Here is a 57,917-nt window from a genome sequence, read left to right on the forward strand (position 1 = left end):
AAGTAAGGGAATGGAGAGCCATATATCATGCTAGTAGATGTCAAAAGAAAGCCAGAGTAGCCATACTTATATCAGACAAACTTGATTAAAAAAAAAAAGAATGTAACAAGAAATGAAGAAGGGTATTATATCATAATTAATGGGTCTATCCAACAAGAGGATCTAACAATTGTAAATATTTATGCCCCCAACTTGAAATAATCCAAATATATAAATCAATTACTCACAATCATAAAGAAACTCATTGATAATAATATCCAAATAGTAGGATACTATAATACTCCACTTACAGCAATGGACAGATCATGTAAGCAGAAAATCAACAAGGAAACAATGGCTTTGAATGATACACTGAACCAGATGGCAGATGGATATAACAGATGTATCCAAAACATTTCAATATAAAGCGTCAGAATACACATTGTTTTGAGTGCACATGAAACATTATGCAGAACAGATTACACTCTGGGTCTCAAAATCAGTCCTCAAAAGGTACAAAAAGATTAAGATCTGCCATACGTATTTTTATACCACAACACCATGAAATTAGAAATAAACGACACAAAAAAATTTGGAAAGCCCTCAAATACATGGAAGTTAAAGAGAATCCTACTAAAGAATGAATGGGTTAACCAGTAAATCAAAGATGAAATAAAAAAAAAAATACATGGAAACAAATCAAAATGAAAACATGACGGTCCAAACCTTTGGGATGCATTAAACACAGTCCTAAGAGGAAAGTACATTACAATTCAGGCCTATCTCTAGAAGACAGGCCTCACATACACAACTTAATCTCACACCTAAAGAAGCTAGGAAAGGAACAGCCATTAAAGCCTAAAGTCAGTAGAAGAAAGGAAATAAAAAAGAAATAAATGATAAGAAACAAACCAACAAAAATCAGTAGAACAGATCAATGAAACTAAAAGTTATTTTTTAAAGAATAAATAAAATTGACAACCGCCTTGCCAGACTTCTCATAAAGAAAAGGAAGAGTACCCAAATAGATAAAATCAAGAATAAAAGAGGAAAGATCACAATCTAACACCATAGAAATACAAACAATTATAAGAGAATACTATAAAAAATTACATAGCAACAACTTTGGGCAATCTGGAAGAAGTGGAAAAATTCCTAGAAAGTCAAACACTACCAAAATTGAAATGGGAAGAAATAGAAATTTGAATTGTTCAGCTATTAAAAATTTCCCAACAATAAGAATTTTGGGCCACATGGCTTCCCAAAGGAATTCTACCAGACATTTAAAGAAGAGTTAATACTTATTCTTCTTAAATTGTTTTAAAAAATAGAAATGGAAAGAAAGCTTTCAAACTCATTCTGTGAAGCCAGAATTACCTTGATTCCAAAACCAAAGAGCCTACAAAAAAAATTTACGGGCCAATATCCATGATGCACACGGATGCAAAAATGCTCAACAGGATATTAGCAAATAGAATTCAATAGTACATTAAAAGAATTAGTCACCATCATCAAGTGGGATATATTCCTGGGCTGCAAGGCTGGTTAAATATTTGCAAATCAGTCAATGTGATGCACCGCATTTATTTATTTTTTTAATTAAGATTTTTATTTTTTAAAGTTTATTTATTTATATTGAGAGAGAGAGAGAGACAGGGGGAAGGGCAGAGAGTGTGCGCGCGCAAGAATTCCAGGCAGGTTCTACACTGTCAGCACAGAGCCCAACTCAGGGCTTAAACCATGAGATCATGACCTGAGCTGAAATCAAGAGTTGGACTCTCAACTGCCTGAGGCACCCAGGAGCCCTTATTTTAATTCCAGTTAGGTAACATATACCATTATATTATTTTGGGGTGTATAATATTTTAACAGGAGGAGCTTTGAGTGTGCTGATCTAGAATAATTACCCAATACCAAAAGAAAAATCCAAGGCTCAGGACATTGTGTAGAGAATGCTAATATTCTTGTAAACAGGAGAAAATAGATTGTGCACATTTGCTTATATATGCATAATATGGGCCTGTAAGGACGACATGGTCCTTCTGGTACAGAAACTTGATGAATGGCTATTGTCTATGAAGGGACATATTACTGTACCATCTACAGCTGTTGAATTATAAACTATATTGTTGATTTCTATCCAACAAATAAATGAAAAAATAAAAATTAAAGCCAGAATATGGCTCCTCAGGACACAGGACTACTCCCTAATCAGTTTCCAACCCAACTGGGTATACTGCTTTTAAATTCTTTCACTAACGACACCAGCGTTAGTAAAGATTCCCCAAGTTTCAGTCCTCAGTGCTTCAGAAGACTGCCCTCATTTTAGACAACAGCTGCACTTGTAGGGATTCTCCAGGTCACCTGGACCTCCAACTGACTGTATAAAAATGTGAGGGTTCCCATAATCCCTGTTTTTGGTAATTGATTAGAATGATTCACAGAAGTCAGGAAAGCTGTATACTTATAAGTTCAGGTGTATTTAAAAAGGGTAACACACACGGTGAGGTCTGGGAGGGAGTACACAGCTACCATGTCTCTCCCCAGGGAATAGAGACAGTACCTTCCCAGAATATCAATGCAAACATCAACTAAGAAGCCCACTGAGCTTTGGTATCTAGAGTTTTGATTGGGGTTTCATTATGTAGACCTGATTGATCAAATCATTGGCACTTGATTAAACTAAATCTCCAACCCTTTCTCCTCTCCAGAAGTCCAACTGACTCAATGTCCCCACACTATTCATATGCTTCATCTTTCTGATGCCTAGGTACCTGTCTGAAGCTATCTAGGGTGTAAGAATGTCAACTCCTGTCACTCAAGAAATTCTCAGGGTTTCTGAAGCTCTGTGGCAGGAAGAAGAGACAACGACTAGATATACATTTTGTTAGACTTCAATACTCATTGAGTTTGGGCTGTCCAGTGTTAACAGGGGGCCCGGAGTGCCATTTTTCCAGGACTCAGGTCTGTGTTCTCTGATTCTGGATTCAGATTCTGCCTGGCCTAGAACCAGGGGTCTGGTTAGAGTGTCCTCTCAAGGGTCACTGAGAAGCCTCCTGTCTGGAATTCTGTTCCTTTCTCTCACTCATGCTGCCAAAAACACAAAATCAGTGTCCATTGTGCCTTTTAGTTTCACTTCCTGGAAACAGCTGTGTTTCTCAGAAAAGGAGCCCTCAGAACTTTGATTTCACTTTCTGTTCTTGGAAATGCAGGGCTCTGCAATGTGATGGCTTCTTTTCTATTGGCCAGATTCGTATGAGGGTGGAGCAGAGGCCAGAGACCATTTAAATCCTTCCAGCTCCTCACACACAGTTTAGAAGTTTGGATAACAGTCAGCTCTTTATCTCTGCAGGGACCACACCAGCACACAGGACTTGTTCCAGTGCAAGGACGGTCTGTGGACAGGAGTGTTCCTGGGTGAGCACTTCAGACTCAGCATTTCCTGCTCTGCCAGTGGACACTTTCAGAGCTCAACAGTGACACCAAGTCTCTTTTCTTTCAGGAGTTGGTAAGCAAGAAATCACTTTGGATTTAGTTCTGGTCTAAAAATAGAATTATAGATCTGTCCAAATGTGGTAGAAGCTGGATACTCAATTTTGGGTCCTGTGGACTTGAAAGGGTGAAGAGCAGGATGGCACAGCACAGAATGGATGTGAACCATTTAGAAAATTTAAGTTGTTTGGGATATTTTCAGAGTGCGGTTGGAGAACAATCTTTATTTCTGTGAACTGCAGAAGATTCGTGTTAATGTCAGAGGAGTCAGTGGATAGGGACTTTCCCCAGCAGCTTTTGCCATCAGATATGCCCCCATTTGATGGTAAATACCTTTCCCTGGGGAGATAATGCATATTATCTGTTTAGAAACAAAATTCAAATCAACAAATTGTAAAGAGTTGATTGACTTTAAAGATCCATGAACTTTAGTAGTATCTTATCTCCTAAATAGAAAGGAGCTTCAGGAAAGGAAATGTTTTAAAAGTAAGAGAGAAAGAAAAAGAAATTATGAACAGTTAATCTGTCACTGTGCAAGTATCAGACTTGCAGCAGGGAAAAGCTTCAACTTAACTGGAAAACACACATACATTAAGAAGAACATGTTCATAGCACCACTCTCAACAATAGCTAAAACATGGAAAGAGCCTAAGTGTCCATCAGCGGACGAATGGATCAAGAAGATGTGGTTTATCTATACCATGGAATAATACATGACAATGAGAAAAAATGAAATCTGGCCATGTGTAGCAACATGGATGGACCTTGAGGGTGTTATGCTGAGCGAAATAAGTCAGGCAGAGAAGGGCAGATACCATATGTTGGCACGTATAGGAGGATTAGGAGGAACTTGACGGAGGAACAAGGGGGAGAAGAAGGGGGGAAATGGTGTGGGAAAGGGAGAGAGGCAAACCATGAGAGACTCTTGAATGCTGAGAACAAACTGAGGACTGATGGATGTGGAGGGGAGGAGGGATGGGCATAGAGGAGGGCACTTGTGGGGATGAGCACTGGGTGTTATATGGAAACCAACTTGACAATAAACTATTTGTAAAAAAATGAAAAATAATAAAAAAATAATAAATAATAATAAAAAAGAACATATTAATAGCCCAAACTAGGTGACAATTAAATAAAGACTAGCTGCAGGTGTTCAAACATCCACAGGGAATAGGTATGAGGCATCTGGGGGCAAAAATAATATTTCCAGGGTAATAGACCAGACAACTCAGACATTGTTGGTAGATCATTTCCACAATTTTATAGAAGTCTCCTTTCGAATGTTTAGTCGTATTTTGAGTCATCTTAATGCACTATGGCAGTAAAGAAGTGGAAAAAAAAAACACTGGAGTTTTCCAGGGAGCCAAGAAAAATTAAGCAGCTGTCCTGTGTTTCCCAAAGCCCTGATGGTTCAATGGACAGCCATTGTTTACCTGTCTTATTTTTTCTGATTCAGAAACAGAGTGTTGCCATGTTACCCTGACATCAGAATGGTAAAAATCTCTGACGGAACAATTTGGCAGCAGCAGAATGAATTCTTTCCACATGTGCCATAACCTTTATATATTCTTTCTCTGGATACCTTTGCATGAAAGTCAGCTGGGGCATTTTCCTGATATTCCTGTGTAGTTCTTTTAATGTGAGCCACTATTTTGATGACAGCAATTTCAGAAAGTAAGAGAATAATTACAAGTGATAAGATTATACCTGGACACATCAAATTTCCAGAAATTTCACATAATTTTTAGAACACTTATATAACTTTATACATACAAAATAAAATACAGGATTTTTGTTTTCTAGGAAGATCACTTAAATGTTAATGGAACTCTCACAACCATTATTAAAAGCAGATCAAATGTTTAAAAATGCAAACTATAAATTTGTCCCTTTAACTTAAAGGAAAGAAACCAAATTCTAATTTTGTACCAGCTTACTTTTTAATAAAATTTGTTCATTCCAATGTAAGTCAAGCCTGACAATGAAGAAAATTGCTTTCCAAATATTCCTTTTCACAACCTTTTACAACTTTCTTTTGCCTCAAAAAAAAGTACGTCTCCAGTACACAGACATTATTTTTAAAATTTCTCCTACATTCAGAGATGTTTTAATTTTTATTTTTAGTAACTGACCATATACAATAATTAGAGTTGTTAACTCTTAGAATTTAATTTCTAGTGAAAACAGTGAAACTAGTGAAAACTTACTAGTACTTGTTAACAGTATGTTACACTAGCTTTCTTCAGGTTGGCAAATTTATAATTATATTTTTTATTTTCTAAAAAGGTGCTTTTTTATATTACAAATTTTCACTAAAGAACACCAAAATAGTTTACCAACAGACCTACATTTATCTTTAATATAACCAAAATTAGAGAAGCCTCTGTTTAGAAATTGCTTCATTACTTTAACTTCTTTGGAAATTATCAATTCTAGTAGGCTTCTGGTGGAGTCTGTCGCGTCTACTATGTAGAGTATAATGTCATCTGCGAAAAGTGAAAGTTTGACTTCTTCTTTGCCAATTCTGATGCCTTTGATTTCCTTTTGTTGTCTGATGGTTGATGCTAGGACTTCCAGCACTATGTTAAACAACAGTGGTGAGAGTGGACATCCCTGTCGTGTTCCTGATCTCAGGGGGGAAAGTTCTCAGTCTTTTCCCCATTGAGGATGATGTTAGCTGAGAACTTCTCATAGATGGCTTTTATGATGTTTAAGTAAGTTCCTTCTATCCCGACTTTCTCAAGGGTCTTTATTAAGAAGGGATGCTGTATTTTGTCAAATGCTTTTTCTGCATCTATTGACAGGATCATATGTGCTGGAGGCCAAGCCGGCTCTGGCAGATCCAGGGGTCCCTGAAGGATGGACGGTGTCGGCGAGAGAGAGAGAGAGAGTGAGAGAGCCCCGAGATTCTTTCTGATCACCAGGCAGGCATCTCTGTCCTGTCGGTTTTTGTATCTTTATTTAAAAAAAAGGTTCAGCAACAAGATGAAGTCACAGAAAGGAATTTCTTACAATGGGAGGCCTTTTATGATAACAATAGTAGAATTATTCTGACCAAGGAAATAACAGAATGTTCTTAGTGAAAAATAGGATAACATATAGGTCAAATTGTATATAGATAAGTTAGGAGTATATTGTCTGGCTCTCAAGAGGATGAATATTTCTGAATTGGTTTGTTTGTGGAGACTAACATGGGGACCCTGAATGGGCCCGTCTTTTGCCCCTGGGTTATGTTTTAGCTACTGTTATCTATCCTCATCCCAGCTGCCAATGTAAGAGAGGGTGTTTGTGGAAAGTAGGCCTTGAGGAAGGGACTGTTTTGCTTCACCAATTAGCAAAGATATATGTGGTTAACTATGCTTTGCTCTTAACCCCAAAATAGGCCCTTGGTCTCAGGGCCAGGCTCAGTTGTAATTCTTATGTTCTTAACCCCCTAAGTCTCGGATCTGCAAGGCCCATAGGAAGAGCCTTTTGACAATCGCCCACAGAGCTTTAATCTAAAATCTCTTTTGTAAAGGCAGGAATATACTTTTCCTTATGAGGTATCTGTGTTCAGAATATGGGTCTGATATGGAATATTGTGAGGTCTGGTCAATACCAGCAGGCTTATATCCAACATGAGCCAGTAGTAGCAGAAAGAGATACCAGTTTTCATTTCTCATGGTAGAAGCTGCAAACATTGCCACTTCCTTGCTGTGATTGCCATCCAAAGAGGCCAGAGCGGGTCCCAGCACATATGGTTTTGATGTTTTCTTTTGTTAATGTGATGTATCACATTGATTGATTTGCGAATATTGAAACAGCCCTGTAACCCAGGAATGAGTCCCACTTGATCATGGTGGATAATTCTTTTTATGTGCTGTTGGATTCAATTTGCAAGTATCTTGAGGGTTTTTGCATCCATATTCATCAAGGATATTGGCCTGTAGTTCTCCCTCTCTCTCTCTCTGTCTGCTGGGTCTCTGTCTGGCTTGGGAATCAAAGTGATGCTGGCTTTGTAGAAAGAGTCTGGAAGTTTTCCTTCGATTTCTATTTTTTTGAATAGCTTGAGAAGAATGGGTATGAACTCTGCTTTAAATGTCTGGTAGAATTCCCCAGGGAAGCCATCTGGCCCAGGGGCCTTATTTGTTGGGAGATTTTTGATAATGGATTCAATTTCTTCACTAGTTATGGGTCTGTTAAGATTGTGTATCACTTCTCATGTGAATTTTGGTAGTGAGTGTGTGTTTAGGAATTTGTCCAATTCTTCTAAGTTGTCCAATTTGTTGGCATATAATTTTTCATAGTATTCACTGATAATTGCTTGTATTTCTGAGAGGTTGGTTGTAACAAGTCCATTTTCATTCATGATTTTGTCTATTTCGGTGCTCTCTCTTCTCTTTTTGAGAAGACTGGCAAGAGGTTTGTCAATTTTGTTTATTTTTTCCTTTGTTTTGTTTATTATTTCCCTTCTCCTACTGGGTTTGGGGTGCTCTTGTTTCTCTCCTGGTTCCTTTTGGTGCGCTGTTAGATTTTGTACTTGCGCTTTTTCTAATTTCTTGACATAGGCCTAGAGTGCAATGTACTTTTCTCTTAGGACTGCCTTTTGCTACATCCCATAGAGTTTGAATTGTTATATTTTCATTTTCATTATAAGAACAGAAATTTGATAATATTTTCTAGTTCATTTTTATGGTCCCATATTTTCTAGTTCATTTTTATGGTAATTTATTTGTATTGTATTTTACAAAATGATTAGTCTCTAATGGATTAGACTTTTTCAAAAGATACATGTTCCTTCACCATGTAGTTTAAGAGTCACTGGTGAATATCACATATATCCTATTTTTAATAAGCATGTTTTTTTAAAAAAGGAAATTATCAAGATATTTAATTAATTTAAATTAAATCATTACTTCATCTAATTCAGTGACACTTTGTTTCAGTTTATCAAAAAAGATTTTGGAAACTATTTAAATTTACCGAATAATTCATTTTTCTTTAGTCAGCTTTATGTTTAAATGTATGATCAAGAGTTGCGTGGTCTATCATGTGAGCCAGAAAAGGCCCCCCTACAAGTTCACCTAAACTTTTCAAAAATTTTATTTCCACATTTATTCCATGTCTTTTTCTTAACAATTATGCTTAGATTACCCATAACATCAGTAATCACACATCATGAGACATCAAAGTTAATTATTCTCCCAAGATTTTTTTATTTTTATTTATTTTTTAATTTTAATGCCAGTTGTTAACATACCGTGTAATATTAGTTTCAGGTGTATAATTCCATACAACACCTGGTGCTCATCACAAGTGAACTCCTTAAATTCGAACTTCTATTTAACCCATCCCCCCCTTCCCACTTCCCTTCTGGTGACCTTCAGTTTGTTCTCTGTAGTTAACAGTCTATTTCTTGGTTTGACTCTCTCTGTCTCCTTTTTCTCCTTTGCTCATTAATATTGTTTCTTAAATTCCACATATGAGTAAAATCATATGGTAATTTTTATGTCTGACTGGCTTGTTTCACTTAGCATTATACTCTCAAACGTCATCTATGTCATTACAAATGGCGATTTCATTCTTTGTATGGCTAAATAATATTCTACTATAGATATCTCACGTCTTCTTTATTCACTTATCTATCAATGGACATTTGGACAGCTTCCACAATTAGACTATTGTAAATAATGGTGCAATAAACACAGAGGTGCATGTGTCCCTTTGAAATAGTGTTTTTGTATTTTTGGTATAAATACCCAGGAGTCCAATTGCTGGATCATAGGGTAGTTCTATATTTAACTTTCGGAAGAATCTCCATACTGTTTTCCACAGTGGCTGCACTAGTTTTCATTTAAGCTAAGTGTGCACCAGGATTCCTTTATCTACATCCTTGCCAACACTTTTGTTTCTTGTGTTGTTCATTTTACCATTCTGACATGTGTGAGGTAATATGTCATCATAGTTTTGATTTGCATTTCCCTTATGACAGGTGATGTTGAAGATCTTTTCATGTATGTGTTGACACTGTGGAATGTCTTTTCAGTGAAATGTCTGTTCATGTCTTCTGACGATTTTTAAATTGGGTTATTTGTTTTTAAGGTGTTGAATTGTATCAGTTCCTTATATATTTTGTATATGAATTCTTTATCAGATATATCATTTGCAAATATCTTCTTCCATTCACTAGGTTGCCTTTTAGTTTTGTGGATAGTTTTCTTCGCTGTGCAGAGGCTTTTTACCTTCATGTAGTCCTAATACTTTATTTTGCTTTAATTTTCCTTGTCACAAGAGAGACATTTAGAGAAGTGTTGCTATGGCTGATGTCAGAGACATTACTGCCTGTGCTTTCTTCTAGGATTTTGATAGTTTCAGGTCTTACATATAGGTCTTTAATCTATTTTGAATTTATTTTTGTTTTCGGTGTAAGAAAGTGGTTCATTTTGATTCTTTTACATGTAACTGTTCCATTTTCCCAACACCATCTGTTGAAGAGACTAGCTTTTAAAAATGGATATCCTTTCCTTCTTGGCTAAGATTAATTGACCATATAATTATGAATTCATTTCTGGGTTTTCTTTTATTTTCTCCTTCCCTTCCCTTCCCTTCCCTTCCCTTCCCTTTCCTTTCCTTTCTCTTCCTTTCCTTTCTTTCATTTCATTTAATTTCTTCTTCCTTCCTTCCTTCCTTCCTTCCTTCCTTCCTTCCTTCATTCTTTCTTTCTTTCTTTCTTTCTTTCTTTCTTTCTTTCTTTCTTTCTTTCTTTCTTTCTTTCTTTCTTTCTTGAGTGATACAGCATGCACTGGGGAGGAGCAGAGAAAGAGGGAGAGAGATCTCAAGCAGGCTCCCCACTGTCAGCAAAGAGCCTGTTGTGGGCCTCAAACTCATGAACCTTAGATCATGACCTGAGCCAAAACCAAGAGTCAGATGCTTAACCGACCAGGCCACCCAGGCACCCAGAAATAGGTTTTATGTTCTATTCCGCTGAACTATATTTATTTTTATGCTAGTACCATACTATTTTCTTAGATTTTTATTTAAATTCCAATTAGTTAACATACAGTCTGATATTAGTTTCAAGTATACAATTTAGTGAATCAATACTTATGTATAACATCTGGTGCTTATCACAACAAGCATACTGTTTCAATTACTACAGTTTTATAATATAACTTGATGTCTAAAATTGTGATGGTTCCAGTTTTGTTTTTCTTTTTTAAGATTTCTTTGGCTATTCGGTCTTTTTAGTTCCATATGAATTTTAAAATTGTTCGTTCTACATCTGTGAAAAATGCTGTTGGTATTTTGATAGTGTTTGCACTGAATCGGTGAATTTCTTGGGAGTATAGACATTTTAGCAATATTTGGTCTTCCCATCCATGAACATGAAATATCTTTCCATTTCTTTTGATTGCCTGAAGTTTCCTTCGTCAAATTTTTATAGTTTTCAGAGTACATGTTTTTCACCTCTTTCTTTAATTGTTTCCTAGATATTTTATTGTTTTGGATGCAGTTGTAAGTGGGATTGCTTTCTAAATTTCTCCTTCTGCTGCTTCACTATCAGTGTATAGGCATGCAACAGATTTCTGGACATTGATTTTGTATCCTGCAAATTTACTGAATTCATTTATCCGTTGTACCATTTTTTTAATGAGTCTTTGAGATTTTCTACATGTAGTATCAAGTTGTCTGCAAATGGTGAGTTTTACTTCTTCCAACCAATTTGGATGCCTCTTCTGTCCTTTCATATATAAGGTTTATTTTCAAGTTATCTAACATACGGTGTATACAGTATACTCTTTGTTTTGGTAAATTCTCATGATTCATCACTTACATGCAACACCCAGTGCTCATTCCAACAGTTGCCCTCCTCAATGCCCATCACCTATTTCCCCCTCTCTCCTGCCCACCCCCCATTAGTCCTCAGTTTGTTCTCTGTATGTAAGAGTTTCTTATGGTTTGCCTCCCTCTCTGAAAAATTTTCCCCTTCCTCCACCCCCCTTATTTTCTATTAAGTTTCTGAAGTTCCACATATGAGTTAAAACATATGATATCTGTCTTTCTCTGCTGACTTATTTCACTTAGCATAATACCCTCCAGTTCTACCCATCCACATTGTTGCAAATAGCAGGATTTCATTCTTCCTCATTGCCAAGTAGTATTCCATTGTATATATGAACCTTTTCTTCATATCCATTCATCAGTAGATGGACATTCGGGCTCGTTCCATAATTTGGCTATTGTTGAAGCACTATTATAAAATTGGGGTGCATGTGCCCCTATTAATCAGCACTCCCGTATCCTTTGGACAAATTCTTAGTAGTGCTATTGCTGGGTCATAGGGTAGTTCTGTTTTTATCCTTTTGAGGAACCTCCATAGTGTTTTCCAGAATGGCTGAAACAGTTTCCATTCCCGCCAATGGTGCAAAAGGGTTTCCATTTGTTCACACCCTCTCTAACATCTGTTGTTTCCTGAGTTGTTAATTTTACCCACTCTGAGCAGCGTGAGGTGGTATCTCAATGTGGTTTTGATTTGTATTTCCTTGATGATGAGTGACATTGAACATCTTTTCATGTGTCCATTCTTCGGAAAAGTGTCCATTCATGTCTTCTGCCATTTCTTTGGTTTTTGGGTGTTGAGTTTGGTAAATTCTTTATATATTTTGGATACTAACCTTTAATCCGAGATGTCATTTGCAAATATCTTCTCTCATTACGTCGGTTGACTTTTAGTTTTGTCAGTTGTTTCCTTCATTGTGCAGAAGCTTTTCTTTAAAAATTTTTTAACATTTATTTAGTATTGAGAAATATAAAAAACACAGAGCATGATCATGGGAGGAACCAAAAGAAGGGGAGGTACAGAATCTGAAGCAGGCTCCAGGCTCTGATCTGCCAGCACAGAGCCTGATGCCGGTCTCGAGCCCACAAACTGTGGGACCATGACCTAAGCTGAAATCAGACACTTAATCCACTGAGCTACCCAGGAGCCCCATGCAGAAGCTTTTTATCTTGATGAGGTCCCAATAGTTCTTTTTTTTTTTTTTTTTTTAATTTCCCTTGCCTCAGGAGATGTGTCAAGTAAGAAATTGCTGCAGTTGAGGTCAAAGAAGTTGGTTCCTGTTTTCTCCTCTAGAGTTTTGATGGTTTCCTGTCTCACATTTAGGTCTTTCACCCAATTTGAGTTTATTTTTGTGTATCCTGTAAGAAAGTGGTTCAGTTTCATTCTTCTGCATGTTGCTGTTCAGGTTTCCTAGCACCATTTGTTCAAGAGACTGTATTTTTCCATTGGACACTCTTTCCTGCTTTGTCAAAGATTTGTTGGCCATACATTTGTGGGTCCTATTCTGCGTTCTCTTTTCTATCCCATTGGTCTATGTGTCTGTTCTTGTGCTAGTACTATACTGTCTTGATGATTAGGGCTTTGTAATAGAGGCAAAAGTCCAGGATTGTGATGCCCCCTGCTTTGGTTTTCTTTTTCAGCATAACTTTGGCTATGCTGGGTCTTTTGCGGTTCCATACAAATTTTGCTTGTTCCAGCAAACAAAGATTGTTTGTTCTGTCTTAGAGAAGAATGCCTGTGCAATTTTGATTGGGATTGCATTGAATGTGTAAACTGCTTTGAGTACTATTGATATTTTAACAATATTTGTTTTTCCATTCCATGAACGTGGAATGTTTTTCCAATTCTTTGCGTCTTCTTCAATTTCCTTCTTAAGTTTTTCTGCCGGAGACCGAAACTGCACAGGTCATCCCTGATGGCAAGACCCAGGAAAAAAAACCTGTGGGAAAAGACTGTAAGGCAGTCAGAAGAACCCCCTGAAGAATGCTTCTCTACTTAGTCTGTACCTTTTACTCTCACTTCTGCTGTTAGTCTATTCTAGGGTTAATAATCGCCCAAATTTCCCCCCTTCCTCCAAAATGGAATGTACCTAAATATCATGTCTGCACCCTCAATCAGATGTTGTCTAATGATTATTGTAGCAATTAGCAAAATTGGGGATAGTCCGGTATGCATGGGATCTATAAGAGACCTAGAATTCATTTTACTTGTATGGGTCTAATTGCCAGTAAGAATACATATTATGCCATAAGCAGAGACAAAAACAAGACTTACTAGTTTTGGAGGACTTTTTCGGAAAAGTGTTAGAGAAATATTTGCCTGCTGATCTCAAGCCTGTAAGACAACTTATGGATTGTTCTGGCCAAAGAATGAGATTGGTAAATGCAGAGACCAAATTCTAGTTGATCCACATAAAACATTTCCATACGTCAGCTATGATAAATGTTGACATTGTTCTTTCTTAGTAAGGGGTTGTGAGAGTCTGTTACCTACAACCGTGGGTACAAGTATATCTTGTTTTTGCATGCCCACTGAATTTAAACAATTAAAGGGCACTGTGATCTCATGTGTTCTGGCAATATGCTTCACTTATCCTTAAATACCCTGCCATACGTAGTAAAGAATATGTAAAACTTTGTTATGACTACCTGGTTAAATTTTATTCTTTGAAGTGGAAATCATGTACAGTGAAATCACAGTTGCCAAGAAAACTTAGAAATGTTAAGTCCTATGACAGTATTCAAAAAATGTAAATTGTTTAAGCATGATTGTTTGGATTTGCTATATAAAAACCCTAAGCTGAAAAATAAATTTGAACAGTCCACCTGAAGAAGCTGGCTCCGTGTCTTCTTCGCCAATGCCAACCCTCACTCTTCGGGCTAACCCTGGCTTGCAGAGGCTGGACCCCTGCATTTTTCTATAGTTTTCAGCATACAGATTTTTTACATCTTTGGTTACGTTTATTCCCAGGTATTTTATGGTTCTTGGTGCAATTGTAAATGGGATCGATTTCTTGATTTCTCTTTCTGTTGCTTCATTACTGGTGTATAGAAATGCAACTTATTTCTGTACATTGATTTTGTATCCTGTGACTTTGCTGAATTCATGTATCAGTTCTAGCAGCTTTTTGGTGGAATCTTTCAGGTTTTCCATGTAGAATATCATGTCTTCTATGAAGTGTGAAAGATTGACTTCCTCCTTGCTAATTTGGATGCATTTTATTTCACTTTGTTGTGTGATTGCTGAGGCTAGGACTTCCAACACTCTGTTAAACAACAGTGGTGAGAGTGGACATCCATGCTATGTTCCTGATCTCAGGGGGAAAGCTCTCAGTTTTCCCCCATTAAGGATGATATTAGCTGTGGGCTTTTCATATATGGCTTTTATGATGCTAATTATGTCCCTTTTATCCTGAATTTCTTGAGGCATTTCATTAGAAATGTGTGCTATATTTTGTCAAATTCTGTTTCTGGGTCTGTTGACAGAATCATGTGGTTTTTATCCTTTCTTCTATTAATATAATGTATCACACTGACTGATTTGCAAACATTGAACCAACCCTGCAGCACAGGAATGAATTCCGCTTGATCATGGTGAATAATTCTTTTTATATGCTGTTGAATTCGATTTGCTAGTATCTTGTTGAGAATTTTTACATCCATGTTCATCAGGATATTGGCCTGTAAGTTTCCTTTTTTTTTTTTTTTTTTTTTTTGGTGGGGTCTCTATCTGGTTTGGGAATCAAGGAATGAGTCTGGAAGCTTTCCTTCTGCTTCTATTATTTGGAACAGTCTGAGAAGGATACATATTTACTCTGCTTTAAATGTCTGGTAGAATTACCCTGGGAAGCCGTCTGGCCCAGGACTCTTATATTTTGGGAGATTTTTTAAATTCAATTTCTTCACTGGTTACGGGTCTGTTCATTTTTTCTATTTCTTCCCTTTTGAGTTTTGATAGTTTGTGGGTATCTAGGAATTTGTCCATTTCTTCCAGGTTGTCCAGTTTGTTGGCATATAATTTTTCATAGTATTCTCTCATAGATGTATTTCTGAGGGATTGGTTGCAGTAAATCCATTTTTATTCATGATTTTATCTATTTGGGTCTTCTCACTTTTGTTTTTGAGAATTCTGGCTAGAGGTTTATCAATTTTGTTTATTTTTTTAAAAAAACAGCTCTTAGATTCATTGATATTCTACTTTTTTTGGGAGAGGATTCAGTCTTATTTATTTCTGCTCTAATCTTTATTACTTCTCTTCTTCTGGGTTTGGGGTTTCTTTGCTATTATGCTTCTAGTTCCTTTCGGTTTGCAGTTAGAGTTTGTATTTGGGATTTTTCTTGTTTCTTGAGATAGGCCTGGATTGCAATGTATTTTCCTCTTAGGACTGACTGCCTTTGCTGCATCCCAAGAGGTTTGGACTGTTGTATTCTCATTTTCATTTGCTTCCACATATTTTTTAATCGCTTCTTTAATTACCTGGTTGATGCGTTCATTCTTTAGTAGGTTGTTCTTCAACTTCCATGCATTTGGAGGATTTCCAAACTTTTTCTTGTGATTGATTTCATGGCGTTGTAATCAGAAAATATGTGTGATATGATCTCAATAATTCTATGCTTATTGAGGGCTGTTTTATGACCCAGTATATGATCTATCATGGAGAATGTTCCACGTGCCCTTGAAAAGAATGTGTATTCTGCTGCTTTTGAATGAAAAGTTCTGAATATGTCTGTCAAGTCCATCTGGCCCAGTGTACCATTTAAGGCCTAGATGATCTGTCCATTGCTGTAAGTGAAGTATTAATGTCCCTTGCAATTACAGTATTCTTATCAATAAGTTTGCTTATGTTTGTGATTAATTGATTTATGTATTCGGGTGCTTCAAATTGAGAGCACAAACATTTACAAATGTTACTCCTTGATAGATAGACCTTTTATTTATGATATAGTGCCCTTCTTCATCTGTTTTCACAGACAGTTTAAAATCAAGTTTGTCTGATATAAGTATGGCTACTCCAGTTTTCTTTTGACTTCTAGTAGCGTTATAGATGGTTCTCCATCCCCTCACTGTTTTTTTTCTTACAAATAGTTTATTGTCAAATGGTTTCCATATAACACCCAGTGCTCACCCCCACAAGTGCCCACCTCCATGCCCATCTCCCCCCTACCCCCCACATCCATCAGTCCTTAGTTTGTTTCTCAGCATTCAAGAGTCTCTCATGGTTTGCCTCTCTCCCTTTCCCACACCATTTCCCCCCTTCTTCTCCCCCATGGTCCTCAGTTAAGTTCCTTCTAATCCTCCTATACGTGCAAACATATGATATTTGTTCTTCTCTGCCTGACTTATTTCGCTAAGCATAACACCCTCAAGGTCCATCCATGTTGCTACACATGACCAGATTTCATTGTTTCTCATTGCCATGTAGTATTCCATGGTATAGATAAACCACATCTTCTTGATCCATTCGTCTGCTGATGGACACTTAGGCTCTTTCCATGTTTTAGTTATTGTTGAGAGTGCTGCTATGAACATTCATCCTCTCACTTTCAATCTGAAAGTTTCCTCAGGTCTAAAATGGGTCTCTTGTAGACACCATATAGATGGATCTTGTTTTTTATCCATTCTGATACCCTATGTCTTTTTATTGGAGCAGTTAGTTCATTTACATTCAGAGTTATTACTGAAAGATATGGATTTAGTGTCATTGTATTATCTGTAGGTTTACTGCTTGTGGTGATGTCACTGGTCCTTTTTAGTCTTTGCAGCATTCCACTCAGAGTCCTTCCTGGGATCTGTTGCAGGGCTGGCTTAGTTGTCATATAATCCTTCAGTTTTTGTTTATCTGGGAAAGCCTTTATCTCTCCTATTCTGAATGACAACCTTGCTGGAATAAGAATTCTTGGCTGCACATTTCTCTTATTCAACCCATTGAATACCACTCCCTTCTGGCCTGCTAAGTTTCAGTATATAGGCCTGCTACTACCCTTATATGTCTACCCTTGTAGGGTAGGTTAAAGCCTGTTTGTCCCTAGATGCTTTCAGAATTCTCTTTATGTTTGTATTTTGTCAGTTTCATTGGAAGATGTTAGATATGTTATGGGTTTTTTTTTTTTTTTTAATCTGAAGGGAGTTCTCTGTACCTCCTGGATTTGGTTGTCCTTTTTATTCCTCAGATTTTCTTCCTCAGAACTTCCTGAGAGAGGTTCTCAGCTATAACTTGTTCAAGTAAACCTTCAGCCCCTTTATCTCTTCTTCTTCCAGAACTCCTATGAGTCCTGTAAGGGCAATTCAAATAGAAGATAAGATAGAATATATTCAATAAAGGAGGATAGTGGAAAGCAATAAGAATTACAACATTCTTACAGTTTTTGTATTGAGTACTCCTTTGTTTTCACATTTCTTTTTTTTACCAGCTTTTTGCAGTGACACTTTCAATGAAGCTATTTTTTAATTTATTTACTTTTTCAGAGAGAGGGAGAGAGAATGAGCAGGAGAGAGGGGCAGAGAGAGAGAGAGAGAGAGAGAACCCAAGCAAGGTGCTGGGTCCATGCTCAGGGCAGAGCCAGATACAGGGCTTGATCCCACAACCCTAGGATCATAACTTGAGTCAAAATCAAGTTGAATGCTCAAATGACTGAGCCACCCATTCACCCCTATTTGGGAAATTTTGAAGTCTTTTCTATTAAGTGCTCTTGTAAAGTGATCTTTTCTGGGGCACCTGGGTGGTTCAGTCGATTAAACATCCAACTTCAGCTCAGGTCATGATCTCATGGTTCATGGATTCAAGCCCTGTGTCAAGCTCTGTGCTGACAGCTAGCTCAGAGCCTGGAGTCTGTTTTGGATTCTGTGTCTCCCTCTCTCTCTGACCCTCCCCTGCTCACACTGTCTCTATCTCTCTCAAAAATAAATAAAAGACATTAAAAAATTTTAAAAAGTGATCTTTTCTAATTGGAATGTCCCTCATATAGGCCATTGCAATCTTAGGTTGTAATTCTCTGAGGACTTGAAGCTGTTTGGTAGGACCCTGGCATAATTCTCCTATTCACATTAAATGTGAAGTTTAACCCACATTTTTATCCAGCCATACCTAGTCTCAAATAAGGAAGAACTCACATTTTTATCTGGTCTTAATTTGTGGCTCCTGATCTGACATCAAGCCAAGTTATTCAGGAAATTTAAAAAAAAAAAAAACACATCTAGATTTTATAGCTTCCAAAATTATAATTCTTAAATATACAATATACAATGTGCTGGTGGGTAAAGCACTTAAGTATGGATTTAAGGATTCACTTTATTTATTTGTTTGTTTATTAGTTTATGCATTTATTTACTATATTTCTTAAAGCTAAAACTTTTCATCATATATATATTAATAGAAGCCAACCGTACTGAGGTAGTGGAACTATGGACACCAGCAGTACCCAAATAACCCAGGACTGGGCAAGGATTAAACCAACAGACCTCCATGAGTGGGGACTACAGATTGATTCCACACACATGGAGAACTGTAGCTGCTACCACATTTCCCAACTTGGAATCTGAGTTCAGAACCAAGAGGTCTGTGGACTGTTCAATAGAATGCCCTCTATTCATCACCACAAATTTCTATCACGGACTAAACCAGCAAATTCCATTATTGGAGACTGGAGACAGGAAGTGGGTAATAAACTAAGACAGCAAATAGTGGTAAATTGAAACTATGGGCTGGAAGTGGGGAAAGGATTCCAATGTGGGCTTGTGTACTGAACCGGAGACTAAGAACTGTTGCTCTCTCAGAGCCCTCTGTCAGTGACAAGGTGATACACTAACCTTGGGCTATAAAGCAAATTCGATCAGGGGCTCTCATGTAAAAAAAGAAAAGATCTCAAACCAACAGTTCTTGGAAATGTTGAGAGACAGTGAACTCAAATCTATTCATGGGATGCCACACCTGTTTCTTGTTGTCCCCCAAAACAGTCATAAGTTTGCTTTAGATCTCAACAATTCCACCAAATCTGTTTTACAAAACCTAAATTCAACAAAATAACTTCTAAATACCTAATTGGATTTATTAAATGATTTATGAATCAGGCAGTATCCCACCTAGCAAATAGAAAGGAGTTCCAACTAGTTGAAGAAAAAGAAAAGTTTTTAAGCAAAGAGAGAAAGTGAGAAAAATTATCAGCAAACAATCCATTGTTTTAGCCAAAGTTGCCCTCCTAAGGAAATAGAAGGGGAACTGTCAATACAGTTTTCAGTTCTGACAAGGAAATTCCTATGTTGACTGGTGAAAGATTACATCCCTGGGGGCACAGAAACTTCTGTTAGGTAGTAAGTCTTGTTTTACTGATTTGGGGCATTAACTTAATATGCTCCAATATGACACTGTGTCATGATTTTTAACACATCTCTCCTTGGAACTATAAAGTCTGTGTCGTGTTGTTGAGAAGATAAGATGAGAAATGTATGTATAGATGTACATCTAAGGTTTATTGGCATGGATTTCTCATATTCCGTCTCATTTCTACCTCAGCTGCAGAGGACACACTATCAGAGGATGGAACACAAGCCCCTAGGGATATCATAAAAAAGTACTGTGTCCCTGCATTGCTGTTGTAACAGAAAATAATATATAACAGAACTTCACATACAACATCAGGTGAGGTTTGAGACCTTAACAATAGGGCATGACTTTTGTGTGTTGTAGTTGAAATTTGATTACCACATAGAATTTGCTGTCCACATGTTTGCCCTCCTGACCATGTCGCTTGACATGACAGCCCTTTTGCTGTATTTGTTCTGTTCCTCGGGACCCGTCTCAGTCAGAGATTTTCTCACCATCCCGTGTATGTCCCCCCACACTTTCTTTTTTTTTTTTTCTTAAATGTTTTTATTTATTGCTAGGAGAGAGAGAGACAGCGTGAGCAGGGAAGGGTCAGAGAGAGAGGGAGTCACAGGCTGAAACAGGCTCCAGGCTCCGAGCTGGCAGTCAGCACAGAGCCTGACGCGGGGCTCGAACCCACGAACCGCGAGATCATGACCTAAGCGAAAGTCGGACGCTTAACCGACTAAGCCACCCAGGCGCCCCTCCCCCCACACTTTCTGATAATGCATAGGCACAAGACCACACCTAATAGGGTTGAAATCTTATTTCACCTTGTTGGCTTCTCTTTGAGACCCAGAATGTATATGTCTCTTCCATCCTCAGGCTTGCTCATTCTGCCTTGTGTGCTGCCTGCTCCCCAAAGGCGTGGTGAGGTGATTTGCTCTCCACACGGCAAGGGGCTGGCCCTGTACATGCCACACACTCAAGATTTCCTCTCTTCTGCACATAAAGAATATTCCTGCTGGGCAGTCAAAAGTGTTGATATCATTCTTTTTTAGTTGCTTCATAGATACTTCTTTCACTCATGGCAAGCAGGATTTCCACAAGTCTCTGTTCTAAGGAGGATGTTTGCATTCCTCATTCATATATATGCCAGTCCAGACCTTGTACACTTGCTCTGAATAATTTCTTTCCAAATTTGTTTTTGCCATCCTCTGTCCTGGGCTGCAGCCTGTGACCCCCATGAAGCCCATGAAAGATATGTCTGATCCCTCACTTTCAGCCAAAGGACATCTCTGCAGCCTGCATGCTGTCCAGACATCAGTGGTGACTTGAGGTGACTTACTTCCTGACTTCAAAACTCTGCTCTCTGTCTCTGTAGGAGACAGTATACATATCTTTCATGTTACCTTTAGTCTTGAGTATATGATTTCTTCAGGTGCCCCATCTCAAGGTATAATAGTTCTTCAGTGATCAGATAGGTCCAGAACTGCAGAACCAGCTCAGTTTTTGATTGATATTAGGGAAGATGACAGAGGGACCTCCTTATCATGGTTGACTTCTTACAACATCTCATTTAACTTATGCTTCGGTCTTTGCTCACATCACCTTTCCATCAATGACACTTTATATAGTTAGTCCTCCATGTCACTTATCTCTCCCACCTGGTATCTGTCCCCTCTTATACAAAGGCATGAAACAGGTGATGGGTGGTGTCTCAGGACTGTTGGGGTGGCTCATATCAACTCCCAGGTGGATAGTCCCACATGGTTTTTGAGAACATAAGAAACCATGCCACCTGCTGTTTCTGCTCCAGGACATGTAGAAACAGTTGTCTCAACACCTTGTTTTATAAGCAAGCACACTTTCAGGATAAAAGAAAACACATTTGCAAGCATTAAAATTTCTATCACCTAATGAAGATATACAGTATCTCTTCTGAGGAAGGGAATCAAGAACAAAAATGAACTACTGGGATAAAAACCTCTGTACTGCAAAGGAAACAATCAATAAAACTAATAAGCAACTGACGGAAGGGGAAAAGATAGTTGCACATGACATATTGGATAAATGGCTAGTATCCAAAATCTATAAGGAACTCACTAAACTCCACACCCGAAAAACAAATAATCCAGTGAAGAAATGGGCAGAAGACATGAACAGGCACTTCCCCAAACAGGACATCCAGATGATCAACTGACACATGAAATGATGCTCAGCGTCACTCATCATAAATAGGGAGAGGGAGGGAGGCAAACCATGAGAGACTCTTGAATGCTGAGAACAAACTTAGGACTGATGGGAGTGGGGGGGAGGGGAAGGGGGTGATGGGCATGGGAGAGGGCACTTGTGGGGATAAGCACTGGGTGTTATATGGAAACCAACTTGATAATAAACTATTAAATAAATATATATTTTAAAAAGGGAGATACAAATCAAAACCACACTGAGATACCACCTCACTCTGGTCAGAGTGGGTAAAATGAACAATTCAGGAAACTCTAGATGCTGGTGAGGATATGGAGAAATGGGCATCCTCCTACACTGTTGGTGGGAATGTAAGCTGGTGCAGCCCCTCTGGAAAACAGTGTGGAGGTTTCTCAAAAAATTAACGATAGAACTCCCCTACGACTCAGCAATAGCACTGCTAGGAGTTTACCCAAGGGATGCAGGAGTGCTGATGCATAGGGGCACATGTACCCCAATGTTCATAGCAGCACTCTCAACAATAGCCAAAACATGGAAAGAGCCTAAATGTCCATCAACTGATGAATGGATCAAGAAGATGTGGTTTATCTATACAATGGAATACTACACGGCAATGAGAAATAATGAAATCTGGCCATGTGTAGCAACATGGATGGAACTCGAGGGTGTTATGCTGAGCAAAATAAGTCAGGCAGAGAAGGACAGATACCATATGTTTTCACTTATAAGTAGAACAGGAGAAACTTAACAGAGGACCATGGAGGAGGAGAAGGGGAAAAACTGGTTGGGGAGAGGAAGAGAAGCAAACCATGAGAGATTCTTGAATACTGAGAACAAATTGAGCCTTATGGGGACGGGGGAGGGGGAAGGGAGGTGATGGGCACTGAAGAGGGTGCTTGTTTGGATGAGCACTGGGTGTTATATGGAAACCAACTAGATAATAAACTATGAATGAATGAATGAATGAATGAATGAAAAAATAAACACATAAATACACAAATAAAATTTTTTTTTAAAAAAAGAAGGGTTTTCCAAGATAAGGGTAGAAACTGAGCAAGGGTAAACTTTACATCTAGGTCAGAAAGTCCACTCAATGCCTGGGCACAATCATAAGGGCTTCTGGGCACAATAGTGTGGCTAGGACCTCGGTTCTCTCTCCCCATAATAGCACATCCCAAGCCATCCATTTTTGTACTAACTCTTTTTCCTTTCTTCCTTTTTTTTCTTCCCCCAGGACCTTCTACTGCTTAAGCCATGGGTCAGTCCTCCTCTTCTCCACCCTCTCATAGTAGTAGTGGTGATTTGGCCTCCAGCTTTGACAAGTTTTTTAAGGAATTCAAGCTGGAAAGCAAAATCCTCTCTCAGGAAACCATCAGAAATATTCAATCATACCTAGAGAAGGGGGACCTTCAGAGTGCATTTTCTGAAATCAATGCCGCATTGAGAGACATTGAAAATGCCCCACTGAACATTGCTGTGACAGGAGAATCTGGGACAGGGAAGTCCACCTTCATCAATGCCCTGAGGGGGGTGGGGCAAGAGGAAGTCGGGGCTGCTCCCACGGGGCCAGTGGAGACAACCATGGAGAGAACCCCATACAAACACCCGACGTTTCCCAGTGTGACATTATGGGACCTGCCTGGCATAGGGACCACTACCTTTCAGCCACAAGAATATCTGGAGGAAATGAAATTTGGTGAGTATGACTTCTTTATTATCATCTCTGCTACACGTTTCAAAATCAATGATGCTCAACTGGCTACAGCAATTGGAAAAATGAAGAAGAAATTCTACTTTGTCCGAACTAAAGTGGACAGTGATTTACTTAATCTAGAGAAGAGTAAACCCACCACATTCAATAAGGATGAAATCCTGCAAAGGATCCGCGATGACTGTGTGAAACACCTGCAGAAAGCCAATGTGAGTGACCCTCAGGTCTTCTTAGTCTCTAGTCTTGAGCTGTCTGGCTATGATTTCCAAAACCTAGAAACCACCCTTCTGAGAGAGCTCCCAGCCCACAAGCGCCACATCTTCATGCAATACCTACCAAATATTACTGAGGCCGCCATTGACCGGAAGAGGGATTCCCTGAAACAGAAGGTCTGGCTGGAGGCCCTGAAGGCTGGAGCATCTGCCACCATCCCTTTGGTGGGTTTCGTTAGTGATAATGATGTGCAAACTTTAAAGGATGCTTTAACGCTGTACAGGTTTCACTTTGGGCTGGATGACTCATCCCTGAAAAACATGGCCGTGGACTTACACGTGTCGGTGGAGAAACTCAAGACAAACCTTATGTCTCCTCATTTGCTATCAATTGAGAAGGATAATGAGTCCTTAGGGGACAAACTGTTAAGATATTTGGAAAAATTCTGTGGTATTAGTGGAGGGCCCATTGCTTCTGGTCTTTACTTTCGGAAGATTTTCTATTTGCAAAGTTATTTCCTGGAGACTGTGGTGAGTGATGCAAAACGTCTTCTTACAATAGAAGAGGTTTTTAAGAACTCCAAGGGTTCTAAACAAGTCTAACTACTTTAGCATGTTGGGCATGGAGATGGGAAAAGTGGGGCATCCAGCTCCTGAATTACTCTCATCGTTGTTATGGCACTGGTGCCTGGAAAGATGACTTGGGCTTCCTTGTAGCAATCTTGAGCCATTGCTCTCAGAATGTATCACAGAGATTTTCATAATTCACTCTTGAACCAACCACCAACTTAAAGACTATTATTTGTCAGTGTGAGCAATCAGCTCTAAAGAATCCTTGCTTCGTATAATCCTTCTTGGGAAAGTGAAGGACAATAATCTATGAGCTTCTGCTTCCGTTTCAGAGAATAACTCTTTGTGTGATGGTTACTTCATACGTAGCCATGGTCTTAAGGCTAAAATACTTAGTGATAAATGACTATACACTGAAAAGTGAATTTTTAAATAAATGTATACATAGTACACATTTGATGTTCATGACATTCTGTTATTAACACATAAATTCCTTTTATTAAAGATTTTGTTTAAATTCCAGTTAGCGAACATACAATGTAATATTAGTTTCAGGTGTACAATGTAGTGATTCAACACTTCTGTACAACATTCAAGTGCTCATCACAACAAGTGTCTTCCTAAATTCCCATCTCCTATTTAACACATCCACCTATCCACCTCCCTCTGGTAACTATCAGTTGTTCACTATAGTTAAGTGTGTGTTTCTATGTTTACCCCTCTCTCTCTGTTTTCCATTTGTTTGTTTGGTTTCTTAAATTCCACATATGAGTGAAATCATATGGTATTTGTCTTTTGCTGACTGACTTATTTCACTTAACATATGCTTACCTCCAACCATGTCATTATAAATGGCAATATTTCATTGTATTTTATGGCAGAGTAATATCCCATTATCTATATCTATATCTATATCTATATCTATATCTATATCTATCTATATATGTATATCTTATCTTTTATTTTATTTAAATTTTAGTTAGCATACAGTGCAATATTGGTTTCAGCAGTAGAATTCAATGATTTATCATGTACATTCAAGCCATTTCTCATCACAAGAATCCTTCTTAATACCCATCACCCATCTAGCCTACCTCCCATCCACATCCTTTTATCAAACTTCATTTTATTCTCTATCATTAAGAGTCTCTTGTGATTTGCTTCCTTCTCTCTCCTATTCCCCCCTTCTAATATGTTCATCTGTTTTGTTTCTTAAATTCCACACATGAGAGAAATCGTATGGCATTTGTCTTTCTCTGATTAACTAATTTCACATACAATGACACATTCCAGCCCCATCCACCTGGTGGCAAATAGAAAGTTCTGGAATGGGAGAGGAGACAGTAGAACTGAATTGTCTGGTGTCAGGAGAACCATCTTGTCCTCAGTCCCGATTCTGATTCTCCTTGCCCTTTATCTTTTATCCACCAAGTTGAAATTCTGTGTTTGTCACATTAGTGGTCACTGTGTTTTGGTCAGAAGAGCAGCAGTACAAGATGAGAAATAAGTGGTCAGAGGTAGTGTAGGTAATAGGAAAGGTTCTAAATGTCTATTATCTCAGTTTTCTAAGAGTACCCCTCCCTTGCCCTTGAAACATAGCTTTCTTTAAGACCTGTCTTATACCTTCCTCACAAAAATCCAGGTTCTTGTTTATGAGGGACATGGAGGTTCCCAGGGCCTCAAGTGCCATTTCAACTCCAGGGAGATAATCTCCTGGGTGAGTTCCAGCCTCACTAACTTGGGTGTGTAAAGGTGTTTCTTCTGCCCCTGACTATGCTATGGATTCTGCTGGCTCTAAGCTTGTCCCTAGTATGGACTAGGAAAGTCTCAGTGTTCTTATCAGCAGTCCCATGGGGCCAGACCAGCCAGAAAGGACAGGAACTGGGCAAGCACCTTGAATCCTTGCGTTGTTTGTCTAAATCCCTTCATACATTCACACATACCCCTATCACCCTGATTTCTCTATTAGATCACTGAAGAAAAAACAACAACAACTGGTCACCTAAACAGGTGTAGTATAAGTGTTTGACAATTTGCTTGTTTCCTTGTAAAGTGCATACCTGGCACTGAAGCCAAGACATCCTTTCCAAGATATTCACTCAAATACACAACTGGGGTGCACCTGGGTGGCTCAGGTGGTTGAGCTACCAACTTTGGCTCAGGTCATGATCTCAGTCTGTAGGTGTGAGCGTTATGCTGACAGCTCAGAGCCTGGAGGCTTCTTCGGATTCTGTGTCTCTCCTGTCTCTCTGCCCATCCCCTGCTTGCACTCTGCCTCTGCCTCTGTCTCTGTCTCTCTCTTAAAAATAAATATTTAAAAATTTAAAAAATTAATAAAAAATACACAACTGGTTAAAAAGCCTGGTCAGTCCACCCACGATGTTCGATGTTCTTTTCTTAGAAAGCCCTGGATGTCCTAGATAACTGACCTCTGGGTCACTTTGCTTTTCCCTTCCCATATTTTAAATACCATTCTTATATTTTAAGTGCGTCAAAAAAGAGTGAACCCCCAAACCCTAGACACCCCACCTTCAGCCCTAATAAAGACAGAACCCCAATTCCACATTCTTTCCCCTCAAACTCTCTGTGTGGCCCCATGCATGCCGTGGGCCCTCCAACCCCCGTGAGTAATCCACCTTATTTTTCAAAAATTTCTTTTGGTTTTTGCTGTGGTGTGTCTTGCAATCATAAGAAGAAGTACAAGAACCAGTCCAGCCACAGCATGGACTTTGGCAGAAAAATGTCTATACTGGCTAGCCAGAAGTATTAGGGGCCCAGGTGAGTGCCCGAGTCACTTCCAGATACTAGGATCACTATCAGTAGGCTGAGACAGACACAGTAGAATGGTTTAAAGACCAAGTAAGTATTTCTGCATCTCATATTAAGTGCTTGGTATAAAAATACACATTCAGGTCTATCCCACATCTGTTTCACACACTTGTCTTGAGGAAGGGTCATGTGATCACAGGGCACTCAGGACCAGAAGGGCTGACTGTGGACTGTGAGATGTGCACTCAGGGCATCAGGCCCCAGCCCACAAAGCACTGCAGCCATTCCTGACCAGAGGAGAAGTAACTGTGAGCTTGGTCTCAGCTGCAAAGCTGTCTGCAAATGTCCACTGGAGCAATCTGCCAAGTGCCTATGTGCTGTCCCTGTCCTCAGTCATTTACAGTAGTTGCACAACGTTTGTGTACATGGCCAGTTTGGGGCTGGGCAGCAGGTAGATTTGAAGTTCAACTTGTTCTTCATAATCTTCCTAAACCCACCTTCCCTGGCCCCTCCAAGACTCTACTCTAGCTTAATACTCTCACCTCCCTCTCCCTAGTCTCTTGGAAACCTTCATATCACTGACACCCTAAACCTATAAAACTTAAAAAAAATTTTTTTAATGTTTTATTTATTTCTAGAAGAGAGAGAGAGAGAGACAGCGTGAGCAGGGGAGGGTCAGAGAGAGAGGGAGTCACAGACTGAAACAGGCTCCAGGCTCTGAGCTGGCAGTCAGCACAGAACCCGACGCGGGGCTTGAACCCGCGAACCGCGAGATCATGACCTAAGCGAAAGTCGGACGCTTAACCGACTAAGCCACCCAGGCGCCCCTAAACCTATAAAACTTTAAACAAACAAGCAAGAGATTCACACATGAGGCACTTTCCTGGCTTTTTCTTAGGATGTCTAAACTAAAGCCACATATTTGAATGTTCCTGTTTGGAAAAAAATCTGCTTAATACCTTGAACTCAGCTTAGATGCTACAACAGCTTAGATGCCTCCTTGAGAACAATAAGATTTTGTCAATCAAATCAAATCAAATCAAATCAAAACAAACAACCAAAAAGTAAACTTCAAGAGTGTGTTAATTTGAGAAAAGTTGGAAGAATACCTACACAATAAAGAATAGAAAGCTTACCAAGGGGCAGTTGGTGAAATTGTTAATTGCCAAGGGCTTTGGCTCATGGTCGTGTTCACTTTATTCATTCACTTTTTCACTTGTCCATTCAGCATTAATTGAATAGTGACAACATGTGAAGATTCTGGGCTCCTTCAAGAGTTTTGAGCCATTGTTTGAGTCCTCTCCAAATGAGCACTAGGGATATTGCAGGGAATAAAAGGAACCAAGGCCCTGGCCACATTGAGCTTTACTTCATAGGGGAGAAATACAAAGAATAGTGGAGAAATTAAAAGGTGGCATAGAGCCAGATGGTGCTGGTGCCATGAAGAAAATAAAGAAGTGTAAATAGAAAGGGAGGATATTTCAACTTGGTGGTCAGAGGCTTCTCTGAAGACCTGACACAAAATGTGCATAAATGGAGGATTAGTGTCCCAGGAGCAGTGGATAGAATATAAAATTTTAAGGCATGAAAATGCAAGAAGCTTCCCATGTCCATTGACTGGCTGGGCCCCCCCTGGGGTGCAGTATGCAGTAGTGTGCACAACTGGGGAGTGGTAAGAAATTAAGAGCTAGAAATAATCAGGGACCCAGTGACGAAAGACACTGGAGGGCATGGTATTTGCTTCAAAATTTATTGTAACTGTGATGGAAACCACTGAAGAAAGCAAATTCCCTAATTTAGGTTTGGAAAGAGTTTGTCAGACAGATTATCCTGGGAGCCAAAGGGACAGGCTTAAAGCACCTAAATGTGCTTATGTAGTTGCTCATGTGATAGACGGTGGTGGATTGCATGGGAGGAAGAGAGACAGAGGTTTGAGAGGACATTGGATTTGCCGTGTATTTGAAAGTTAGACCTTCCAGTTTACTTAACTGGTGGGGGAAGATATGAGAGGTACGATATAAGAATCACAAGCTGGGTTTGTCCTGAACAATTGAGTGAAAAGAAGTGCCATTCAAGGAGATGGGGAAGGTTCTGGGAGAGTAGCTCTGGGGGTAAGAGTGAAGTAGAGGAATCAAGAATCAAGAACTCAGAAACAGGATTGTGAGACTTGTGGTGCCTGTTTGAACTCAGAGTGGAAATGGAGTGTGGATGGGTAGATATTTGTCTCAGGGTGAGCAGAGAGCATGGTTGTGCTGATTTCTAGCTGTCGGACCTATGACATATCACTCAAAAATATTTCCCTTTATCCTCAAAATGGTGATTGATTCATTCACTCAAGGACTTTGTGGGGAGTAGTCCTAAATAAAGGCAATTTAACATTTATATAAAACATTTATATAAAAGAACTCTGGTACAGTGAAAGGGCTCCATCGAGAGACCTAAATTATTAGGAAGCATACACCAGGTAGATTAACTTGGGAGAGAGAAATTTGCCACCACAAAATTTCTTTCCCTGGAACATATGGGGAAAGGGATGTAGGCAAACTTGTGAGGTGAGATTTGCATTAGGTTCCCTTACTTCCACCTTTGATTGGCCACTTTTTTTCCAGTCTGTTGGCTACTTTGTTCATTCCCCTTGCCCTCAGGCATACATTGGTATCCACTTAGTCCAGCAAAATTTTTGAAAATATATTTTTCTCCATTCAGTTGCTTTAGCAAGTTGACAAAAGTTGTTTGATATCATATTTAAGTCAATTTCTGTCCTCTTTATTCTGTTCCATTGTTGTGTATATCTATCCTTTCTTCAATAACATAACATTCCAATCACAGAAATTTTCTGTAAGTAGTGGAATAGAGTAAGAATGGGGTCTGAACCTTTCATTTTTTCTTTTTCTTTCTTTCTTTTTTTAATGTTTTATTTATTTCTAGGAGAGACAGAGAGAGACAGCTTGAGTAGGGGAGGGTCAGAGAGAGAGAGAGTCACAGACTGAAACAGGCTCCAGGCTCTGAGCTGGCAGTCAGCACAGAGCCCGACGCGGGGCTCGAACCCACGAACTGTGAGATCATGACCTAAGCGAAAGTCGGACGCTTAACCGACTAAGCCACACAGGCACCCCTTCTTTTTCTTTTTTTATCTATTCTGTTTTCCTGGTCTTTCCTATATAATTTTATTTTTTAATTTTTTTAATTTTATTTTTGAGAGACAGAGCATGAGTGGGGGAGGGACAGAGAGAAAGGGAGACACAGGATCCAAAACAGGCTCCAGGCTCTGAGCTATGAGCACAGGGCCTGATGCAGGGCTCAAACTCATGAACCATGAGATCATGATCCAAGCTGAAGTCGGCGCTCAACCTCCTGAGCCACCCAGGCCCCCTTATAATCTTAGAATTAGAATGTCTATATCTCTGAACAAAGCTTGCTAAGATTTTTATTGAAATTGTTTAAAATCTATAGATCTAATTAGAAAAAAAATTGACATCATCACATTATTGATGCTTTCATTGATGAACACAATTGGGAATTCCTTGTATTTGAATATTCTTTTTTTTTAATCAGTGTTTTGTAATTTTCAGTGTATAGCTTCTGCTCATCTTTTGTTGTTTATATCTAAGCATTTCATTTATTTAGTGTTATTTATTTATTAAAGAGATCACCCTTAGTCCATTGTATATTCTTCTGGTCCTTTGTCATAAATAAATTGACCATATATGCTTGGGTTTATTTCTGGATACTCTAGTATGTTCCACAGGACCATGTGTGTACTGTTATGCCAATACCATACTGGTGTTGATTACTATATAGCTTTGTAGTACAGTTTGAAATCAAGAAGTGTGATGTCTCCAGTTTATTGTTTGTCAAGATTGCTTTCACTACTCAAGTTCTTTCATGGTTCCTTACAAATCTTAGGATCATTTGTTCAGTTTTTGTGAAAAATGCAGATATTGAATTGAACCTGTAGATTGCTTTTGGTAATATGAACGTTTTTGCAATATCATTCTTTCAGTCCATGAGTACAGCATATCTTACATTTATTCGTGTCTTCTTCAGTTTCTTACATCAATGTCTTAGAGATTTCAGTGGATATGACTTTCATCTTCTTGGTTAACTCTGTTCCTAGGTGTTTTATTCTTTTTATTTCAAATGCAACTGAATTCCTTTTGCTACTGTAACAGATGTATATTTTTATTGAGGTATAATTAACATGTAGTGTTATGTTACTTTCAGTTGTACAGTATAAGTCAACAATTCTATACGTTTCTCAGTACTCATCACAATGTGTATCCTCCTAGTCTTCTTTACCTATTTTAACAATCCCTGAACTCATCTCCCTTCTGGTACAGTTTGTTTTCTGTGCTTAAGGATTTCTCCTTTTTTAACTTCTTTTTTCCTTGTTTTGTTTTTTAATTCTATAATTAATTCATTTGCTCATGTGAAAATATGCTTACATCCAGGGATAAATCCTGATTGTATGATCCTTTTGATAATTTGTTGTATTTGTTTTTCTAGCATTTTGCTGGAAAAAAATTGCAGCTGTACTCATTAAGAATACTGGCCTGTATTTTTTAAAATTCTAGTATCCCTGTCTGGCTTTAGTCCAAAGGTAAATCTGGCTTTGCAAAATGAGTTTGAACATGTTTCCTGCCATTCAATTATTAATAAGAATTTGAGTACAATTAGTATTAGTTATTCCTTAAATGTTTGGTAGAATTATTCTATATTGAGAGACTTGATTACTGACTTAATCTCCTTTATCATTATTTGTCTGTTTACATATTTTAAAATTTCTTCCTGAATCAGTCTTGAAAGCTGCATATTTTCATAAATTTATGCATTCTTCTAAAAATGCAATCTTTGCACATATAAAATCTTTGGATTTTTTTTTTTTACAAATAGTTTATTGTCAAATTGGTTTCCATATAACACCCAGTGCTCATCCCCACAAGTGCCCTCCTCCATGCACATCTCCCCCCTCCCCCCCACATCCATCAGTCCTCAGTTTGTTTCTCAGCATTCAAGAGTCTCTCATGGTTTGCCTCTCTCCCTTTACCCCACCATTTCCGCCCTTCTTCTCCCCCATGGTCCTCAGTTAAGTTCCTCCTAATATTCCTATATGTGCAAACATGTGATATTTGTCCTTCTCTGCCTGACTTATTTCGCTAAGCATAATAGTTATTTCCAATTTATTTATGCGGACTTCATCTTTTTTTTCTCAGTTTAGCTTAAGGTTTGTCAATTTTGTGTATCTTTTTTGAAAAGTAGCTCTTAGTTTTGTGGTACTTTCTATTGTTTTTTCTTGTCTTTAATTAATTTCTCTCTGTTCTTATGTTGATTTTTTTCCTTCCACTTGCTTTTAGGTTTGTTTTTTTTTCTTCTTTTGTATTTCTTTGTTGGATATAGTTAGGATATTTTTGATATATTTCTTTATTCTTGATATAAGGAGTTACCCCTCTAAATTTCTCTCTTTGAACTGTGTGTGTGTGTGTGTTTGTGTGAAACATTTAGATATGTTGTGTGTTGCTTATGTTTGTTCAATAAATTTTTCATTTCCCTTTTGAGCTGCTCTTGGCCCATTAGATGTGTAGAAGTATGTTGTTTAATATGTACATATTTGTGAATTTTCTTTTCAAAAACCTTTATCCTGGTTTCATTACTTATTTGAGTGTAAACAAACTAATGCTCCAATCAGTAGACATAGGGTGACAGAATAGATTTTTTTAAAAAATCAAGACTCATATGCCTATAGTAGACTAATTTCATACTTAAATTCATATACAGATTGAAAGTGAAGGATGGAGAAGTATTTATCATGAACATAGATGTAAAAAGAAAGCTGGTGTAGCAATACTTCTATCAGACAAAATGGACTTTAAAACAAAGACTATAAGATGAAACAAAGAAGAACACTATACAATCATAAATGAAAGAATTCAACAAGGAGATATAATGATTATAAATATTTATGCATCTAACATGGAAGCACACAAATACATAAAAGCAGCTATAAACAAACATAAAGGAAGTAATCAATAGTAATAAAATAATAATAAGGTATCTTACACCCCATTTATATCAATGGAGAGATCATCAAAATGCAATATCAATAAGGAAACCATGGCCTTGAATGACACATTGGACCAGATGATTTAACTGATATAGATCATTCCACCCTGAAATATCAGAATATACATTCTCTTTGGGTACACATGGAACTTTCTCCAGAATAGGTCACATATTAGGCCACAAAACAAGCCTCAACAAATTTTAAAAGATTGAAGTCATCCCATACACCTTTTCTGACCACAATGCTATAAAACTAGAAATCAACTACACACACACACACACACACACACACACACACCACAATCTGGAAAGAGCATATGTATATGGAGGTTCAATAAAATGCTACCACACAATGCATGAGTCAAACAAGAAATCAAAAAGGAAATTAAAAAATACATGAGGACAGATGAAAATAAATTCACAGTAGTCCAAATCTTTGGGATGCAGCAAAAACAGTTCTGAGCTTTAAATTTACACCAATACAGGTAGGTCTACCTCTAGAAGAGAAAAGTCTCAAATAAAAACCTAACCTTACATCTACAGGAGCTAGAAAGAAAAGAAAAAACAAAATCCAAAAACAGTAGAAGAAAGGAAATAATGTAGAATATAGGAAAAATAAATGAAATTAAACTACAAAACCACTAGAAAAGATCAATAAAACAAGTAACAGGTGCTTTGAAAAGAACAACAAAATTCATAAAATTCTAGTCAGACTCATAAAAAGAAAAGAGAGATAGAGTGAGGGGGGTTCATATAAAGAAAATCAAATGAAAAAGAAGAAATAAGAAATGATATTACAGGAACACAAAGAAGTGTAAAACAATATTATTAAAAAAATTATATGCCAAGAAATTGGGTAGCATAGAAGAAATGGATAATATCCTAGAAACATGTTACCTCCCAAATCTGAATCAGGAAGATATAGAAAATTTGAACAGACTGATTAACAGGAATGAAACGGAATGATTAATCAAAATATTAATTTAGGACCAGACAGATTCACAAGTGAATTCTAGCAAACATTTAAAGAAGAGTAAATAACCTGTTCTTCTCAAATTATTCCACCCCCCAAAAAAACTAGAAGAATAAAGAAAACTTCCAAATTCATTCTATAAAACTAGTATTACCCTGATACCAAAACCAGACAAAGACACTAAAAATAAACAAACAAACAAAAAAGAGAACTCTTGGCCAATCTTTGATGAAATAGATGTAAAAATTCTCACAAAGTGTTAGCAAACAGAGTCCAACAATACATTACAAAAATCATTCACCGCAATCAAGAGGAATTTATTCCCATAAACAACTGTAGATCAAAGTATGCAAATAATTCAAAGTAAACCAATCAATGTGATATACCACATTAATAAAATAAAGGGTAAGAACCATATTATCCTTTCAATATATGCAGAAAAAAACATTGACAAAGTACAATGTCCATTCATATTAAAAATCCCTTACAAAGCAGATTTAGAGGGAAAAAACCTCAACGTAGTAAAGCCCATGTATGAAAAACCCACAGCAAACATCATACTCAATGGTGAAAAACTGAGAGTATTTCTCCTAAGGTCAGGAATAAGATAAGATTATACACTCTCACCACTTTTATTCAACAGAGTACTACAAGTTCTAGCCACAGCAATCTGCCGAGAAAAAGGAATAAAAGGCATTCAAATCGGTAAGGAAATATAAAACTATCACTATTTGCAGATGAGAAGATACTATACAGAGAAAACTCTGAAGACTCCACCAAAAAACTACTAGAAGTGATCAATGAATTCAGTAAAGTCGCAGGATACAAAATCAATGTATAGAAATCCACTGAATTTCTATAAGCTAATAATAAAGTAACAAAAAGAGAACTTAGAAAAACAATATCAGTTACAGTTGACCCCAAAATTCTAAAATACCTAGGAATAAGCTTAACAAGATAAGTGGAAGACGTGCATCCTGAAAACTATAAAACACTGATGAAACAACCTGAAATCGATACAACAAATGGATGGATATTTCACATTCACACATTGGAAGAACAAATACTGATTAAGTGTGTTTACAGATCATAGCGCTATAGACATATAATGCAATCCCTATCAAAATACCAACACCATTTTCCACAGAACTGGAACAAGAAATCCTAAAATTTGTATGTAACCACAAAGGTCCCCAAATAGCGAAAGTAATCTCAGGAAAGAAAAAACAAGCTGGAGGTATCACAATTCCAGATTTCAAGTTGTACTACAATGTGGTAGTAAATAAAACAGTATAGTACTGGAACAAAAATAAACACAACATCAATGGAACAAAATTGAAAGCCTAGAAATAAACCCACACATTAATGTACCAAAAAAAAAAAGGCAAAAATATGTAAAGAATAATAGTGTTTTCAACAAATGGTTTTAGAAAAACTGGACAGCTTCGTGCAAAAGAATGAAAATGGACCACCTTTTACACCATACACAAAAATAAGTTCAAAACTGATTAAAGACCTAAATGTGAGAATTGAAAACATAAACTCCTAGAAAATATATGTAGTAATCTCTTGGGTGTCTCCCTTAGTGACATATTTATGAATTTGTCTTTCCAGGTAGGGCAAACAAGAACAAAAATAAGTTATTATGACTACAACAAAATAAAAATCTTTAGCAAAGGGAAGGAAAGTACAAAGAAACAAAAGGCAACCTAGTGAATAGGATAAGACATTTGCAAATGATATATTTGATAAGGGGTTAATATAGAAATGTATAAAAGATTTATATAACTCAAAACCCAAAAAAAAATCCAATTTAAAAATGACCAGGGGACCTGATTAGACATTATTCCTTTCCAAAAACAAAACCAAAGAAACAAACAAAATCCCAAAAAACTTACAAAGGATGACAGATATGAAAAGACGATCAACACCACTAATCATCATGGAATTACAAATCAAAACCACAGTGAGATAGGTCACACCAGTCAGAATGACTAGTATTAAAAATATAAGGAGCACTTGGGTGTCTCAGTTGGTTAAGCGTCCAACTTCAACTCAAGTCATGATCTCATGGTTTGTGAGATCAAGCCCCATATTGGGTTGTCTGCTGTCAGCACAAAACCTTCTCTGTATACTGTGTCCCCCCGCTTTGCCTCTCCCCTAATCATGTTCTCTCTCTCAAAAATAAACTTTTTTTTAAAAAAAGAGAAAAAATAAAAAGTGTTGGTAAGGATGTGGAAAAAAAGGGAACTACCACACATTGTTGTGGGAACGTAAATTGTGCAACCACTGTGGAAGATTGTATGGAGTTACCTCAAAAGATTAAAAATAGGAATAGCATATAATCTAGTAATTCCATTACTGTGCGTCTACCCAAAAAAAACAAAAACACTAATTCAAAAAGATATGTGCACCTATATGTTTATCACAGCATTATCTATAATAGTCAAGATATGGAAGCAATGCAAGTGTGCAATGATAGATGAATGGATACACAAGATATAACAGGCACACACAATGGAATATTATTCAGCCATAAAATATGACAACATGAATGACTTAGAAGGTATTATACTAAGTGAAATAAGTCAGAAAGAGAGAAATACAATGTAATTTTACTTTTATGTGGAATCTGAAAAAGCAAACAAAAAAACAGACTATGAAATACATAGAACAGACTGGTAGTTGCCAGAGGGGAGGTGAGTTAGGGGAAATATAAAATAAATAAAGGAAATTAAGAAGCAACAAAATTCCAGTTATGAGATACATAAGTCAGAAAGATGAATAGTACAGCAGAAGGAATATAGTCAATAATATTGTAACAATGTTGTACGATGGCTGCACTTATTTTGGTGAGCTTTGAGTAATGTATAGAATTGTTGATTCAATATGTTTGTACCTAAAACTAATATAATGTTTTATATTAATTATTCTTTAATCAAAAACTTTTCTGGTGGGAGGAATGGATAAACTCCACATTGGAGGAGAGAGTTGCTATTTGCAGGGCATCACAACAGTTTACTGAACTGATGGTAGGTCCATTTCTTTTTCTTCTTATTTTTGAAATGACAGATTTATAGAACTGTAGCTCACAAAGGTCTTATTTCTTCAGCTACCTGTCAGGAAAACAGATGTTTGTTTGAAAAAGTGTTAATAAAAATATTTTTAACAGGAGGGGCTTTGAGTGTGCTCATCTAGAACAGTTAGAAAATAGCAAATGAAGAATTCAGGGTAGAAGACATTGTGTAGGAAATGCTGCCATTTTTGTAAAAATGAGAAAATAGATGTCCATATTTTCTCATATGTTCGTTAAACTGACCTGTAAGGATGACACGACCTGCCTAGTACAGAAACTTCATGAATGGTTATTGTGTGTAGAGGGACATATTATTGTATACACCTTACATCCATTGAATTATAATAGTGGATTTCTATTCAAGAGATAAATGGAAAAAAAATTAAAGCCAGAATATGACTACCAAGGGTTACTCCCTATTCAGTTTTGACTCCAAATGGGTATATTATCTTTTAATTCCTGCCCTAATCACCAGAGTTAGCAGACTCCTCAGGTTTCAGGGCTCAGTTCTTCAGAGGACTGCCCTCACTTCAGACACTAGCTGCACTTGCGGGGCTTTCCCTAGGTCACTTGGACCTGTAACCAACTGCCTACAATTTTGAGTGTTCCTATAACCCCGTCATTCTTGATAATTAATTACAATTATTCTCAGAGGTCGGGAAAGTTTTATAGGTAAAAGTAAAGTTTTATTTAAAAGTATACACATTGAGTGAGATATGGGAGGGAGTACACAACTTTCATTCCTCTCCCCATGGAATCAGGACACATCACCTTTACATAACACCATTGCAGTCATCAACAAAGAAGCCCAATGAGCCTTGGTGTCCAAAGTTTTGATGGGGGTTCCATTACACAGACATGATTGATCATATCAATAGCCACTTGATTGAATTCAATCTTACCCGTTTCTCCTCTCCAGAGGTCAAGCTGGTCCAAGTCCCTACCTTCTATTCACAGGATTGGTTTCTCTGGTGACCAGCCACTGACCTGAAGCTATCTAGAAACCAGCTAGGAGTCACTTCATTAGTATAATAAAGTCAATTTCTATCACTCAGAGAATTTCCATGGCTTTTGAAGCTCTGTGCTAGGAACTAGATATACTCTATATTAGACTTCATTCCCCATAGAGTTTAGGCTGTCCAAAGTTAACAGAGGGGTCATAAGTGTCATTTTCCCATGACTCAGCCATATGTTCTCTGATTCTGAATTCAGATAATACCTTTCCTGGAGTCTGGGGCTTGGTTAGGGTCCTCTCAGGGGTCACTGAGAATCCTTCTTCCTGGGGTCTTGTGCCCTCATCTCACTCATGATGCCAAAAAAACAAACCAAAATGAGTGCCTATGGTGGCTTTCAGTTTCATTTCTTGGCAATGGCTGTGTTTCTCAGAAAACGAGCCCTCAACACTTTGATTTCACTTTTTTTTCTTGGAAATGCAGGGCTCTGCAATGTGATGACTACTTCTTTACTATTGGCCAGATTCATGTAAGGGTGGAGCAGAGACCAGAGATTATTTCTGTCCTGCCAGCTCCTCACACACAATTTAAACACTGGATGACAGTCAGCTCTTCAATCTCTGCAGTGACCACACCAGCACACAGGACCTGTTCCAGTGCAAGGCCAGTCTGTGTACAAGAGTGAGTGATCCTGTTGTGGGCAGCTGGGAACATTTCAACCAGACACAGCATTTCATGCACTGCCAGTGGACATATTCATAGCTCAACCCTGACACCAAGTCTCTTTTCTTTCAGGAGCTGGTAAGTGAGAAATCACTTTGGATTGAGTGCTGGTCTAAAAATAGAATTATAGATTTGTAGGGCTAAGTGTGGGAGGGCCTAGATGCCCAGTTTTGGGTGCTGTGGACTTGAAAGGCTGAAAGGCAGGATGGCTGTGGATGGCTGTGAGTCATTTAGAGAATTGAACTATTTGGGTAGTTTTTAGAAGACGTTTGCAGAACAAATTTTATTCCTGTGAACCACAGAAGGATCACGTGAATGCCAAGGGTATCAGTGGATAGGGGCTTTCCCCCAAGAAGTCTGCCCTCGGATACTCTCCCATCTCATGTCTAAAAACCCTTTCACTGGAGAGACAATACATATTATCATTTTAAGAACAAAATTCAACTGAATATATTTGAAAAAACTACATTAAATAATTCATGAATTAGGCATCTTATCTAGCAAATAGAAAGGCGCTCCACTGTGCCGTGGGAATGTTTTTTAAAGGAAGAGAAGGGAAACAGAAAAATTATTAACAAAGAATCCATTGTTTTTGTCAAGATCACTCTCCTCAGGGGAAGAGAGAAGGTCTATTAACAAATTTCCAGGGTGCCTGGGTGACTCAGTTGCTTAAGTGTCCGATTCTTAATTTTAGCTTAGGTCATGATCTCTTACAATTTTGTGAATTTGAGCCCCACGTCTGCTTGGGATTCCCTCTCTCTTTCTCTCTCTGCCCCTCCTCTGCTCATGCTGTGTGTGTGTGTGTGTGTGTGTGTGTGTGTGTGTGTGTGTCTCAAAATAAAGAAATACACTCTATTTTTTTAATAGTTTATTGTCATGTTGGTTTCCATACAACACCCAGTGCTTATCCCTACAAGTGCCCTCCTCCATGCCCATCACTCCCCTTTCCCTCTCCCCAATACCCATCAATCCTCAGTTTGTTCTCAACATTCAAGAGTCTCTCGTGGTTTGCCTCCCTCCTTCTCTCCTTGTTTCCCCCCTTCTCCTCCACGGTCCTCCCTTAAGTTCCCCCTAATCCTCCTATACGTGCAAACATATGTATTTGTCCTCTGCGTGACTTATTTCGCTCAGCATAACACCCTCAAGATCCATCCATTTTGCTACACATGGCCAGATTTCACTCTTTCTCATTGCCATGTAGTATTCCATCGTATAGATAAACCACATCTTCTTGATCCATTCGTCCGTTGATGGACACTTAGGCTCTTTCCATGTTTTAGCTATTGTTGAGGGTGCTGCTATGAACATTGGGGTCCATGTGCCCCTAGGCATCAGCACTCCCGTATCCCTTGAGTAAATTCCGAGCAGTGCTATTGCTGGGTCATAGGAGAGTTCTATTGTTAATTTTTTGAGGAACCTCCACACTGTTTTCCGGAGGGTCTGTACCAGTTTACATTCCCACCAACAGTGTAGGAGGGTGCCTATTTCTCCACATCCTCGCCAGCATCTAGAGTCCTCTGGTTTGCTCATTTTAGCCGCTCTGACGGGCGTGAGGTGGTATCTCAGAGTGGTTTTGATTTGTATTTCCCTGATGAGGAGGGATGCTGAGCATCGTTTCATGTGTCTGTTGGCCATCTGGATGTCCTTTTTGGAGAAGTGTCTGTTCATGTCTTCTGCCCATTTCTTCACTGGGTTGTTTGGCGTGAGGTGGTATCTCAGAGTGGTTTTGATTTGTATTTCCCTGATGAGGAGGGATGCTGAGCATCGTTTCATGTGTCTGTTGGCCATCTGGATGTCCTTTTTGGAGAAGTATCTGCTCATATCTTCTGCCCATTTCTTCACTGGATTGTTTGTTTTTCGGGTGTGGAGTTTGATAAATTCCTTATAGATTTTGGATACTAGCCCTTTATCTGATATTCCATTTGCCACTATCTTTTCCCATTCTGTCGGTTGCCTATTAGTTTTATGGATTGTCAAGAAATAAACTTTAAAAAATTATTTTAAAAGTTTCCTAGGGCTAACTAGGAAATTTCTATGTTACTTTAAAGGAGACATTCCTGGGGGAACGAAGCTGTAGTTAGGTTAGGTATTAAATCTTGGTTTGCTAAGTCAAGGCCTTAACTTAATATGGCTTCCTATGCCCTGTGGTCTTATGGCCCTGTGGCCCTTCTTTTTCACAATTATCCTCTTTTAATCAGACTCTCAGCTTTACTCAGAGATGTGATCAAAATGGGAGGCACTGGTGCCACTTTCAGCTACTGTTCAGTGCTTCTTGCAGCTTTTGATGATCCTTTGCATGGTATTCACATGTCATGATGTTTTCACTTAATCTTTGAGATACTCACAGGTGAGGACTTCAGGTTCACATTTTTTTTTTAATGTCACATCCTCTTCATTCTTTTTTCTGATGGTTCAGTCTCAGGGAGGTTATTTACTTGATGGTTAGCATCTGTGAACAGGCATTAAAACTTTTGAGGGAATACATGTACTTGTCACATTATAATTTTCATAAGCAGAATAATTTTTAATGGTTAGAGTGCACTTTGGTTATCAAGACATAAAAAAATCAAAATAAAATATGTCAAAGATCTCACTAAAGGAGTCATATTTTTAAGCAAAAAGGCTTGCTCAGTGATCCTATATAGTTGTTTTCAACTTCCCCAGAAATGTTAATCTAGATGCACCAGATGGTGTTGGTCATGGTATAGACAGCTCCTGCTCAGCTAAAAGATAATCAGGGGGTATCTTACTGTCAATAGAATTTTTGTCCTGAGAGTCTAAGTACCTTTTTTGGGCAGGTATATTCTTAGGAATGGATTCTGTAATATCTTTAGGAGCTAACGATAGGTTACTGATCAAACTGTCATGTGCATTTACTCTTAACCAGGAAATCCTAGCTCCGCCAAAGGAAGCATAGAGATTTACATAGCTCTATGTAAATCCAAGGGAGTTGACTAATCAGATGTTTTATTTTGCTTGAGAAAACTTTAAGTCATAATCAGATTATCTCTTAGCTTATTTTTACATTGTGGAGGTTACCCCCTTTTTAGCAATGAGTTGGGACATACAGCTGAGGGTATTATATTTCCAAGAGTAAAGGAAAGGGAAAAAATGAGACAGACTTTCATATTTAGTTAAAGTATGAAGACTTGATCTGTTGTCTTGGGTCAAAGCAGCCTACCTCGATGCCAGCTACTTCTCTTCCTCATTAATTTGGTTGATGTACAGGATTAATGTAGCATCTGTAGAGAACCAGGTGTCAACTAAAGCTTTCTTTAGCTGTGAGATGTGTACCCAAGACTCAACACCTTCTCATTCTGTAACAATGGTTGGGAATACTTGGTAAGATCCCTTTCAATCAGGTTCAAAAGGTGCATTCTTCTGATAATTCCAGAATAACCAGTCTGGAATAACCATAGGCTCTTCACTATGACCAACAGGATCTTTTGAATTATGATCTGGGAAGACTCTTTTAACCTGTTGATTTTAGGCTTGAGTGTAAAATCAGACTTTGCTGTAGTTAGTCATACTAACATGAAACAACAAGGGATCAGCAGAAAGCTGTATATCAATAGATATTGACCCACCAGTGACTATGTTGTGTGAGGTGAGTTTCCATTAGCCAAAGATGGTAGTGCAAAGAGTCAGAAAGTCCAAAGGCTATACTGTAAGGCAGGGGAGTCCAGTATTTTTGGTTAATTTAAAATTTTTGAGTTTGAGGATCCCATTAGCTCTCTCAGCCTTGCCTGATGATTGAGGTGATAGGGACAGTGATAATTCCACAAAATTTGAAAGGTTGAAAACTAGTTTGAAAACTAGTATAATTTGTCCAATGAAATGGCTACCTCATTTACTGAAGATTGTGGACACTATATTCCAAATAGAAAACACATTTTCTAACAGTTTCTTTGCCAATGTGAGAGCATCAGCCTTGTAGCAGGGGGAAGTTTCAACCATAATTGAAAAGCATACATACAATAACAAGAGCGTATTGATAGTTTATAGTGGGTAGTACTTGAGTAAAGACCAGTTGCATTTGTTCAAAGTCCAAAGGGAATGGGTCTGAGGCATCTGGGGGCAGAAGTAATTTTTTCAGGATAATGCACCAGACAAGTCAGACATTGGTGATAAATTGTTTTTAAATTTTATAGAAGGGACGCCTGAGTGGCTCAGTCAGTTAAGCGTCCAACTTCGGCTCAGGTCATGATCTCACAGTTGGTGGGTTTGAGCCCCACGACGGGCTCTGTGCTGACTGCCTGCTCAGAGCCTGAAGACTCTTTCGGATTCTGTGTCTCCCTCTCTCTCTGACCCTAGCCTGCTCACGCTGTCTCTCTCTCAGAAATAAATAAAAACATTTAAAACTTTTTAAAAAAACATTTAAAAAATATTTTTAAAAAAATATATAAAAATATATGCCTAGTCATAATGTGAGTTATCTTAAACACTATGATGGGTGAAGGAATAAAAAACAAAAACAAAAATTGACTTTACCAGGGAGTCAGGAAGAGTCAAGCAGCTATCCTGTGTTTCCAAAGCCTCTCTTTATATAATAAAAGGCAACTTTGTGTGGTTGAAATTTGCAGAGCACACAGAATTTTGCTGTTCATATCTGCTTGCCTTCTAGCTCTATCATTTAGTTTCCTTTCCCTTTATTCAGTACCTGTCTCGTCAAAGATTTCCTCACCCTCCTGTGTATTTTCCCCCACATGTTCTGAGAATGCACAGGCATGAGACTATATTTGATAGGACTGAAGTCTCACCTTGTGTCTCCTCCTTGATACCCAGATTGTATATGCTTCTTCCACGCTCAGGCTTGCTCATTCTGCTTTGTGTGCTGCCTGCTCCCCAAAGGAGGTCCAGGACTCCAGAATTAGCTCAGTTTCATTGACATCAGGAAAGATGACAGAGGGAAGTCTTTATTAACACCATCTTTTACATCAATGACATTCTATACAGCAGTCATTCCTCCAGGTGGATTATCTCCCTCACCTGATTTCTGTCCCCTTTCATATGCAGGTATGACACAGTTGATGGATTGGGTCTCAGGACAGTTGCAGTGACTCATAGCAAGTCCCAATGGATAGTCCAACATTTTTTTAAAACATGGAAATCCATGGCACCTAATGCTTCTACTACCTAATGCTTCTTAAACAAATTGTTTCATGAGCCAGCATACTTTCTAGATGAAAGAAACTACATTCACAATCATTAAAATTTTCTATTTCCTAATGAAGATATAAATCTTCTTTTCAGAGAAGGAAAGGGACCATTAATTCTTATTTAGCTGCCTCATATGAAAACCAAGATCTATTATTACATGGTGATGTTGGAAGTTATAAGTGGGTTTCACACCACAGGTAAGAAGGGGTGTGGTGGTGAATGCTAGTGTTATCTTATTAAATTTGCTACCATTAAGAAGTATTATCTTCATAGCATCACAAATCAAAAAAGATGAAGCAAGATAAAGAATAATGTAGTGAGGTAAACTTGGATGGAAGAATCAGGCTTTGAAATTAGTCTGGAAGAATGAGGCACATCTTTAAGAACGGTTTTCCAAGATAAGAAAAGAAAAGGCAAACTTTACATCCAGGTCAGAAGTCCATGTGGTGCCTGGACATAAAGAGATGAACCCCTTGATAAAATGTTGTGATAAAATGTTCTCCTTGCCCATAACAGCACACCCAAAGCCACCCCTGTACTAACTCTTTCTTTCCTTCTCTCCTCCTTCTAGTGCCCTCTACTGCTCCAGCCATGAGTCAGCCCTATTCTTCTACATCCTTTAATAAAAAGGATGGTGACTTGGCCTCGAGCTTTGACAAGTTTTTTAAAGAATTCAAGCTGGAAAGCAAAATCCTCTCTCAGGAAACCATCAAGTTGATTCAATCACACCTGAAGGAGGGGGACCTTCAAAGAGCTGTTTCTGCTATTAATGATGCATTGAGAGACATTGACAATGCCCCACTGAGCATTGCTGTGACTGGGGAGTCTGGGACAGGGAAGTCCACCTTCATCAATGCCTTGCGGGGATTGGGGCATGAGGACGAATTGGCTGCTTCCACCGGGGAACTGGAGACAACCTTAGAGAGAACCCCATACAGCCACCCAAAGTTTCCCAATGTGACATTATGGGACCTGCCAGGCATGGGCACCACTACCTTTCAACCACGGAAGTATCTGGAGGAAATGAAATTTGGTGAGTATGACTTCTTTATTATCATCTCTGCTACACGCTTCAAACTCTATGATGCACAACTGGCTACAGCAATTAGAAAAATGAAGAAAAATTTCTACTTTATTCGAACTAAAGTGGACAGTGACTTACATAGTCTAAAACTGAGTAAACCCACCACATTCAATGAGCATGAAATCCTGCAAAGGATCCGCAACGACTGTGTGACACAGCTGCAGAGGGCCAATGTGAATGATGCTCAGGTCTTCTTAATTTCCAGTTTTGAGCTATCTAGCTATGATTTCCAAAACCTGGAGACCACCCTTCTGAGGGAGCTCCCAGCCCACAAGCGCCACATCTTCATGAAATGTCTGCCGAATGTTACCGAGGCCGCCATTGACCAGAAGAGGGATTCCCTGAAACAGAAGGTCTGGCTGGAGGCTCTGAAGGCTGGAACATCTGCTACCATCCCTCTCATGGGATTAATCAGTAACAATGATGTGGAGAAGCTGGAGGAGACTTTAACCCTTTACAGGTCTTACTTTGGGCTGGATGACACATCCCTGGAAACCATGGCCAAGGACTTGAATGTGTCAGTGGAGAAACTCAAGGCAAACCTTATATCTCCCCATTTGTTATCAGTTGAGAAGGATGAATCCTTAGGGAAAAAGCTGTTAGGATATGTGGAAAAATTCTGCTCTATTAGTGGAGGCCTCATTGCCACTGGTGTTTACTTTAGGAAGATTTTCTATTTGCAAAATTATTTCCTGGAGACTGTGGTGAGTGATGCAAAACGTCTTCTTAAAAAAGAAGAGATTTTTAGGGATTCTGAGGGCTCTGAGCAAGCCTACCTACTTTAGCATGTCAGGGATGATAATGGGATAAGTGAAGCAGCAAGATTCCTGAATTATTTTCAATGTTGTGACTTCCTTGAAGCAATCCTGACTCACTGCCCTCAAGGAGTATCACAGACATTTCCATAATTCACTCTTGAATCAACCACCAACTTAATGACTATTGACAGTGTGAGCAATCAGCTCTCAAGAATCCTTCTTTCATATTACCTTTCTTGGGAAAATGGACAGAAATCTGGATTTTTTGCTTAGTGGACAGAATAATTCTATACATGATTGTTACTTCATACCCAGCACTGGTCTTTCTACTGAATATAATCTTGAAAAATGGCCATGCACATAATAATTCTTCAAAAATTATTTTTAAGATAAATGCATACATAGTCCGTTTTTGGTGTTCCTGACATCCTGTTATGAATGCATAAGTTCTGATCATTGATAGATCATCAATTCATTTGACTGATATCCTCCTTATCTTTTTGTAGGGTTATCATTTTATGTAAAAGCATAAAAGATAGTAAGTTGAACATGTGTCACAGGAAATGACAGGGAAACATTAACTAAGGGAAAAACTTTATCTAGGGTACTTTGTGCGAGGGACAAATGCATAAGATGCAAACAGGGTCCAGGGGTTGCATATTGCAGGTCTAGATACTCCTTGGTTGCTAACAATATATTTTGTGTCTGAACTTGAGGGGTTAGGTAATAAGAGACAAGTGAATTGTGATGAATCTAAGTGGAAACTTTAAAAAATGCAAAAGGTACTTAAACATATCCAATTTTTCATGTAATATGGGAAATGCAAATTAGAAATGGCATCTATACTAAGATATCATTTATCCTCTATTAGATTTGAGGAAATTGCAAAGTTTCATTCTGTGGGTGAAACTGTGGAGAAGCAGTTACTTTCATACAATGTTGGTGTGTACACAAAATGTTAGAGACTATAATGTGGCAAATATGTCCATCTCTAGGAAAATCACACACACACACACACACACACACACACACACACACTTACACTTAACACCAGTGATCCTACTTTGAAGAATCTGGGCCATAAAAATTGAGAGTAGATTGGTGGTTGGCGCTGGTTAGAAAGTAGGGGAAATTAGTAATGCTGGTGAAAGAGTACATCTTTCAGTTATAAGGTGAATGTATAGCATGGTGACTATAACTTATAATACCATGTAATAATACTATACTATAGTAATACTTGAAAAGAGAGTAGATCCTATGTGTTCTCACCACACACACACACACACACACACACACACACACACACACAAAAGTGAGGTGGTTGTATTAACTTGATTGTGGTAATCAATTCACCATATTTACATGTATATCAAATCACGGTATTGTACACTTTAAATATACATGATTTTATTTGTCAGTTTTACCAAATAAAGTTGGGGGGGCAAAAAAATCTGGAAATTTTTTAAAAAGATATATGCTTAAAGGTATCAATTATAGCACTATTTGAAATGGTAAAACACAAAATTCAAATGTCCTTCAATAGAAAATATTACAGCCACAAAATAGATGACTTGACAGATATACGAAGGAATGAATAATATTTCATTTATTGCTATGATCTCATCTCCAGGATATATTGTTTATTGTTTAACACAAAAAGATGGAGAAATATACGTATAGTATTGTATAGTATACTGCCAATGATGTGAGAAAGTACAAAACATAAATTGATATTTTCACATTCTCTTCAAATAAACATAAGGCAACTTCAGTAGTAAAATTCAGTTATCTATAGGGAAAGTGATGGTACTGGGTGGAAAGGCAGTGTTAAGGAGCTAGATTTTACTTATGCAATGTATTTTACATCAGAACATGCATATAGTCTATAAAGATATATGCTGTGTGATTAAATAAAAAGGCCCAACATTTATAGAAATACAAAACATATCAAAACAAACCAATCTAAGCTTATAGTTGGAATTTAAAAAACAGAAGTTATTTCAAGATTTTATTTATTTAAATTCTCATATAATTAGCATTCAGTGTTATTTTACTTTCCGATGTACAATGTAACACCTTAACCATTACTTGATGTTATCATTGTAAGTGTACTCTTTGATCTCATCACCTATTCCACCCATCCCCCCAACAACCTCCCCTCTGGTAACCATGAATGTGTTCACTATAGGTAAGAGGTTTTTTGGTTTACCTCTTTTTTTCTCCTATGATCAATTGTTTTGTTTCTTAAACTCCACATATGAGTGAAATCCTATGGTATTTTTCTTTCTCTCACTGACCTATGTCACTAAGCATAATACTGTCTCTATTCATGTCTCTGCAAATGGTGAAATGTCTTAAAATTAAAATTTAAATTTAAATTTAAAATTAAATTCAAGTCAGTTAATATACAGTGTAGTGTGGTATTAGGAGTGATACCAGTGATTCATCTCTTACATATGACACCCAGCGTTCATCCCAACAAGTGCTCTCCTTAAAGCCCATCACCCATTTAACCCATCCCATCACCCACCTTTCTTCCAACAATACTCAGTTTGTTCTCTGTATTTACCAGTCTCTTATGATTTGCCTCTCTCCCTTTTTATCTTATTTTTCCATCCCTTCCTCTATGTTCATTTGTTGCATTTCTTGAATTCCATACATGAGGGAAATCATATATTTGTCTTTCTCTGACTTATCTTACTTATCCAATACCCTCTAGTTTCATCCACATTGTTGCAAATGGCAATATTTCACTTTTTTCATCACCAGTACTATGCCATTGTGTGTGTGTGTATATATATATATATATATATATATATACACACACACACACACATATATATATATAGTGTGTATATATATATACACACACACACATATATATATAGTGTGTATATATATATATATATACACACACACAATATACAATATATATCTTTATCCTTGCCTCAGTCAATGAGCATTTAGGCTCTTTCCATAATTTGGTTATTGTTGATAGTGCTGCTATAAACATTGGGGTGCATGTGCCTTGGTGGTTCAGAATTTTTGTATCCTTTGGATAAATACTTAGTGGTGCAATTGCTGGGTTGCAAGGCAGTTCTATTTTTAACTTTTGGAGGAACTTCCATACTGTTTTCCAGAGTGGCTACACTAACTTGCATTCCCACCGATAGTGGAAAAATGTTCCTCTTCCTCCGCATCCTCACCAACATCTGTTGTTTCCTGAATTGTTAAGGTGTAAAGTGGTATCTCATTGTGGTTTTGATTTGTATTTCCTGATAATGAGTGATGTTGAGCATCTTTTCATGTGTCTGTTAGCCATCTGGATGTCTTCTTTGGAAAAGTGTCTCTGAGTCTTCTGCCCATTTCTTCACTGGATTGTTTGTTTTTTGGGGGTGTTGAGTTTGAAAAATTCTTTAGAGATTTTGGATACTAACCCTTTAGATCATTTGCAAATATCTTCTCCCATTCCATCAGTTGCCTTTTAGTTTCCTTGATTGTTTCCTTCACTGTTCAGAAGCTTTTAACCTTGATGAGGTCCCAATAGTTCATTTTTGTTTTTTTTCCCTTGACTCCAGATACATGTCAAATAAGAGGTTTCTGTGGCCAAGGTCAAAGAGGGTGATACCTGTAGGATTTTGATGATTTCCTGTCTCACATTTAGGTCTTTCATCCATTTTGAATTTAATTTTGTATGTAGGGTAAGAAAGTGGTCCAGTTTCATTCTTCTGCACGTTGCTGTCCAGTTTTTCCAGCACTATTTGCTGAAGACATGGTCTTTTTTCCATTGGATATTCTTTCCTGCTTTGTTGAAGATTAATTAGGCATGTCTTTGTGGGTCCATTTCTGGGTACTCTATTTATTCCATTCATTTAGGAGTCTGTTTTTGTGCCAGTATCATATTGTCTTGATGATTACAGCTTTACAATATAGCAAGTCTCGAATTATGATGCTTCCAGTTTTGCTTTTCTTTTTCAACATTACTTTGGCTATTTGGGATCTTTTCTGCTTCCTATAAATTTTAGAATTGTTTATTTTAGCTCTACGAAGAATGCTGGTGTTATTTTGATAGAGATTACATTGAACGTGTAGATTCCTTAGGGGAGTATCGACATTTTAACAATAATTCTTCCATGAGCATGGAAAGTTTCTCCAATGCAATGTAACTTCTTCAATTTCTTTTTTTTTTAATTTTTTAATGTTTTTATTTAGTTCTGAGAGAGAGAGAGAGAGAGACAGCGTGAACAGGAGAGGGTCAGAGAGAGAGGGAGACACAGAATCCGTAACAGGCTCCAGGCTCTGAGCTGGCTGTCAGCACAGAGTCCGACACGGGGTTCGAACCCACTAACCTGAGATCATGACCTGAGCCAAAGTCAGGTGTTTAACCGACTGAGCCACCAAGGTTCCCAGTAACTTCTTCAATTTCTTTCATAAGATTTCTATAGTTTTCAGCATACATATTTTTTTTTACCTCTTTGGTTAGGTTTATTCCTATGTGTCTTATGGGTTTTGCTGCACTTGTGAATGGGAACAATTCCTTGATTACTCTGTGTGCTTCATTATTTGTGTATAAAAACACAACCGATTTCTGTACATTTATTTTATACCCTGCGACTTTGCTGAATTCATGTATCATTTTTAGCAGTTTTATGGTGGAGACTTTTGGGTTTTCCAGAGCTTTATGTCATCTGTGAAGAATGAATGTTTGACTTCTTCCTGCTGACTTGTATGCATTTGACTTCTTTTTGTTGTCCAATTGCTGAGGCTAGGACTCCAGTACTATGTTGAAGAACAGTAGCAAATGTGGATATCCTTGTTGTGTTCCTGACCTTAGGGGGGAAGTTTTGTATTTCCCCATTGAGGATGATACTAGCTATGTGCCTTTCATATACGGCTTTTTATGATGTTAAGGTATATTCTTCTATCCCTGCTTTTTTTGAGAGATTTTATCAAGGGAGTATGCTGTATTTTATCAAATGCTTTTTCAGCGTCTATGGAAAGGATCAATGGTTCAATTTTATCTATTTGGGTCCTTTCTTTTTTCTTTTTGAGAAGTCTGGTTAGAGGGTTATCAATTTGGTGTACTCTTTCAAAAAACCAGTTCTTAGTTTTTCATTGATCTGTTCTACTGTTTTTTAAAAAATTCTATGTCATTTATTTCTACTCTAATATTTATTGTTTCCCTTCTTCTTCTGGCTTTGGGCTTTATTTGCTGCTTCCTTTCTAGCTCCCTTAACTGTAAGCTTTGGTTGTGTATTTGGGACTTTTCTTGCTTCTTAAGATAGAGTTTAATTGCTTTGTATTTTCCTCTTAGAACTGCTTTTGCTGCATCCCAGAGGGTTTGGACTGAAGTGTTTTCATTTTCATTTGCTTCCATGTATTTTTAAATTTCTTCTTTAATTTCCTGGTTAACCCATTCATTCTTTAGTAGGATATTCTTTAACCTCCATGTGTTTGAGAGCTTTCCAAATTTTTTCTCATAGTTGATTTCAAGTTTCATAGTGTTGTGATCTGAAAATATGAATGGTATGGTCTCAATCTTTTTGTATCTGTTGTGGGTTGATTTATGAAACAGTATGTGATTAATTCTGGAGAATGTTCCATGTGCCCTTGAGAAGAATGTGTATTCTGCTGCTTTAAGATGAAATGTTCTGAGTATTTCTGTTCATTCCATCTGATGTAGTGTGTCACTCAGAGTCGTTTCCTTCTTAATTTTCTGCTTAGATGATCTGTCCATTGCTGTAAGTGGAGTATTAAAGTTTCATATGATGATGGTATTATTATCAGTGAGTTTGTTTATGTTTGGGATTAACTGACTTATATATTTGGGTACTTCCAAATTGGGGGAATAAATATTTACAATTGTTAGCTCTTCTTGATGGATATACCTCTTAATTATGATATAATTATGTTTCTCCATCTTTTGTTACAATCTTTGTTTTAAAATCTAGTTAGTCTGATAAATGTATGGCTACTTCAGCTTTCTTATCATCTCCATTAGCATGATAAATGGTTCTTCATTCTCTCATCTTCAATCTGAAAGTGTCCTCAGGTCTAAAATGAGTCTCTTGGAGGCAGCATATAGATGGATATTGTTTTTTTTCCCCTTTAATCCATTCTGATACCCTATTTCTTTTGATTGGGACATTCAGTCCATTTACATTCAGAGTTGTTATTGTAAGATATTAATTTAGTGCTATTGTGTTATCTGGAGATTTTGTGTATTCTTTGCTGCTTTGACCTTCATAGTCTTTGCCACTTTAGTCTTTTTTTTTCCCCTCCACTCAGAGAGTCCCCCTTAAATTTCTCGCAGGGCTCTTTTAGTGGTCATTTGTTTTTTGCCTGGGAAATCTTTATATCTTTCTATTCTGAATGACAACCTCTCTAAATAAAGGATTCTTGGATGCAATTTTTCCTATTCAGCATATTGAATATTTCCTTCTACTTCCTTCTGCCTGCCAAGTTTCAGTGGACAGGTCTGCTTCTAACCTTATGTGTATCCCCTTGTAAGGCTAAGGACATTTTCTCCTTAGCTGCTTTAAGAATTCTTTCTTTATTTTTGTATTTTGCAAGTTTCACTATGATATATTGTGGTGTTGACCTGTTTTTGTTGATTTTCAAAGGAGTTCTCTGTACCCCTTAGACTTGGATGACTGTTTCCTTCCCCAGATTTAGGAAATTCTCAGCTACAATTTGTTCAAATAAACCTTCTGCCCCCTTTTCTAACTCTTCTTCTTCTAGGATGATATGGATATTGTTTCATTTCATGGAACCACTTAGTTCTCTAAGTCTCCCCTCTTGATCTAGTAATTTTCTTTCCCTAATTTTTTCAGCTTCATTATTTTCCACAATTTTATCTTCTATTTCACCTATTTTCTCCTGTGCTTCTTCAATCTTCACTGTCATTGTATCTAGTTTATTTTTCATCTCAGTTATAGCATTTGAAAAATTCATCTTGACTAGTTCTATGGTCTTTGATATCTGCAGCAAGGGTTCCTCTGGTGTCTTCTATGCTTTTTCAAGCCAAGCAAGTAGTCTTTTATGACTGTAGTTCTAAATTAATGTTCAGATATATTGTTTATATCTGTTTTGAGCAAGTCTCTTTCTGTGATTTCTTCCTGACCTTTCTTTTGGAGTGTATTCCTCCAACTTGTAATTTTGGCTACATTTCTGTCTTTTGCATGTCCTGCACCTGAGAATACTACCATATTAAAAAGGGGTCATACATTATCCAGGGCCTGGCACTCCAGAAAGTGTTTCTGGTGTATATTGTGTGCAGTGTGCTCTTGTATTTTGGCTGCTCTTTCCCACTGGTCAGTCCTCTGCAGAGCTCCTCCTTGCTTGCAGTGGCGGAACATTTGGACCTTTAATTAGGTGTGCTTTGATTTATTTGTTGAAGTAACCCTGGAGAAAAATGGCAGGGAGGGGAGGGGAGGCATGATCCCCTAAAAAGAGAAAAAGGGAAGGGGACAAAAGAAAACCAAACAGAGAATGAAAAATCTATAAGGCTAATTCTAAGGAAAGATAAAGGAAAAAAAGAAAAGCAGAATAAAAGAAAAAAGTAGGAAAAAGAAAAGTAAAAACATACTGACTTTTAAAAAAAGACAAAAATATATGACAAAAAAAGAAAAATAAACTATGAGCCTGATTCCAAAAGAAAAAAAGAAGAGGGAGGAAATAAAATAAGAATTGTCTGTTTATGCCTGAGGGATGGTGGCTGTGCTTGTCTGGAGGAGAGGCTGCCTGTGTTAAGTCGGATTCAGCCTTGCCCAGTAAATAAGCACTTTCCAGGCATGGAATAGTGAGGTTTGCTGTAAGCGGGTCCTGCCTGCACTGGAGCCTTCTGTTTGCTCTCCGAAGTTCCACTGTGTTTCTGTTGGATGGGTGGAATGGTGTCATCCTAATTTATCATTCCTGGACTGGGGATCTTAACCCTCACTGTACAGACAGCCCTCACAGAATAATAAGACAGTCAGCTCACCCTGTGCCTCAACTATCTTGTGCTTTCTCCTTGTTGCTTGACTGGTATTCAAACTTGAAGCTTAGAGGACACAGCATGGTGCAGCTCTGCTCCCTTGCTCTGGAGTAGAGCCTCTCCATCCTGCTGCTGAATGGCCTTTGGCTGGTACTGCAGAGTCTTTTGTCCTTGAAAAGGCAATAAACCCTCTTGCAAAATTACTCCAAGACTGTTCCCTCCTAGTGCACCCCAGAACTCATTATACCATGCTATGCACTCCAGAGCCAGCTCCCTCCTCCCAAGCAGCATGCCCACAACTCTGCTCTGGAGAAAGTCACACACTCCCAAAAACCTCTGAGTTTGAGCTCCAGAAGGTGTTTGCAAAAAAGAACTGGGACACACAGTACTTCTTATTCCCCAATCTGTGGTCCAGAGAGATATTCCTTTTGTGCTAACTTGAAGCAATGTTATCTTAAAACTTCTCTTTTCCTTTGTCTCTCCATGGAAAGTGTTCTCTTCCTTCCGCTACTCAAACATTTTCTCTTCCTCCACTCAATGCACACAGTTTACACCTGCCCAGCTGTCTCCCTCCAACTGTGGAGATCATTCTGCTACTCTGTAAATTGATTTCTTTGGTGTTCCAAGTAAACTTATCGCAATACAGCTGTCTTAGAGGGACATGGGAAGCCCAGATTCCTCCTGTTCTCTGCCATCATTACTCCTCCTTGCAAATGATAAGATCTAATCCCTTTTTGTGGGTAAGTAATATTTAATTTTATGTGTACACCACATATTCTTTATTAATTCCTCTCTGAATAGATAACTGAGTTGCTTCCATATCTTCACTATTGTAAATAAAAGTGCAATAAACATAAGTATGCATTTATATTTTCAAATTAGTGTTTTCATTTTCTTTGAGTAAATACCCAGTAGTGGAGTTACAGGATTCTGTAGCAATTTTTTTCTGTAAATTTTTAAGGAACGACCATACCATTTTTCACAGTGACTACAGCAGTTTGCATTCCCACCAATCATGTGTGAGAACACCTTTACTCCACATCTTCACCAACACTTGCTTTTTCTTGTTTTTTTTTCTTTTCTTCTTTTTGACTTTTTTATGTATTTTTATCTTCTATCATTCACCTTCCCTCCTCTTTCTCATTAACTTTAGTTTTCCCTCTCGGTTACCATGATTGTAGAATTTGTCTGTGTGTTTCTGTCCCTCTGTTCCCTGTATGTTTGTCTGTCTGTTTTCTTCTCCAGGGCTACCTCAAGAAACAAAACAAAGTACACATGGTGACAAGTCCTAAATACCACTACGAGTAGGAAAATAAAATAACGAACATCCCAACAACAGAGACCAAGAGATACTATTCAAAGAACACTTTCTGAAAAGATAGGCACTGGACAGTCAAAGAGTCTGTTTGGGTACAGCAGCGCCCACAGGTGAAGAGAGCATAACAAGTCTTTAAAACTAAAAAGAGACAGAAAGCTAACCAAAATGACGAAACAAAAGAGCTCTCCTCCAAAGAAATTCCAAGAAGAATTGAAAGCTAATGAACTGCTCAAAACAGATATAAGCAGCATAACTGAACAAGATTTTAGAATAATAATCGTAAAATTCATCACTGGGCTTGCAAAAAGCATAGAGGACATCAAAGAACCTATGGCTACAAACAACATGGAGAACAAAATTAGGCATGATGAATTAAAAAATGCGATAAATGAAATACATAATAAACTGGAGGTGTCCAATGCACGGATTGAAGAAGAAGAAAAGAGAATAAATGATTAAGAAGACACCATTAAAGAAAAACAAGAAGCTGACAAAAAAAGAGACAAACTGATCCAGGAACATGAAAGAAGAGTTCGAGAGCTCAGTGATACAGTCAAATGCAACACTATCTGTATCATAGGAATCCCAGAAGAGGAAGAGAGAGGGAAAGGTGCTGAAGGAGTCCTGGAACAAATTATAGCAGAGAACTTCCCCAACCTGGGGAAGGAAGTAAACGTTGAAATAGAAGAGGCACAGAGAACTCCCCTCAGATGTAATTTGAATCAATCTTCTTCACGATATATGATAGTGAAAATGGCAAAATATAAGGATAAAGAGAGAATTTTGAAAGCAGATAGGAAGAAAAGGGCCCTAACCTACAAAGGGAAACCTATCAGAGTGGTGAGAGACCTATCTACTGAAACTTGGCAGGCCAGAAAGGAATGGCAGGAAATCTTCAATGTGATAAACAGAAAAAATATGCAGCCAGGAATCCTCTATCCAACAAGCCTGTCATTCAAAATAGAAGGAGAGATAAAAGGCTTCCCAAATAAACAAAAACTGAAAGAATTTGTTACCACTATGCCAGCCCATCAAGAAATCCTTGGGGCGCCTGGGTGTCTTAGTCGGTTAAGCGTCCGACTTTCGCTTAGGTCATGATCTCGCGGTTCACGGGTTCAAGCCCTGCGTCGGGCTCTGTGCTGCCTGCCAGTTCAGAGCCTGGAGCCTGTTTCAGTCTGTGACTCCCTCTCCCTCTGGCCCTCCCCTGCTCACGCTGTCTCTCTCTCTCTCTCCTAGAAATAAATAAAACATTAAAAAAAAAAAAGAAACAAAAATTATTTAAAAAAAAAAAAAGTGGCTCCTGGGAGACTTAGTCGGTTAAGTGTCCGACTTTCGCTTAGGTCATGATCTCGCGGTTCGTGGGTTTGAGCCCTGCGTTGGGCTCTGTGCTGACTGCCAGCTCAGAGCCTGGAGGCTGTTTCGGAGTCTGTGTCTCCCTCTCTCTCTGACCCTCCCCTGCTCACGTTGTCTCTCTCTCTCCTAGAAATAAATAAAAATATTTAAAAAAAAGAAAAGAAATCCTTAGGGGGACTCTCTGAGGGAAGTATTGCAAGGAAGGAAGACACCAGAGACACCACCACAAGCATGAACCCCACAAAGGACACAATGACACTAAACCCACATATTTCAAAAATAACACTGAATGTAAATGGGCTGAGTTCTCCAATCAAAAGACATAGGGTAGCAGAATGGATAAAAAAACAAAATCTATCTATTTGCTGTCTACAAGAAACTCATTTTAGACTGGAAGATACCTTCAGATTAAAAGTAAGGGGATGGAGAAATATCTATCATGCTATGGGAAGTCAAAAGAAAGCTGGAGTAGCTATACTAATATCAGACAAACTGGACTTTAAATTAAAGACAAAAACAAGGGATGAAGAAGGGCATTATATAATAATTACAGGGTCCATCCATCAAGAAGAATTAACGATTATAAAGGTCTAGGCACAGAATATAGGAGCACCTAAATATTTAAAACAATTAATCACAAACAGAAACAACCTTATAGATAAGAATGTGCTAATAGCAGGGGATTGTAATACTCCGCTTACAGCAATGGATAGATCAACCAGACAGAAAATCACTAAAGAAACAATGGACTTGAATGACAAATGGGCCAGATGGATCTGACAGATATATTTAGAACTCTGCATCCTGAGGCCAAGGAATTCACTTTCTTCTCACATGTGCATTGCACATTCTCCAAGATAGATCACATACTGGGACATAAAGTAGACCTCAATAAATATAAAAAAAATTGAGATCATACCATGCACACTGTCAGATCATAATGCTTTGAAACTTGAAATCAATCACAGGAAGAAGTCTGGAAAACCTCCAAAAACATGGAGGTTAAAGAACACCCTACTAAAGAATGAATGGGCCAATCAGGCAATTAGAGATGAAATTAAAAAATATATGGAAACAAATGAAAATGAAAACACAACAATCCAAAATCTAAGGGATGCAGCAAAGGCAGTCCTAAGATGAAAGTACATTCCTCTCCAGGCCTATTTCAAGAGATTAGAAAAAGTGCAAGTCCAAAATCTAACAGCTCACCTAAAGGAACTAGAAAATCTGAACAGACCCATAACTAGTGAAGAAATCGAATCAGTTATCAAAAATCTCCCAACAAATAAGAGCCCTGGACCTGATGGCTTCCCTGGGGAATTCTACCAGACTTTTAAAACAGAATAATCCCAATCCTTCTCAAGCTATTCCAAAAAATAGAAATCGAAGGAAAACTCCCGGACTCATTTTATGAAGCCAGCAT

The 57,917-nt window shown here is 38.0% G+C and overlaps 2 protein-coding genes across 2 annotated transcripts; both read left to right on the top strand.

Moving 5' to 3' along the window:
* The first annotated feature begins 3,278 nt into the window (after window positions 1-3,278).
* LOC120227344 (T-cell-specific guanine nucleotide triphosphate-binding protein 2-like) lies at window positions 3,279-24,746 on the top strand. The gene is made up of 2 exons (XM_039225479.1): window positions 3,279-3,487; window positions 23,034-24,746. Exon 2 carries the CDS (start codon window positions 23,054-23,056, stop codon window positions 24,323-24,325), a length of 1,272 nt encoding a protein of 423 aa, XP_039081410.1. The 5' UTR covers window positions 3,279-3,487; window positions 23,034-23,053; the 3' UTR covers window positions 24,326-24,746.
* Window positions 24,747-38,797: 14,051 nt separating this feature from the next.
* LOC120227346 (T-cell-specific guanine nucleotide triphosphate-binding protein 2-like) lies at window positions 38,798-46,177 on the top strand. Its single transcript, XM_039225482.1, has 2 exons — window positions 38,798-38,924; window positions 44,578-46,177. Exon 2 carries the CDS (start codon window positions 44,598-44,600, stop codon window positions 45,873-45,875), a length of 1,278 nt encoding a protein of 425 aa, XP_039081413.1. The 5' UTR covers window positions 38,798-38,924; window positions 44,578-44,597; the 3' UTR covers window positions 45,876-46,177.
* The last annotated feature ends 11,740 nt before the right edge of the window (window positions 46,178-57,917 follow it).

The sequence above is a fragment of the Hyaena hyaena genome, unplaced genomic scaffold, assembly GCF_003009895.1.
Source record: "Hyaena hyaena isolate Hyena2069 unplaced genomic scaffold, ASM300989v1 scaffold_2202, whole genome shotgun sequence".
In the NCBI taxonomy this organism is placed as follows: Eukaryota; Metazoa; Chordata; class Mammalia; order Carnivora; family Hyaenidae; genus Hyaena; species Hyaena hyaena.

Excerpts from the sequence above, each read along its gene's own strand:
- LOC120227346 (XM_039225482.1), top strand. The coding sequence starts at position 44,598 with ATGAGTCAGCCCTATTCTTCTACATCCTTTAATAAAAAGGATGGTGAC.
- LOC120227344 (XM_039225479.1), top strand. The coding sequence starts at position 23,054 with ATGGGTCAGTCCTCCTCTTCTCCACCCTCTCATAGTAGTAGTGGTGAT.